The sequence below is a fragment of the Durio zibethinus genome, chromosome 26 (assembly GCF_047325235.1).
Source record: "Durio zibethinus cultivar Kanyao isolate XHJ-2024 chromosome 26, ASM4732523v1, whole genome shotgun sequence".
NCBI classification, from domain to species: domain Eukaryota; kingdom Viridiplantae; phylum Streptophyta; class Magnoliopsida; order Malvales; family Malvaceae; genus Durio; species Durio zibethinus.
Window position 1 is genome coordinate 17,618,141 of NC_143187.1, and position 72,089 is coordinate 17,690,229.

The 72,089-nt window shown below is 29.3% G+C and overlaps 2 protein-coding genes and 2 pseudogenes across 6 annotated transcripts; all 4 read right to left on the minus strand.

Annotated features, from left to right (window-relative positions):
* Positions 1-18,064: 18,064 nt before the first annotated feature.
* Positions 18,065-18,888, minus strand: LOC111274084 (uncharacterized). The gene has a single exon (XM_089755625.1). It carries the CDS (start codon positions 18,790-18,792, stop codon positions 18,238-18,240), a length of 555 nt encoding a protein of 184 aa, XP_089611751.1. The 5' UTR covers positions 18,793-18,888; the 3' UTR covers positions 18,065-18,237.
* Positions 18,889-28,429: 9,541 nt separating this feature from the next.
* LOC111274312 (uncharacterized) lies at positions 28,430-30,440 on the minus strand (annotated as a pseudogene).
* Positions 30,441-33,213: 2,773 nt separating this feature from the next.
* Positions 33,214-54,450, minus strand: LOC111275345 (P-loop containing nucleoside triphosphate hydrolases superfamily protein). 5 transcript variants are annotated; one of them, XM_022860656.2, is made up of 23 exons: positions 54,168-54,450; positions 53,442-53,495; positions 53,111-53,357; positions 52,175-52,288; positions 52,004-52,083; positions 51,542-51,688; positions 51,301-51,449; positions 51,025-51,155; positions 50,812-50,934; positions 50,621-50,694; positions 49,443-50,027; positions 49,195-49,306; positions 48,862-48,999; positions 48,209-48,538; positions 47,518-47,791; positions 45,822-47,053; positions 44,142-44,541; positions 42,850-43,781; positions 42,687-42,752; positions 42,461-42,586; positions 35,831-36,075; positions 34,556-35,751; positions 33,214-33,888 (listed from the first exon to the last, which is right to left on the minus strand). In XM_022860656.2, exons 1-23 carry the CDS (start codon positions 54,296-54,298, stop codon positions 33,872-33,874), a joined length of 6,903 nt encoding a protein of 2,300 aa, XP_022716391.2. In that variant the 5' UTR covers positions 54,299-54,450; the 3' UTR covers positions 33,214-33,871. The 5 variants fall into 5 exon arrangements, 4 of the variants coding, with proteins under 4 accessions (XP_022716391.2, XP_022716390.2, XP_022716392.2 ...); XR_016334365.1 differs by having other exon boundaries at positions 35,831-36,070; positions 53,111-53,495; XM_022860655.2 differs by having other exon boundaries at positions 53,111-53,495.
* Positions 54,451-64,354: 9,904 nt separating this feature from the next.
* The window catches only part of LOC111274314 (tyrosine--tRNA ligase 1, cytoplasmic-like), a 13,571-nt pseudogene continuing 5,836 nt past the window's right edge, over positions 64,355-72,089 (minus strand).

Genomic DNA, 72,089 nt, shown 5'->3' on the forward strand with positions numbered 1-72,089 from the left:
TATAGCCATCACCGCTAATCCCTGATCATCACCCAAATGTTCTTGAATGAAGTCTTGTAGAAAACCCTATGGAATACATTTACTCTCATTTTTTATTTTGACACATGCATCAACTTGAGGCAAGTTGAGTCCAAACATTTGCATAAGTTTCTTATGATAACCTACCTTGTTTTACCAATAATCTTTTCTAGGTTTAGTAAATCAAAGTGAAGTAGGATCATGTACTCTTCAATTGTAGGCACTATATATGTCTTATTGAAGACAAAACACCTATAAAAAGGATTTCAAAATTGAAGGATAGCTCCAATCAGCTATCATCCACATCTACTTGAAGTAATGAGGCTATGTCTCCATATTTACCCTCAAATACCTCTTGCCTTGTTCTATTTATACATCACCAAATATTGTTTAAGTTAGCCAGGTCATTTTGTTAGAGATTAAGATGAACTCTCTCAAGCAATGATGAGATAAAACCTTCAGGTAGGCAATTACCCTTTTTTTTTTTACCTTTTTCTAACTTGATTTTCAATTAGTGAGCAAATTCAAAATGCACTAATGCAAACTTTGATTGCATTTGGCTTTCCATGGACGTAGGTATAAGATCTGATTTATCAATAACTGATATGTGGTAAATATTCTCTATATGAAATGATGCAAATGCATAATATTAAATATAATAATGAAGATGATGCATATGATGATATGACAATGCAAGCACTAATTGAAATGATGTAAATGCATAAAGCTAAACAAATAAAATGGTTAGATCACAAATTATTCTTTCTTGTGTCCTAACTTCGGGGTATATCTATCAATGGGTAGAAATGGCTCTATCTTAATGTTGGCCTCTTAAGTATAGATTATATGCATGGTTAAATGACTTTAACCACTAAAGGTTCCTAAATTGTTCCATACATCATTGTCTATTACAGACTAGTAAGGCATTCCAATCCTCACCCATTATAGGCTACCAACTAAAAAGATTTAATTTGAATGAGAGTATTTTGCTAGCCATTATGAAGATTATCATCTCATGATAGCATAGGTGCTTTACTCCTTCCTAAAAGGGACAAAAACCTGGGTATAGAGCTCAGGTAATGCAAATGTATGTGGTAGTGTGTGTGAAGGAACATAAAATTTTCAACCCCATAAATCAAGACAAAAAGAAAAATGTTAGTGAACAAATAACAAAATCTTTACATTTTAAAACCATTAGACCAAAGGATAGGATAAATTTAAAATGTATGGCCTGGCTCTCTAACTCCTTCCCTAACGAAGTTGCTAAACTATCATAACATATAGATTCAAAAATCTATAGCTAGACATAACTTAAGAAGTCACCACCAATCTTTTTAACTAGGTGTGATTTGCCACCTAATAAATCTATCCTTTTATGGATCTCCTAAGCTTAACCAAGGGTCCATAAACAATAAGTTCTTGTCTACTAATCAAACAGGGTTTAAGAGTTTGATTACATATGAGAAAGGTTATAACACCTCCACATGCCCATCTAAAGGATGGTACCATTTTATTTTAAATTATCCTAAGGTCTTAATTCTAATGGTCTTAAATCTTAATGTTGAATATTGAAAATAACTTTTAAGATTTTTCATCAATCTGGTAAAATTCTTAAAAATATTTTCTTACTTCAAGAGTATTCAAGAATACAATTTGCTTTCTTGAAAAGGTTCCATCATCGAAAAAAGATTTAATCATTTTTTATTTTTGTTGGGTTTTTTTTATTGAAAATATATCAATTCTTCACCATTTGAGTCATATTAGAAATATTTTCTCACCTATAAATATATTAGATAATCATCCATTTATGATTACCAAGAATTTCATCCTTGGAATTTATTTTTTATTTCACAATTTTTATTTCTAAATTTCCATCATTTTAGCCTATTTAGAAAAAAAAAAAAAAAAAACTCTTGCTAGTTTCCAAATCTTTGGAAAGAAAATAATATGACAATTATTTTTAAGTTTCATTTAAATTCTTCCACCATTTGGGATAAATTTAAAAAAATTTCTCACCTAGAGATTTCTTAGAAAATTTACCATTTGAAATTTATAAGATTTTCATCCTTGGATAATTATCAAATATTTTTCAACCAATTTTTTTAAGTTACATTTTTTATTTAGAAAATAATACAATTACTTTTATTAAAATTTCATCTAAATTATTTCACAATTTGGGACAAATTTAGAAAAATTCCTTACCTAGAGATTTCTTAGAAAATTCGTCATTTGAAATTTTTAAGAATCTTATAATTAGGTAATTAATATTTAATTCCAAAATTTTTATTAAAATATTTTTATTCTTTTAATTTTTCCTAAATTTTTTCAAATTTAATCATGTAAAAATACTTTAAAAATAAACAAAATAAAAACACCAAAACAGAAAAATAGCTCTACTTGGCTAGAGAACTGGCTCAGCTACAGGAAAAAAGATCGGTTGAAATAACTCGATTTACAACTTAGCTCGACTGGAACCAAGGGCTCTGGAACATGAGTCAAGGTGGGTCAGCATTACGAGTCAAACCTCCAAATGGTAAAATGCACGGATCTTAAGTTGGATTAAATGCTAAAACAATGTCATTTGACCAAACATATAAAAGGCTAAATTTCTTCTTCTTTTTTTTTTTTCAGATTTGCTCTCATTCTCTCTTTTCTTTTCTTTTTTCTCTCATTCTCTCTAAACCAAGAAGAACTCCGGTTGAATCTTCATCGGATTTTGAAAACTCTTGTCGAAATCTGAGTTAAGTTGTTGGAAGTTTGTTGGTTTCTAGAAAGCTGATGTCGGAAACTAGAAATTTCACTGAAAACTGAGATTTTTGTCAAAAAGTCGTTGGAATCTTTAAAGATCATTGAAAATTTTCACCAAAAACTAGATTTCTAGGAAAATTTTCCAAAACAAAATTGCAAATCTTCTTTTTCATATAAAAATTTCCCTAAAATTTTCATATTCTCTAGTTGCCTTTGTATTTTTCTCTCTGATAATCTATGTGTCCCTTTTTGCTGATCTCTATACGTGTATTTTCCATTTGATCTAGGTTCATATTTATAAGGTTCAAATTATAAGAACCCTAAACTAGAAAGGAGTTTCAATTTTCGTTAAATTCCAACTTTCCACTTAGATTTTAGCCTGAACTTTATAACCCAAAGAAACACTCCTAAAGAAATTCAACCACCCTAATCTCTTTTTATTTTTTTTTCGTTTTATTTTTATTTTTATTACTATTTTTTTACCAAAAAAAAATAATTACAACCCTAGATAGATTGGGGTGTTCACACTAATAAAACACAAAATTGATAACAAAATATTATTAGATAACAAAATAATAAAACACGAAATACCCAAACCTAAAATCAAATATGTTGATAACAGGAAACTCAAAACCAAATTCAACACATTTTCTAGGCTTCCATTATGCTAATCTCCATCATCCGACCCTCTTCACCAATGTCATCTTCAGCAATCCCGCCAATGCTTAATTCACATTCCTCTCCTAATACTACATCCCTTTATATTCCTTCAATTACATCTACTGCCTTTTCTTCACTTTTAAAAACTTCCATCTCACCTCTAACTTGGACTCTGACTTATCTATCTTGACTCAGTATGGTATCCAAATCATATACTAATCGTTCATCAAGATCATTTCCAAGTAAAGGTGGCAAACGGGCTGGTTTGGATTGAGCTATCTTTGATTTCGGATCTTTTGGATTTGGATTCATTTTAGGTTTGGATCATTTTGGATTTAGATTTTTTCAGATTCGAATAATTTTGGATTTAGACAATTTGGAGTTCGGACCATCTTAGATATAGGCTATTTCATATTTAGTTCAGTTCGAATTGGCAAGCTTACTGTTTAGACAAATTCAAAAAATTTTTTAAATTTTATAAATTATAAACATATTTTGTAATTTTGACTTAAGGATTAATTTTACTTTTTATATAATTAAATAAAAATATTACAAAAATGCATGCTGATAAAATTATTATTTGACTGAATTGTTACAATTTTAATTATTTTATGACTTGGAAGCCAGAAATTCTGGAATTTATTTCACTTACAACCTATGCGAGACCAAAAGGTGATTATAGTAACATATGTAGGAGTAGTTTAACAATTTAAGTGATTAATGCACTGAGTTTCAATATTTTATACTACATCGATTACATAAATTGTCAAATCTACTTAACAAACACTTGTCAACACATTTAAGCTAGCTACTTATAAAATTTAAAAATTCCACTATGTTAAGTTAAACTCATCCAAACAAAATTAGAATTTTTAATTCATTTATAAATATTCAAATACAACCTTAAAACTTAAAACATTTTGTATAAATGGAAAAATAAAATGGTTAATATGTAAAATGCCCCTTAGTATAATCTATCGGTTTGGTATATAAAGAAATAAAATCTTATTTTGATACTTCAATTTTTATTATGTCAAGTATTTTGATATTTTTTATTGTCCATTAAATGACTAATATGATATAAATACTCAATAAAATCATATCACTTATTATAAATATATAATAATTGTCATGTCAATTATTATCACGTCAACAAAAGATTTAGTTTTTCTCTTTTTCTCTTATTCTTTTTTTTCTTATTTAATTAAAAGTAAATTTTTTAAAATTTTTATTTAAATAATGACATGAAAAATAAATGATGTGGCGATGACTAGATATTTATGCCTCATGTCATTATTTTGTTGGGTATTAATGGTATGTTTTCAATATATTTTAGATAGACATTTTGATATAATTTTTAAATAGATATTTTTAGTAAAAATATTGATAAATTTTTTATCGTTAAATAAATATCATTAAATTTGAATTATAAACAACATTTTAAATATTTTTTAAAATATTATTGATTTTCACATAAAAATTAATCAATCTATTGATTTAGATTTTTTATTAAAATTTTTGTTAAATCATTTTTTTAAAAAAAGTCATAAATTTCACTTAAAAAACTTTATATAATTTTTGTCATAGAAACTTTATTGTTCATCAAACTTAACATTCTCCCTCTCTTACATATATTTTATGATATGTTTGATTTGCGAAATGAAATAGAAGGTGAATTAAATAGGTATTATGTAGGTATAGAAAAGATGATGAATAAAATAGAATAGTTCTTATGATGTTTGGTTTATTGGAATGAAATATAATAGGAATTAATATTAATATTTTTGGTTAGTTCAAATAATATTATTTTAAATAAATTTAAAAGATTATTTTATTTTATTATTATATTAATTATAATTCATTATAAAAATAATATTAATTATTACTAATTAATAAAAAATTAATCTCAATTTAAAAATTAATATTTACATCAATATTTAATTAAAGATATAATTTGATTAAAATCAACTAAACATTTTCGAATTTGATTAATTAAAAATTTTTTTTGACAAAAAAAAAAAAAAAAGCCATTAACTCGCGTGATACGTTGAATTGTTGGCATTTTTTCTGTTGTGGCAAGCCATATGTGTATTTTTGCATTATTTTTGTACACATGATCAATCTTGAGTAGTTAAAAATTGATTTAAACTGTTAAGTCTATATCAATTCTCCACAATTAATAAAAAAAAAAACTCCAACTAGATCATCATCAACAATATACCGCAACAGTCGCTCCTCTATATGCTTCCTTAAAACTCTTTCCCACGAGGGAAAGATAGAACCAAAAATTCACGGCGAAGCGTTTGAAGCAGCTTCATATTCATCTGGAGGAGGAACTGCAAGGTATTTCAATCTGATGTTTGAAATTTTCCTTTTGCTTTTATTTATACAAAATTAGCTAAATACCCACAAATTTAATGTTGGTGTTGAGCGAGGCATAAAATTTTGAAATTATAAGAATGAGAAGAGAACGGTTAAAGCAAAGGCAATAAATGTTTTTTTACGTTTGTACTCTAATACTTTAATGAGAGGTCGAGACTAGAAAATTAAAAAAGAAAAGAAAATAAGAATATATATATATAAAAAAAAAAGAGATTGAATTGATAGTACTCTTTATTTATAAACAAAAAATGAAAATTTTGTAAAATAAAATAATAACATAATTGAATTAATGTGATATTTTATATATGTCAAACTAATTTAATATATCATATCAATATAAAAATTAAAAATACCATTAACTGGTTGTTGATAATATCTAATTAAAAAAATAATCAATTTATTTTTTAGACCCAAAAATACTCTTTGCACCCAAAAAAACAAATATCAATTTTCAAAGAAAAAAAACAAAAATCTCAAGGTGGTTTGATGGGCATCGACGGTGGCAATTTTCAAAGTTGATGGGTTTCCTGTGGCTCAACCCTTCTAACCAAGCCAAGCCAAGTCAAGCTCTCCAGCAATCGAGCCTGGAAAGATCAGATTTGCGGTAATGCGCATTCGCCAAAAACAGATTTGATAGCGCTCTGTTCATAAGCCCAGGCATGCGGCATGCCTTTAATATGCCAGGAGAAATAACAACCGATGAAAGAAAACACTGTTGAACCAGACTACCTAAAGATTAGACTGCCAAGGTGCCAATCTCAAAGCTTATAGGCAAAGATAAGAAAAATGATAAATAGATTGAAATAAAAAAAATTGTAATGAATTTTAAAGGTTTCAAAGAAATTTTCTTATTTCCCCTTTTGCGTTTAAACCTGGACAAAGAGGATGTAAAACAAGAAAAATGTCAGATTTTTTTAAAGAAAAATAAATAAATTTCTTTTTTTACTTAAAAAAAGTTAACCGATATTAAAAATAAAAAATGGCCAAAAGTTTTTTTATTTTAAATTTAAATTGATTGACAAATAATCAATTAACACATGACATCTTTTATTTCATAAAATGCCATTAAGAAACTTGACGTCGCATGCAATATGATTTCACTTTTTTTGTATGCACTTGATCTTTATTTGAATAATTTTAAAAATATTTGATCCTTATTTGAATTAAATCCATCGTTATATCTTTAATTTTAAAGACATTTAATCTTTTTTTCTCTCTTATTAATAATTAATCATAATTAATTAATAAAAGTTAATAATAAAAAAATGCATTTTACAAAAATAAAATAAAAAGGGTTATTAATTAATAAAAAAATATTTTTTCATTTTTTCATTTCTTCATTTTTTTTTTTGTTTTTTTTTTCCTCTCTACCTTTTCTTTTTCTCTCTTCTCATTTCCTTTTCATTTCTCTTCCTTTCTCTAGAACCAAAACTTATCTCTCTAAAAATTTCACAACCACCAACAACTGTTAGCTGTTAATTGTCGTTGATCAGTGTTGACAACCACCTTCTATCATCGTTGACCAACATTAACCGATGCCAATTTTTATTAAATTTCATTCATATGCTCATCTTAATATCCTCTTTACTTCTATTAGATTGATATTTTTTAAACCGCCTAGAAAAAATCCGGAACAGAATCCAGAATCAACCGAATCAAATGCAATGTTAATGGTGGTGAGTCTGACTTTTCTACAAGCTTTAAAAATTAAAAAGAAATGGAAGCCATTAGTATTAAATTTATGTTGGGAGCAAAGAGGCAAATGGTTAATGTGGTTATACTAATGTTTTAACGCCTTAAATAAAGAGTAGGCACGTGGTGTAACAGCTAAAATGATACATTATTGAAAAATATATAAATAAAAAATTATTATATCCATAGCTTTAGGCTATAGACGGTACGTAGGATTTGTAAATTTTACTTTAAAAAATTTATAATTTATAATTTTATTAAAAGTAATATCGAAATTAAATTCGTTTAACTAAAAAATAAAAATAAATAGATAAAATACAATGAAATGAATAAAAATTACTGTACACACACATATATATATAGATCTAACGATTTATGTATTAATATCATATAAAATATTAAAATTTATGTATTCATACTGTATTTTATATTAAAATTACTTGTCATAATTTATATCAATACGACAATATGAAATATATTTTTTTAATTTTTTTAAACTCATATATAGTTATTATTAAAATTTTAAATCTTATCACCTTTATATCTTACTTTCGTATCGTATTTATATTGTATTACCGTATTATATTTTAGATTTATGCATACATTTTTTAAAATTATTTTAGATACATAAAAGTTGCATATATAGAACTAATTTGGTAGCCTTTGAGATTAGGAACAAAAATTAATATCTCCCTTAAGATTAATTTCAAATATGGTTTCCATATTTAAAGAAATAAATAACTATTAAATTAAGAAGAAGTTGGCCTTAATTAGGAAGGCCTTTATCTTGTTTCTATTATTATTATATATGTACATAAAATAATAAAATTTATATAATTTTCTTGTATCGACCTTATTCAAATTCAATAAAAACATAAAGTGAGGGTCAAACAAATAAAATTCTTTCATTACTATAATGATAATATTAATATTTAAATTTTATTTGTATACAAAAGAGGTCACAATCTTGAGAAAAGAGAATGAGTTTAAAGTATCGAGATTTCAAACAATATAAAAGTTTTTTAATTTGTATATAAACATAATCATATATTAAGTATATATTGTATATATCCAATTTTTTCTAAGGTCCTTTTGATATTATTAGGTCTCGAATTGTATTATTGGGTTTTAAAAGCTATTTTTTAAATTCAAATTTGAAGATTCAAAAGTATTTTTTATTTTTGTTATTTGGTAAAAAAAATAAATTTTGAATTTTTTTTTTAAGATTGTGATCTTATTTAGATATGAAATTTAAAGATTGCATTTGATTTTGGTAATTATTGGGAATCAAGTTTTTATAAGAAGGAAAAGAAATTTTGACAAGATCTTAATAGATTCAGTTGGCATTAAAATTTTGTAAATTGAAAAGGTGAATCCCTATATAAAGAGCCTAATTTTCAGTTAGAAATTACCAATAAACAAAGAATCAAGAAGTAAAAGAAGAAGCAACATAAAATTTTGAAAAGTTCTCAATCAAAAGGAAAAGAAGAACCACCAAGCAAAAAAAGAAAGAGCCATATACAAGCAGATATATCAATCAATCAAAATTTTACTTGACAGTAGGCTTTATTTTAGGTTGGTCTAAAAGCATAAGTTAAGTATACTTTCTTTTATAGTGTTATATTTATTTGTTGTTTAATGTGGTAATAATTTTTTATGAGATAATTTTGTTTTGCTAGTTTTTGTACTTATTTGTTTTTATATATTTGTTTATTCATTATTTATTTTTATTTAGGTTTTATTTTTTTTGCTTATTAATTTATTTAATTGATGTAAATAAAAATTAAATTATATTTTTTAGAAAAATGTAATTTTATGATTAACAGTTTGTAACTATGCTTATATCAATTTTTTGTATGATAAATTGTGTAAATAAATAAAAGGTCTTGAAACTTGATTTTTCATAAGATATTTAATGAATTTGACAATAAAGCCTTTTCAAGTGAACAACTAATTAATCTTGAATACTCTTGATGTGAGAATTTTTTTTTTTGGTGAAATCTTAAAGATTTTTTTCAATATTTTAAATATCGAAATTGATAATAAAACATCTTTGATTAAGACTTAAACAAAATAACATGTGATTAATTTGGAACCAATTTTAAGTATAATGGGGTGCTAAAACTTTTCCTGTACATAACTGATTCTTGAACTTAGATGTAAACTAGAACTTATTCTTTTTACAGTCCCTTAGTTTAAACTTAGGATAACCTTAAAAATAATAAATTTATATAGGTAGTCAATAACACCTAGGCAAAAAAAAATATTAGTGGCAACTCTATTTTTTTGTATCTAATAAATAGGTTCCCAGACTTGAACGTTTTGACAATTAAGTGCCTCCACTGGGGATACTAAAGAGTCAAGCTATTATTTAGTTATATTTTATCTTAAGCCTTGCTTTGATGGTTTTTAATTTATAACTATTTATGATTTTTTATGCGCATTAACCTTTTTGTTTATTTTGTAACTTATGATTTTTTATGTGTACTAATTTATTAGTTTATTTTGTAGATTTTGATTTTTCATGTGTCCTAATTTATTTGATTGTTTGGATTGACATGTTCCTTCACACATATTACACATGCATTCATGGATAAGCTCTAGACCCGAACTTTGTCCTTTCTTAGGAAGAAGCAAGTACCTAAACTCTTGTGAGGTAATAACTTCTGTGAAAGCTAGTGAAAACTCTCACTTAACTTGAACCCTTTCCGTTTGAGCTTATAATGATGGATGAGGATTAGAGTGCCTTACTAACTTATAATGGACGATGATGTAAAAAAATTTTGGAGCTTTTAGATTGTCAGACCTTTGAACCTAGTATGTAAATAAACCTTAAAGATCCAAACCTAAGTTAGAGCCTTTTCTTCTCTTTGGTAAAAAATCCTTAATAGGTTAGATGAAGGGACATTTATAATTATTTTGCTTGTTAAATTGTATTTTTTTTCTTATATATATATATATATATTATGTTTACTAACCATTTTCTTTTACTATATGTGCATACATTTACATCATTAGATTTATTATAAGAAGTGATTATCATAAAATAATTTTAATAAAAAAAATCTTAATTACATCCATGGAAAGCATAGCAAAGTCCCCTACTAGCTTGAAAAAGAAGTCCTAAGTCTAAGCACTTATATAAGAAATAGATGAATGGAAGAATCTTTTCACTAACATCAACATAACACAGTTATTTACCACTTGTAAGCTAGCCCAACTTTTGAAAGAAAATGGACAATTGCAGATAAAGGTGCAAGAAAGTGATAAGGCATTCTCTGAGGCACAAAAACACAACCAAATGCTAAATGGAGTTGTTGTTAAAATTAGAACACAAATGGTAGTTATGACTGAAGAATGTAAGTAAGCAAAAGAGGCATATGCAAGGAAACATGACCAATTGGAACACTTGATTAATTAAATATTGTGGCTACTTATGAGCCAAAGATATGGTAGAAGAGATCGAAGAGTGGAGTACAAATATGCCACTAGTTGGAATACATAGACAAGGATTGCTAGATTTTCTCAATAAAGTACAAGATTAATATCAACAAATTAGGGATTTTTTTCCATAATAAACTTTAGACTTTTTATAGATGTAATTTTGAATTTGGTTAAACATAACTTTTAATTCAATAAAGATTTTTCTTCTTAACAATTGTTATGTGGTAAATCTTCCTTATTGCATTCTTGCATTCTCATATATAACTAAAGTTGGATGGTTTTATAAATATCTTTCTAAATATGCACAATAATTTTGGTAAATTAAGGTTCAAGGATAGCTCAATCTTTAAACAAGTTGAGATGCTACAACACTTGATATCAAGTAAGAACTATGAGAAAGAAAACACTATTTGCTTACCAATGGTAAAAAAGGCACAAGAAGAATTGAAGGCGTAATCAAAGACTACTACTGAGTTGCTAAAAAACATGAATAAAAGGAAAAAAGTAGTGGAAGAAATTATGGTCCAAAATGAAACTGATCCATTATATCCTTTGATTTTGACCCAAACTCTACACAAGCATCTCAACGGGCCTAACATCAAATACAATTTGTTGCGGGCTACCCTTACAAACATACTAACATGCCTACAACTGCTTCTCCTACTCATATTGCTTATGTTTTTTATGTCAAGGCATATAACCAAACTTAAATTCCTAATCTAGATGATCTAAAAAAGTAAAATAAGCTAAAAATAAACACCATAAAAAATAAAGAAGGCTCTGAATTTTAAAATATGGTTATCATGAAAGAAAGGCTTAGAGTTATTAAAGGGATAAATTTTTATGGATTAATGGATGCTGTTAGACTATGCTTAGTTCTTAATATAGTGATTCAACCAAAATTCAAGGTGCCTGAGTTCAAGAAATATAATAGAACTAAGTGCCTAAAACATGTGACAATGTACTGTCACAAAATGACTGCATACATACATGATGAAAGCTAATCATCCATCTCTTTCATAACAGTCTCATTGGTTTTGCTACCAAATAGTATGTATAATTGGATAAAACTCATATTCGTGATTGGAAGAAATTAGCAATGGCTTTTATAGCATAATACAAACATATTATAGATTTGGCACTAGACAATATACTCTCCAAAGCATGAAAAAGAATGCCAATGAAAGGTTTAAGGAATGTGCCCAAATGTGAAGAGATATAACTACCCAAGTTTAACCACCGCTTATTGAAAAGAAGATTACAGTTTTATTTGTCAATACGCTTAAAATCTCATATTATCAAAAGATATTGAAAATGCCACAAAAAATTTTACTGATATAATGATTTCTGAAGAGATAATTGAGAATGCGACCAAGAATGGTAAGCTTGAAAGTGGTGATGTAACTAATGTAAAAAAACAAAAAAGGCTATACCAAAATGGAAAGAAGGAGATGCTCAAGTTGTAATTCATGAAGAAAAATAGGTTAGAGGTTTTACCCTATATTATCCTTATCTAATGCACTAACCTTATTATCCAACCATAAACAACATCTCTCCAAGTCATTATGCTTGTCAACCAGTTATGCAGCCACCTAACTTTGCACCTACAAATAAGTCAACTGCTCAACCCAATGACTGAATGAAAAGAGAAAGAGCTCACATAGATCCAATCTTTATAAGATATATTGAACTACTCCCTCAACTCATTAAAAGCCATTTAGTTGCACCAATTTATTTAGAACCTATAAAGCCTTCCTACTCCAAATGGTATAATGCTAATGCTACTTGTGACTATCATTCTAGGATTGCTAGCCATTTTACAAAAAATTACACATCATTGAAGTATAAAGTGCAAAGTTTGGTTAAAGCTTATTTGGCAAACTTTAATCAATAAGTAGGGCTTAGTGTCATTAAAAACCCTTTGCCTAACCACACAAAGGCATTATTTTGAGGAAGTCTATGTAAATGCCTGTCACCTTAAAAACTTTAAGAAATAATACAAGTCTTAAAATATTTTAAAGTCTTTTATTTATCTTTCATCATTTCAATAAAATGACAAATGCATTTTTATTAAATTTTTTCTTTTATTCCATTGCCTTTTTATATCCTTTCATATTTCACAAATCCTTATGTTTTATAATGAATGTTCAGACAATCAAGACAATAATTCAGGATTTAATTTTGAAAGCATCATTTATATTGGTAAGATTGATAAATTGAGACTTTTAATATAATAGGATCACTAAGAAAATAAATTTTAATGAAGTGAGTTAAATCTAGTAATGAGTTTCACCAATGAAAGTAATGTAATATGTGTGATTTTTGTGATAGTTCATTCATAAGTTTGCTATTAGTCAATAAATATTTTTCATTGAAAGTATTCATATTTGAAATAAGAAATGGCCATCTTTTTTTTACTCTTCATACAATGATTAAAAATATCCATTTACTATCCCTTTTGAGCCCATTGAATTCTTTTTTAAAAGAAACCTAACAAAAAATCACCCTCTACACTGAAGGCCAAAGTTTGAAAAAAGCTTGTTAACAAAAAAGTAAAGGTCCTTAATGATTTCAAGGGTAAAACTCTTGTGCTTGAATCTTTCTTGAAAAATGATGAAAAAGTGTAAAATCAAAAATGAAAGAAAAAATATGAAGAAAAGAAATAAAGAAAAAAAAGAGATAATTGATGAAGAATGCGACAAAAAGCTAAGGTGCTTCACATGATAAGAAATAATCATTTGCTTTATGACCCCTTTAAATACATTTTGGGCATGTTTTATCCATTTATTTCATAATGCCTCACCTTAGCATACATTATGTACCTTAAAAATCCATTTTGATTGAATGTAAATATTCAAGTTGAAGAATCATGTATTGAACTAAGACATACTTATAGCAAGATTATTTGAGATTTTTATCATTGATGGATAAAGGGAAAGGGAAATGAAAAGAAAAAAACGTGCAAAAAAAAAAGAGAGATGTGGAAAAAAAAAGAATGACAAAGAAGAAAAAAGAAAAAGAAAGAAAGGAAAAAGGAAAAAAAAAAAGAAAAACTTAAATTGAAAACTCAAAAGGGTGATTTAAGTGAAAAAAATTTGAGATAAAAACTTGAAAACAACTTCATATCATTTAAAGATCCTAGGGGATATGGCTAATGCATGGGTTGATCAACTCAAAGATAAAGAATATCAATGAAATGAGTTTTTGAAAAAGAATTCAAAATTAATTTGTTTAAAATTGCCTAGATATTCATTGTTTTAAATGTTATGAACCCTTCCAAGTACTTATCTTGGTAATTGACTTTGAAATGGTTTCCTTGCTTATTTATTTTTTGTCAAACGTGTTCTTATAATAAATATCATTTCTTTGATTTTATTTGTTCCTCACTATTTATTTTTCCTTTCCCATGATGAATTAAAAAAATGTGATGGATTACATTTGTCATCAAATTGAAATGATGATGAATGAATAAATTATTGATATGAAAGATTTTTTCATTATTTCCAAAAGATAATTGAAAATGACTAAGGCATCTTGAAAAATACACTAGAATAATGAGAAAGTTTGAAAGGATGTTGATCCTTACGGTTTATAAATAGGAAAAAAAAAACATTCCAAATGTTGTGATCAAGTGATGAAACTAGTGAAAGAAAGTTTTAGGACACAAATCAGTTGATACATGTGCTGGTTAGTTCTAAAAGAACTAAAAATAAACATAATGGAAAGCTAAAAAATGAGAGAAAACATGAAAAAAAGTCGTGAGAACCATTTACCATAAGTACAGATACATGCCATTGACTTTTGCATTTCATGTATTGCTTTCATTGCATTCATGGAGAACATTGCATATATCATCTTTCTTTGCATTCATTATGCATGATTGAAAAATAGGAAAAAAATGAAAGTTTGAATTTTGAAATTGAATTTTGAAATTTTGTAAAATATTTTCATTCATTGCATCTATTTATTACATAAGCTTGAAAAGCAGAAAGGAGAAAATAGATGTTAAGAGACATTGGAATATGATTAATGATGATCTAGTTGTAGTGAAAGAAATCACTTTAAGGTAAGAATTTTTTAAAATTCCAATGCCTTTGTTAATGATGAACTATTTCAAATATGAGAAAGGTCTATAAGACCTCAGAGCATAATCTTGAAAATTTTAGTTTTATTTTTCAAAAGTTTTAAAGCCTCGATGGGGGAGCACTTTAAATTTCAAAAATTTTGAAGCCCTGGTAGGGGAGCTCTTCTATTTTCCAAAGTTTTGAAGCTCGACGGTGGAACATTTTAAATTTCCAAAGTTCCAAAGCCTCGATGGGGAGTATTTTAAATTTTTAAAGTTTTAAAACCTCGGTGGGGGAGCATTTTAAATTTTCAAAATTTCAAAACCCCTGATGAGAAAAACATTTTTTTTTTTGAAAATTTCAAAGCCTCTGATGAGGGAAAACATTTTAAAATTTTCAAAGTTTCAGAACCTCTATTGAAAGGAACATTTAATTTTCAAACTTTCAAAACCTCTATTGAGAATGAGCCCTTTTTTATTTTTCTTAACCCAAATAAAATGGACTTTTTTTGTCTTTGTATAATTCCTATAATATGCAAAAAGAGGTAGTTGTAAACATCTAATTTTGTCCGAGGTCTTTTTTATATTATTAGATCTCGAATTGCATTATTGGGTTTTAAAAGCTATTTTTAAAATCCAAATTTAAATACCCAAAAACATTTTTTAAAATTTTGTTATTTGATAAAAAAAAAAGAAACGCAAATTATGATTTTTTTAAAGATTGTGATTTTATTTAAATTTAAAATTTAAAAATTGAGTTTAATTTTGGTAATTCTTAGGAATTAAGTTTTTACAAGAAAGGCAAGATCTTGATAGATTTAGTTTACATTAAAATTTTTCAAATTGAAAAGGGATTCAATCCCTATATAAAAGAACTCAATTATTAATAAAAAATCAATGCCAATCAAAGAATCAAGAAGTAAAAGAAAAAGCAACACAAAGTTTTGAATTTTGATAAAAAATTTCTCAGTCAGAAGGAGAAAAAAGATCACCAAGCAAAAAAAAAAGACAGCCACATACAAGAAAATAGATCAATCAAGCAAAATTTTTCTTGTCAGTAGGCTTTATTTTAGATTGATCCAAGAGCATTGGTTAGGTACACTTTCTTTTATGGTATTATATTTATTTGTTATTTAATGTGGTTTAATGTAATATTTATGGTAATAATTTTTCATGAGATTTTTTTTGCTAGTTTTTTTACTTCTTTGTTTATTTCTATATTTATTTATTCATTATTTATTTTTATTTAGGTTTTATTTTTTAAATTTATTTAATTGATGTAAATTAAAATTGAATTATATTTTTTTAGAAAAGTGTAAATATATTATTTTATGATTAGAAACTTGTAAATGTGCTTGTATCAATTTTTGTATGATAATATTGTGTAAATAAATAAAAGGAATTTAAACTTGATTTTCATAAGATATTTAATAAATCTGATAACAGAGCTTTTTTAAGTGAACAATGAATTTATTTTGTATACTCTTGACATGAGGATTGTTTTTTTTTTTTTCTTTTTTGGTAAAAGCTTAGAGACTTTCTTCCAATATTTTAAATATTGAAATTGATCATAAAACATCTTTGATTAAAGCTTAAATAAAATAACATGTGATTAATTTGATATCAATATTGGGAATAATGGGTTGCTAAAACCTTCTCTGTATATGACCAACTCACGAACTTAGTTCCATTGATATAGATCAAAACTTTTTTTTTTAGGGTCCTTTAATTTAAATTCAGAGTAATCTTTAAAAAGATAAATTCATATAGGTAGCCAATTGCACCTAGATAAAAAAAAATTGGTGGTGACTTCACATTTTTTGTACCTAATAAGTAGGATATCAAACTTGAACATTATGACATAAATGAATTTAAATATGTTCTTGAATTTTACTAAAAAATAAAAATAAATTCTTAACTTTTTATTAAATAAAATGAAGGCTGTTACCTTTTATTTTATTGTAATTAAAATCTTATTACTATAAAACATTTAACTTTTTGTTAAAAATTTATTAGTTGGATGATATGTACTTTATATAAATTCTTACTTAGATAAATAACAACAAAAAAAAAAATAATCAAATGATATTCAATCAATTTATAAATTTAAGAATGATTAAATCATAATTTAGATTGCATCACATAAGATCACATTATTTATTCATTAATTTTTTAAAGATGTATATATTTTTTAAATTTTAAAACAATTGAATGTAACTTAATTTGTTAATATTACAACGTAAAAAATGTTTATATGTATATATAATATGAATTACTATATGAATATAATCCCACTAAAATTATTTTCTGACCACGCCACTGATCCTTGTATCAATAAACTATAAAAATTAATTTTTTTTCCTCTTTCCCTTTGTTTTTTCTTTTTATTTTTCTTCCTTTTCTGCCAAATATAGCTGTGATCAAACCTTATAATAATGCTCGTAGTTAATCATAGTCAATTTAGTCAATATATTACGTATTTTACTCGTACTATCGTATAGTAGTACTATATTTACATCTAAGATTTCAATGTTTTAATATATTTATTAAAATTAATGATTGGATGTAACATGTAATCAAGTCATCTTTTTCTCTTACTTGTCCTCAGCTCCTAACCAGCTAAGGCAAGATCATGAATTTCATCCAGATGTGAGAGCTGCGTTGGCAATCATGCACAAAAACGATAAAAAAAAAATTATATAAAGGTCATATAGTAAAAATTATAAATAATTTTAATAAAAAAAATATATTTTATATTTTTATATCGACATAAATTATAATAAATAATTTTTTTATAAAATATAATATAAATATATAAATCATAAAATTTTGGATTATTTATATGTATATATTCGAGCTAAAAAGCCATGAACAATTAATATAACAAAATCTAAATTCCCGATTGTAACTATATATATTGGTGTGTTGGTAATTGTACCATTGGCAACCATTTTCCAAACCAAATCAAAAATGGATCTCAAATGTGGTGATCATCATGAAAAAACAGAAAAATTTTCAAAATTTTTTTCCCAATTAAATTTAGAATTAATGCTAGAATCATGATATAATTATCTATTTTTCTGAATATAATTAGAAGAAAAATCTTCTTATTCAAACAATCTTTCTACCTTTGATCTTTGCCTTACACAAAACTAGAAAAGAAAATTCAAGGTAAAGCTAACAAAAAAAAAAGAAAAAGAAAGAAAAAAGGGATCAAAGATTCAAAGCGTTCATCTACACATTTGAGGATGATGAGAAGGTGTGAGCTCACAATCTGGAGAGTAGCAACCAACGATTTCTTTGTCAACATTGAAGCCGAAGTCATGTAAGAAGAGAGCATCTTTTTTAAGTTCAACCATCTTCAAGATCTTCTCAAAGGTGGAAACCTCACAAGGGATCTTTAACACACCTTCCTGTTGAAACCCAAACTCCTCTTCCGCTTTTCTTAGCAGAATCCCAAATGCTTGGTGACCCAAGTACTCTGTTGGTATGATGAATCGCTTCAGCTCTTTTCCTACGCAAACAGCTAGGAACCCTTTCGGGACAACCTCACCTGACCCTGACCCTGCCGAAACGTCTGTGAAAGATAGTGTTCTCTTAAAGAATTTGATACTTCTACTACCGCCACCGCTGGTGCTGGTGGTCGGATGAGAGGAGGAGCTGCTGCTGCTGCTGCTATTGTTGTTGATGCTGTTCTTTGGTGCATTTGCTAACTTTTTCCACTTCTTGAGGATCTGTTGAAGCCTGACTATCTCCCTGATCTTGTTAGACTTTTTGGAATCCATCAATAAGTGAAATTTTCTGCAAATAAACTCAGCTACGTCTAGGTCTAGCTTTCTCTCCCTCGTGTGAATGAATTATTTCCAATGGGAGGTGGAGCTCAGATATGTAGAATTAATAGAAGCTGGAGCCTGGAGAGAGGTGCTTGGCAACACGTTTAATTTTTATAAATAAAAAATAATATTTCAATTCACATATAATTAATTGAATAAAAACATATTTTGGTTTATTATATTATAAAAAAAATAATACTAGTGGTACTACAGTACACATGCATTGAAGGCAGGGTAGACGTCGGTTAAAGTTGAAAAGCAACTGCCTCAAGAGTCAGAAGTACATCTTTGGTTTGTTTAATCCCAAGACGAGTAGTTTTCCAGATTTTTCAGCTGTCTTTATCCTTGCTCTTGAAAGTCCAGTTTTTCTTAAATATAGATAGTTCTAGATACAGTGGTATATAATGTAAAAATAATACAGAAAATAAAAATAATATAATTTAATGTTTGATAAAAATTAATATAAATCTTGTAAAAATTAAAATATATATTTTATATTTAATAATATAATAATTTTTATATTTTATATTTATTTAATATAAAATAAATATAAATATATAACTAATCAATTTTTTTTTTTTCTCCCCTCCGAAGAAGTTTAAGAAATGGGATTCTAAGGAAGATGTAAAAATGTTTGGCATGCAACTGAGATCACATGGAGAAGGGTGTAATTTAATGCAAATGGATTCCGATGCAACTGCTCTCTCAACAGTCAAAACCACATAGGAAATTATTAAGTCATCAGTTTGTCTTGGCATATGTGTCCATTTAATGTTATTAATTACTGATTATTCAAATCTGTTTATTGGATTTTGGGTAATGCTTAGATGATGGCAACTCAACAAATTCCACGTGTGATTTCTGATTACCACCTGATTTGGCTTCTGACATATTAAGCAAGTTGACAACATCACTTAATAATTTCTTTTATATATACACGTACGATATAGAACATCAAAGGACTTTTTTCTATTTAAAGAAATTATTCATCATATGTGCTCCACTTTACTTCTCCACGGATATCTTGAATTACTATTTGTTTTTATAATGGATCTAGAAATACTGACTAAAAATTATTAAATTATTTTTGTTTGAGATTTTTTTTTTATTTTTTAGCCTTAAGTTATTGGTTTTGTAAGAGTTATTAATTATTATATAGGGGTAAAAATATTTTCATAAGTTATATAGCTTGTATATAAGTCTTGAAAAGCTTATATCCCTAATATAATAATTAAATAATTTATAATTATTTACTCTTACAATTAATTACTAAAAAAATCCATAGAAAAAAAATAGAGTGTCCGTAATAAATGCTATATTTTTTCTTAACATTGTCAAAAACTAGAAGAATGAATAAAAGATATGTGTAAAAAAAGTTTAAAAGGGAAAAGCAAATTAAAAATTGAAGGAAAAAGGAAAAAAGATAAAAAAAAAAATGGAGGAAGACGTAATAATTAAGAAAACAAAACATGGATCACTAATCACTGGCCCAATTTGCAGTATTAAATAAATTAAGATGTAATAATGGGAGTTAATAATTTGGTCAAAGTTCAAAGGAAATTGTCATGTCGTACGCTTTCATGTTGTTTAATTTTTAAGCATCAAGATTAATTAATTAATTAATTATTATGGGTATGAGTTGTTTTTGTTTATTGTTAATTATTTTCTTTTGAATGAAAGACATTTTTTGTGAAATATTTTGAATCCAATACTTAATTTATTAGTTTATATAATTATTTTAAAAAATTATATTTAATAATTTTAAATTTTACTTCTTACAATATTGTTTTATGTTTAAATTACTATTTTCTTTGTAAAAAACCCTATAATATTCCGCTCCTCTTATCGAGAAAGGTGTAAAATTAATAAATACATATGTAGGTTTTACCATTTCACATGATCAAGGCCATTAAATCTAAACACCATCTCCAATAAAAAAAAATTGACAAACCCACTTTAATTTAATTCTCTCTCTGATTTGAGACTAAAGCATGGAACACAATTTTTATATTAATTTAAAGCAATATCTTATTAAGATTTATTTAAAACAACTATATTATTAATATGATAAATAAAAAACTAGTGATAATTTTCTAATCCTGCTTGAATTTTTAGTAGGATTAGAAGGTTTCCAAGATAACTACATATAACTATATATAATATGATAAATAAAAAGGAAAGCTCAAGTCTTATATATATATATATATATATATATATAAAGTTCACAAATTAAGATTAATTATTTTTATTAGATTAATAAGCAAAATTCATCGATATTATAATGCTTAACATAATAAATTTCAACAGCATACAGAGGCAGATCCATAGTTAAGGTAGAATGTTTATGGACATATTCAAAAATTAAAAAGTTAAAAAATTTTGAAAAAAAAAATTTAACACTTTTTCTATCGAAAGAATTGATAAAGCCGTCAGTAATTTTTTATTAAATAATTGTTTAGTTTCATATATTGAGAAGAATATATTTAATAGTATGTCTTTTTTTTTTTTTAAATATGAAAATTTGTTGTGAACAATTATAATAAAATAACAATAAATTATTTCAATTTTTTATTTATAATTTTATATATTATAAGTTGATACTTTAAAAAAATTTAAATCTGCCCCTGATATAATATAATATAATATATATATTATTAATTTATTAAATGTATATAATAGTGACATGATAAAGAGGGAGGGGCCAAGGGGGAGAGAGTGATTAAAAGCATAGAAAGGTTTTTTTTTAAATTTTTTTACATATAAAGTCATACTCTAAGAATAGAAGAAATTTTAAGTGTTAAAATTTAAATTTTAGATGTGATGAATGTCACTTTTTAAGAATAATTACATAAATTAATTGAATTAAATCTTGGGTTCAAAGTATGAAAAATTATCTCATTTATATACATATATATACATAATATATATACATATATATATTATGTATATGTATTTATATATTATGTATATAATACGTGATGTTCTTGTGTCCCATGTCCATGTATGATGGATGCTTTCATTATATTGAAAGAGCACAACAATGATTGCTGTGGGTATCTGAATATGATTGTTTTCAACTTTCACTGCCGCCGAAAGGCAGAGGCAGAGAGACCAAGAAGCAAGTGGAGTGAATAGGGTCGCTTACCTTCATACAAATTAAGGTTCAAATTCAGTATATAGCAGCTGCAGCAGCCAGTAGCAAATAATGAATTGAAATCAGTGCTCTGCAGATTATAATCGATCCCTCCAATCATTCACTGCCACCTTCATCATCATAATTATGTTTCTCTAAGCTGTATTTTGTCTCTGTTTATACCAAACTAAACAATCCACTTACCCCACTATCGATCACATTGGTAAAACAATTTCAACTTAAATAAATGATCGAGTTTATGAATTTTTTTAAAGCTTTAAAAGTAAAGAATTGAAAATGCTACAAGTTAGGAAGAAAACGAGAAAGCTTATTGATTCTTGTAACTCAATAAAATTGCGCCAACTTGATATATAAAAAAAAAAATGATGATTGCTCGAATGCTTTGATGTTTATAGATTTCAGGTAACTTTAAATTATGATTAATTAATTGTAATGATTTGGATAAAATTTGCCACATGCCGTTCATTAATTGGCCAAAAGTTGTTGACTTTGACCAAAAAAATCCACCTCACTAACTAAATTTCATGTCATCTCCCTTGTCAAGTTACCTCTATTTTGCCATACGTCTCTTTTTCATTTAGGCTGCATTTTTGGTGTAAACACAAACCCAAATTTTTTTTAAACAGAAAAGTGAAAGATACTGCTTACCATATCTCATGCCTTAGGTTTTACAACTCCTTATGGTAGATCAATTAATACATAATAATTTCAAATCAATAAAATGTTTAGTTAATTATATAATTAGCTTTTTATAAATATATTGAGTTTTACAATCTCAATCTCTATTGAAAAATATTATTGACATTAATAAATAATATGATAAAAAAATTATTTATATGAATAATATCTATAATTTTCTTCGTCGCCAACAACAAATCAATAATCAATAATCATTATTCGAAAACCTCTATCTCAAACAAGCAACAAAATCACCTAAATAGCATCTTATGTTACTGCATCCTAGCCAAAGTTCTTTCTTTTCTCGTTATCATGAAATTATTGCTTCTTATGTTAATTTTTTTGAATAATTCCTTTTATTGATAAATATATATCTTGTGCCCCTAAGAGTGATGAGGTGAGCAGTAAAACAAGAAGAAAAAAAACTCCTTTTAATTACCAGTATAATGTTGTTTTTTGTTTTTATATACATTTGTTATTTGCATTTTAAAAAAAAAAAAGTAAAAATCGTGTTTAAATAAAAAAAAAAAAGTGCATGTTAATATTATTAAAAGACTATCATACATAAAATATGTATGTAAAAATATAAAGAAGAAGACCTTTGGAAGATGTTCCAAGAAATATGGCCAATCTCGCTCTTTCCAAGAGAAAAAAAAAATTACATTAAATTCACATGGCAGACAATATTATGAAATTACAATTACGTAACTAATGTGGCTGAAAATAATGTATGCCATGTGCTTAGCCATATCCTGCAGTTTTTGCCTTGTTTTTCTCTTCTTTTTTTTTTTTTTTTCCTTTTAGGAAACGTAATGATCATGCCCTACTCTTTCATTTTCGTACATGAGGATTTGTTGGATCTATAGATGTATTTAAAGGAGTGTTTGATTTTCAAAATCTTAGATTTAAAAAAAAATATGAATTTTTTATAAGAAATAATTTTTCATGGTATGAGATTATTAGATTCTTATGTTTGATTCGGAGAAATTTCAAATTACTTAAACATGTATTTTTATTATAATATCCTTCACTACAAAAAAAAAAACAAATTGTCAATAAAAACAATAGACAATTAATACATTTCAACTCTTAAAATGTAGTATTTTGAGTGCCCAAATATAGAAAAAAATATTAATTAATTACTACCTTAAGTTCATCCAAGAAATGCATGAAATAATTCATAATTATTGCGTTTCAAAGCTAAAGAATGCTATATTAGAGTGGTTTAAAAAAAATTTCATTATTAATTACTACATTTCTATTCCAAGAAAAGTAGTAGATATGACAATTAATGCTTATGAAATGTAGTAAATACGACAATTAATGCATATGAAATCATAGAATATAAAAAATAATTACTGCATTTAACTTTAAAGAAATGCAATAATTAATTATACACATGGTTTAAAAAATGAACAATTATTACACTTTGCTTCGAAGAAACGTAGTAATTAATTATACACATGTTACATTACAATAAACAATTATTACATTTCTATTAAAAGAAATGCAGTAATTGAGCTTTAATTAAAAAATACAATAGAAACCCTAACCCCAAAATCCAATCGATTTTACTTTTACATAAGATAAATCTTGAACCCCAAAACCCTTAGTCGAACCCTAAACCAGAAAATCCTAGATCGTCCCCTTGGTGCTTTGTTTCCATCGTCGCCATCACCACAGCGATCCCTTACCATCAATTAAGGTAAAAATGGGTTTATTTTTCATATATATTAAGAAAAATCTACTGTCTACTTTTTTTGCCTAAATATCCCATAAATATGTCAACTATTGATTGAATAATTTTCAAACAATAAGCATTGAAACTCATTTTTTAAACTTAAAATCAAAGATATATCATTTTCGTTCATTAATTTATTGTAAACAATGGTTTACATCTCTGTCATATTGATTAACTATATTTTAATATTTTGATTGTCAATGAAATCTTAGTAGTGGAACATTTAAAAGAATAAAAATCAAAAATGTTTTAAACCTTAGTCATATTTACTATGTAGGTGCTAAAATTTTTTTTTTCTCCTCTAGTGTGCATGAAATTCTAATGTTGTTCCAATTTTTCTATTCAAATTTTAATGTGATTCCAGTGTTCTTCACAAAAGATATTAAAAATTCATTTTTTTTGCACACATAAAAAAAATCCTATATAGGTCGTGATATCGTAATCTAAATTATTTTAACCAAATTGCATGTTCTCGAATGGTGATGTTATAAGATCATAAAAGAAATTAATCTCTAATCTGTAAATTAATTTTATTTTTTTCTTTTATAGTGACAAATATGAAAAAATCTGTCACGATATAAGATTCTACAGCAATGAAAAGCTTACTTAAAATAGGAAATTTGCCTCATAATGGTTAAATTACTAAAGTTGAATTTGGTTTTTGACATGAAAGGTGAAAATTTCTTTTATTGCTGATTATTAGCATTTATGTACATGTATAAATCAATTTATGTATTTATATTCAATATATATAAGTTATGCTCATGTCATTCCATATTTAAATTGCTTGATATATTCAATATATGTATTTGTTGATAATGTCATTCCATATTTAAATTCGTATAAATTAGTTGATATTATGACTTCTAAAGAACACATATCTACCTCAATCAAACATGAAAAAGAACATGGTTTTAACACATCCTCTTTGTAAAAAATAAAAGATAAGGGACATAGTAAGTTGATTGAAGTAATCGAGAAAAACATGTTAAATTCAATGTGGATGGGCAGTCTATGTTAAATGGTGAAGCAAAGATGGCTAGCTATATTGGACGTGTCATCCGACAAACAATATCCATTAACTATGATAGTTAGAGGAAGGTTTTAGCATATTCAAAAGACTATATAAGGGATTCGATTGAGGTAAGTTATAATAAACAAGTAGATTCTTATCAATCATTTATGTCTATAATTTATGGAATACAATTACACTCTTGTTGACATCTTTTAATATAATCTTTTAAAGAACATTTTGATGTATTAGTTGAGTATACGAAGGTTGTTTTGAAATCTGTCAAACTGAAATTCAGAGACTTTAAAAATAGATTAACAACAAATTTTATTTTACCATTTGTTGATAATGTTGAATTGTTGGCTTATTCCCCATCAACATATTTAGATGTTATCTATGATAAAAAGTGAGAGAAGTTTGTTTTAGCTCATTTATCAAATAAATTCAGCGTATACATAGCAAACTTCGTTTGCTTTTATTGATTTGATATTCATCAATCTCATATACGGTTATTCAATTTAGAGCGAACTACAAGCTAAACCATTTGTTATTGATTTTGTTTTTTGCAAAAAATAAAAGTAGCTTAAAAGAAAATAAGAGCTCAAAAAGTATATCACTATTGAGTATTGAAAAAAGTGTATACAAATGTGACGCATAAACTTGTAAGTATTTTATATTAGTTATTATACACATAGTTTATGATTTTTAAATTCATTTAATAAAGTTGCCAATTTATTTTTTTATATGGTTGTAGGAAACATCCTATCTAAGCACTAAAATATCGAGATGGGATATTTGAAAAAAATCACAAATGTTAAAATCCAAAATCTATGGAATGAAGCAACTAAACAAATGGCTAAAAAGATTGTAAGTTCATTTTGAAACTATATCTCGTTTGCTACTTCACCATTTATACATGTTAATATATTATATTTATTTATGTTTGCATGTTGTGTTTTAAAATGACATTGCTATAAGATTCATATTCGATGAAATTTCAACTAGTTATAGTGAAGATATGATGACCATTACTTTCAATTCAAATGATAAACTTGGCCATGTTAGGGAGGTTAAGAGCTTTGTTTCTTCAATAACTTGTTTCAAAACTCAACCTAAATCCAACACCTCCAATACTATTGATATTAAACCATAATAAAATAGCAGTAGCAACAAATTAATGAGCAATAGCAATATAGCATGAAATTGCATACTAATTGTCTTTTCAAATCTAACTACTTGATACTTCATAACTCTATTTTTTGTATGATAGACAATGATGTGAAGGAAGCTGATGCTTGTAATCTCCTTTGTGTTTAAAGCAAACAACATAATTTTATTAAACCTCCCCTATCCATTCTACAATTATCTACACTCTATCTATTACTCTAAAAAATCATTGTAGTTAAGTTCAACTCTTTAATCTGTAACCTATCATAAGTGCTAACATCATAAGATAGTCTACGTATTTTTTTAAGTTTCATTACAACTAATGTCACAACAACATAATAGGTTTAACATATGCTCTATCTAGTTCAATTGTAAAATAAGCATTGTTACCAAATGCATCTTCTTTTTAGTGATAAATGAGTCATAACTGTTTAAAAGAAAGATTTTGGTTAATGTTAAAAACATGTGTCGAAAGCAAAAATGTGCATTTCGTAGATGAATCTAAAACACTTAAAAAAAAAAAACCAACAACAAAACATCTGTGGATCAAAGACTAAAATCAAAATGAAGAACATATATGATAAATGTACATCTTTTCAATCAAGATCTAAATGATATTTAAACAAATAAAATAAGAACACATTTAAATCAAAAAAATAATGTAGAACAAATCATAATGTAATAGATAGTAGACACACCATTTATTAATAAATTGAAGATAAACTGAACAGTATAAAGACGAAAGCATAAAAGTTAAAGCTATGTTGGTTGAAACAAAAAAATCTTTGATTAGAGATCTACCATGTTGTCTAAAAAAAGAAAGTGATATTTTTTATTCAACATAGCTTAACTCCAAATACAACATTTCTTATGTCAAAAAAGTTGTAATTGTTATTAAAAATTGGGCTTTTATTTGATTAGACATAAGAATGTTAGTTGTGTCAAAAACTCGATTTTCGAAAAAGAAAAAATTAAAATTTACAAGTCAACAATTCTCGAGTTTCCTTTGATAGAAATGCAATAAATAACTTTTCTTTATTATAAAGCCCTCTATTCTAGTATTTGAAAACTATTATTGAATTTCAAAGCATCCAAACGAAGTATTTAAGTAAGAAAAATTCCAAAAAATGTAATGGTTGTCAAATCTTGCATTTTTGTTCAAAAATACATAGTAATTAATAACAAATACTGCGTTACAAACCCTGAAAAATCACTATTCAATGAGGAAAATATAAAAAAATTAAATACAAGTCAAATACTATGTTTTTGTTAAAATAAACACAATAAACTGCGTTTTTGTTAAAATAATAACAACTAATGCATTTTAAAGCAAAGATATATAATATTTGAGTGGTAAAATAAAAAAGAATACTACTAAAAAAAATTTACTACTCAAATGCTATGTTAAGCTTCCAACAAATTCAATATTTGTGCTATTTGTTTTCTAGTAAAAAATAATTAAGTTAGTAACCATACATTGACTATCAAAAGGATAAAATAGAAAGAAAACATTTTTTATTCAAAGCAAATGTGGGACAAAAGTAGTATTCTCCCGAAATTTTAAAAAATCACAGGAAGAGGTAAATTTCTGATTTTGAGACTTTTGGATACTGTTAGGAATCTAAAATTACCGTAATAATCAAACACCGTGAATCAAACATAAGAATTACATTTTCACAAGTACATACTATAAAGGAAAATCTTAGATTTTTCTAAACCAAACGTCCCTTAAAATAATGTAATTTTACCCTCATTTTTCTTTTAACATGAAGCATGGGAAATTTTATTAAAAATATGTTTAATTTCTTAATCTATATAGTGTTTTTATAGAAAAGTTTCATTCACGAATCTATAGGAAGAATAATAACTCACATTAGTAACATCGATTTTATTATTTTTCACCATTCATAGAAAACAAAACTTGTAAACATAAATTTTGTATTTTAAAATAAGACAACTTCAATTTGGAGTCATAACATCTTTAAAATTATTAAATAAAAAAATCTTATAATTTGATCTTAAATTGAACAAATTTGTTCAAAAAATTTAAGAAATCTTAAAATTTTGGAATTCTATACCAAATTTAAGCATTTTTTAAATTTGTCTTAAATTTAAGGATTTCATGAATTTAATTCCAATTTTGAAAATTAAAAAATTTTTCAATTTAAGAAATTTTGAATCTTGAGACTATGATCTTTGGCTTTTTTTAATTTGTTTATTGTAAAACTAGAGAGCTTGTTCTTTAGATCTTTCATTGTAGATCTCTTTTAAATCTTGTTTTTCATATCTTCGTTTTTAAACTTAGAAGTTCTAGACTTTAGTTCCTTGTATCTTCTTTTTTCCTTAATTACCTTTTTGGATTTGTAAGTTTTATTAGAATTTTAGATTCTACAGACTTTGTTCTTTGGATCTTCTTTCTAATCTTCTTTTTCATCTGATATGAGCCAAATTGTTCAACAAAACGTAATAGTACCTGAGAAGGAAAATGGAGAATGAAGAAGTAGAAAATAGAGGCAGAAGATAGAATCAAAGAAAGAACAAGGTCTGCACTTCCACTAAGAAGACCAGGGAGTACTTTTAAAAGAGCATCAAGATTTTGTTGGGAGAAGTTTCTCGTAGACTTAGCAACATTAGTGGCTTCAGCACAAGTAAATCTTAGGTTGCTTGTCTTACTATCCGCAAAAACAATGACCCTGCAGGCTTTCTAAACATGTTGCACTCATAAAAAAGCAGCTTTTTTAAATAAAAATACCTTCTTTTGTGGAAGATCCAGTTTAGAAAGAAAAGTATGAGCATGATGAATATCTTTTAAGCTTTTTTCTAACTCTGCATAATTCAAACATATTGTCTTCTCATCTCTCTCTAGAAGACCAGACTTTATTACAAGCTCAAACAACTCCCTTGCTCGTTTTAGTTTTAGTTTCCTGTATCTCTTTACAAACTTTGGCAGATAAGTTACCCATATATCCTTCACATGCTGATACTTGAATATAGACACCTCTTTCATACACTTTGAAAGCATTTTCAAAATATTTGTTCTTTTCTAACAAAAATGCATAATTTTTAATAGTTTGTGGCATGGAAGTTCTTAAATCCAGTATTCTCTCTAGACTACTCCAATTGACTCCAAAGTACCCAGACTTTCTTCTTAGTCTACATAGAATGTCCAGAGCCTCGAGGATTTATGGAGTTTCATCTTAACAGGTCCATTCCCGTCAACAGTCACTCTTTGTTTGACCTCTACAGAGGCTCAATTGTGTCACATCTAATCAACTCCAGTGCACCATTGAAATTCTTGTGCCTCAGTTCCATCTCTGCCCACTCAGCCTATACCCTTGTCAATTGATCAACAGTCTTGCAATTTTCTTGGACAACTAGATCAAAAATGACACAAGCATTTGCCAGATCTTTATAGGTCTCATATAGCTTCACAAAAGCCACCCACAAAGTATGGGGTTTTCCAATAGCTTTTATTAGGTCAATCATCCTAACTGCCTCTGTGTAGGTCGTTATTTGCTTGGAGAAGTTCCCTTCAAATAACTTGACCCTATGGTGCCATTGCTCCATTTCTTTTTCCTCATTGTTCAAATCATGTTTTCCATCTTGAGAGCCACCATACCCTCTTCAAAAATATCCCAAGCCTTATCAAACAAATTTCTTTTGATGTAATAATCAACAAAGGAAGTCCAAGGTCTCCTAGCTTCATTGGTAAACTTTTTAATTTCACCTCTGATTATCACATCCACATTGAGCCTGCAACACCTGTGGCACGCGTTTTGTTTTACCCTCTATAGGATAAAATTGATCATTATTCAAAACAGATGCTAATCTCTTGATTGCTTCTTGCCACAGATGCGGATTCACTAAAAACTCAAATAAATCTTCCATTATTTTAGAGCCATCAAATACTTCAAAGCCTCAATCCAACAAATACTTTTCGATGTAGATAGTAATACACTTACTCCGCTTCTCCATTACTAAAAGTCTAAACCCATAATCTGTTGAGAAGGGTTCTTCAAGGGTGGCTTGGATATTCAGCTCCTGAATCATTGAGAGTTGTTTTGTTGTGAGTCATGCTCTGTTGATGAGTACAGCTCAACCGGATCATCTACTGGTGAGTCAAGCTCTAACGGATCAATGGTCTCCACCACCTTCGGTGAACCATCTAACCAAGACATTATCTGCTCAAACATTTTTTTCATCTTGAACCAAAATTTATCAAACCTAGCATCCATCTCCTGTCTTAGTTCTTTTTTCAGCTGAGCAGTAATGTTATCCAATTTCTCCCCCAATTTTTCAACCTTCTTTTGCAACAAAATGACATCCATCTGCATTGGATCATCTGATCGTCAGTCACGCCAGAATCATCAACCACGCCAAAATCTTAGGCTCTACAACCAAATTATATGAGCCAAATTATACAACAGAAAGCGATAGTAACTGAGAAAGAAAATAGAGAATGAAAAAGTAGAAAATAAAGGAAGAAGATAAAATTAAAAAAAGAATTTAGAAAAAGAAAATTCTTTTTGATCTTGCTTAACAGTTCCTGTCAAAATAACCCCAGCTCCTCTTTATGCTAAACCAACTCTCATGGCAACTACATCCGAGATTCTCGAACTTACAGCACTCTCAGCCTTCCACACTCTTTCCCCATTTTCCTCACAGTGACTAACAAACTGGAAATAGAACAAGAGTATAAAAGCCATAAACACTGGCCATACATGGAACAGCTTAATACAAATAAAATTAGGCCCATACTTAATTTCAAACTCAATTAAACCTGTTCCACAACATTAAGCTTGTAACATCATCCAATTGCCTCGTTGAATTTGTTCGCTAAATTGTCTTTAAGTCTTCTTTCTTCAAATTGTGTGTCAAACAGTTTGGAAAAACTTTCTTTATAGTATCAGAAGATGCTAGGACAACTCTAATTCTTATTTTTAGGCAAAAAAATCCCAGTCAAGCATGTGAAAACATAATCAAACCAAGAAAAATATCCATATAGGAACGTGATTCGATCCAATCTAAAATGATGTTCACGGATGAGATAAAATTTAGGGATTCGGCTCCTTCTCATTCATATTTGGTTAGTTCTTTTATGGAATATTTTTTTTTTTCTCATAGCTTCTTGCATTAAAGTTTAAACCCCGGAGAGTAGGCTTTTATCTCATCTCATAAATTTTATCTTCTTTTCCAAAATTCAAACTTTGAGACTTCTAAATTGAAGTTCAAACTTCTAACGGTTTTAATGTGAAAAAATAATCTAAAACAATTTAAACTCAAAAAAAAATTTAAATTTAAATTCAAGTTGAATTCAAAATGCGTATTGAAATTGTTATATTTTTTATCAAATCAAAATAATAACTAAAATTTCAGAACCTGGCTCAAATCCAAAATGATTGAAATATAAAAAAGTTTTGAACACGAAAAACTTGCTAAAATGATTACGTCTTCTATAAAATAAAAAAGAACTCAAACTTGACCCTAACATAAAAAAATTCAAATCTAAAAAACTTCAAACCTAAAATAACCCAAATTTAAGAATTCCATACATAAAGCATTCAAAACTTGGATCTATTCAAACCTGCTCATTTGCCACCTTTTATGGCCTTAATAGAGTAAAAATCAAATAACAAAAGTATTAATCAAATTAAATCAACACAATTAAACCATTTATACAAAGGAAAGAAAAATAAAAGTTTCTTATAAATAAGTAGATAAAAGTTATGGGGGCTTTTTTTTTTTTTTTTGTCTTTTTGGCCACAGTTATGGGGGGATTTAGATAATAGAAACGTTCACATATATAAATATATATTTATTTATATATAAACAGAATCATATTAGCAGAGAAAAAAGAGATTTGAAAATGGGGAAGTTGGTGATGGAAGTAAAGAAGGCTAAAGCAGCTAGCTAGGATGGATCTGCATTTTCAAGCTTCCTAGTTGTTAATGATCGGGAAATTTGAGATATACCAAAGATTTTGTACATCTTAAAACCTAAAACAACACACACGCACATACTACTCTCAATTGCAAACTCTCTATGAATGAAAAATAATTCCAAAAATTTATCAATTCTAATTGAGAATTGATAAATTGTTAACTACCCGTTTAATTCTATATTTAAGAATTTGAAAGCATTTATCCGTTCCTGTTCTTTTTCCTTTTTTTTTTTTTTTTTTTTTTGAGGCTATTAGATTTTGCTCTTTTTCTTTTCACTGTTTATTTTTTACTTTTTTTTATAGATATTTGTTATAAAACATAAGTGGATGGCTAAAAGGCTAAAATGCATGTCTATTTAGTTTAACATAATTGTTCTAACTTTATACAGATTGGAACGAAACCCAATCCCTTGCTGCTTGGATTATTTATCTAGATATTATAAGTTTAAATACGATATAATATAAAATTGAAACGAAAAAATTTCAAAAATGATACAACTTAAATTTTAATAGAAATCATATTAATTTGATAAAAATCAAAAAATATATTTTGTATCTAATATGTTGTAAACTGTGTCAATAATTTTCCTGTTTTACTAGTATTTAACCATTTTTGAACTCCTTTGTGAGAATAATTTGCGAGCTCCTTGATAGAAAATACAAATATAAATAAAAGACCATTTGAGCCAAAAAGAAAAACATTGAAAGCTTTTTCTACAATGGTAACAAAAATATTACTAAGTATTTACAATAGTAACGTTCACATTTTCAACCGGAAACAGGAGGATATAAAGCAAAAGCCAAGATTTAATTTTGAATCTACGAAGTTCTATGAGGATACAGTCCTCAAAAGAAGTGGTTTAAAAGAGGATTTCAATTGTGAGCCAAGACACTCACAAATGTTGGTACCCATACCACTCTTCCATTAAGACTGTTCATCGCAGCATTAGGATTGGAGTTCAGTTTCAACTAATCCCCATGCTATGAATGCAATAAATTTTATCTGATTCTCCAATTAGCTGCTCTACTATCTTCCTTATAATTCAATACAACTTACAAAGCCGATAGCACAGCGACAGAAGCTTAAACCTAGTTTACTGATCTTAGGAAGAAGCTGAGACAGCCGCTGGTTACCTCATTCCTTGCGCAACATAGCTAGGAGCCCCAGAATCTTCTTTCTGCTTTATCATTTTGTACAAAGATGATAGCAGCATTCCATTAAATTCCTTTGCTTACAGAAAAGTGGAAAACTTTCCTCCTTAGGCCCTTATAAGCTCAAAGAATTGTCTGAAGCACTGTGCTATAGATGAATCTGATCTTGCAGTGAAGTGCCCTTGTTTAGGATTTTGGTGGACCTGTAAGCAGCCAAATAAGAGTATCAAATTTGGATAATATCCATACAAAAGCTTGAACCTCTACCAAAAAAAAAAAAAAAGAAGCTTAACCCCAAAAATAGTTTCAATGAAATAAAAACAAATTACATTTCAATTACAAGGATAAGATATGCTTTTCACTTCTCAGAACTTTTATCATTTTCATCTTTCGAACATGCAAGTGCAGTAGAAAGGATGTATTAACACAACATTACCTGAAATAGTAGAAAAGAAGCGGAACATAGATGCCTCACATACTAACAGCTAAGAACTCCATGAATGGAAGAGATGGGTTGTATCGAGAAACTAGGCATATTTTTCTTCCGGGAGTAATAATAGTATACATACCCATAAGTTGAGATAGGGATTTCCATTGCCCAATGTAGTGCATGTGCAAGTGTGCACAAGCGAGAAATGTTAAATTAATTTAGCATGGTTTCTGACCTTAGTTGAGTGTTATCCAGTCAAAGAAATACCCTTAGCAACAGATTTCCAAGTAAACCTATTGTAAGCTGATATTGAACACATATAAACTACTACCAGCTAAAGCAAAAATAAGGTCAACACTAGATAAGAATTCCTTCGTTAAGGAGCATGTTAAGCGTCTAAATGTATAGGACTTGTGTAAAGCAATGCAGCAGAGGTTTACCTTTTCTTTTCTTAGGTGGATTGAAGCCATCACTTACAAGTGAAGGTGGGGAAAGTGGCCTTTTTTGGTGTAAATTTTTTGTTGATTGTTCAGACTTCTTCGAGGGAATTAGAGCTGAGAAAAGAATGGCATCAACAGCTTCACGTTGCTGCTTCCTTTTCACATTTAAATTCTGAGAAGAGCCAACATCCTCAGGATCTCTGTAACCTTCATTTGCTACTCTATCTTTCCTGTTGCTGTCAGGTCTGGGAGTTGAAAGATGCAAACTTCTTTGTTCCTGCCCAGAAGATTTCTTTGATTCTTTTGACAAATTAAATTTCTTATTTTTCCTGCTGTGACCCACTTCTAGTCCGGTATTTTCATTACTTCTTTCTTTCATATGGTTTTTCCTTGAATTGACTTGCACTTCACTAGTCTCTTTCTCTTGGCTTCCCCTACAGGTAGCCAGTTTCTCTGGAATCCTAGACTTCTCATACTGCAATTGTCTTTTGTTATCATTTGCAGATGCAGATGCAGATGAAATACTCCTTTCAATGGGAGGATCACAATCATCTTTTGCTTTTCTTTGGCTACACGGGATATCTTTCCTTTTCAAAGAGTTATCATCATCTCCAGCAACAGTCCTGTTACAGCCAGCCACACTGTCAATATGCTTTCTGTTCCTTTCAAACTTCTGCTTTTCCCCATACTCATTTTTTGCAAGTTGGCCAGTACCTCCAACCTTTTTGACATGCCTAACCTGACTCAGATGATTATCAGAATCTTCTGGAGCAAGATTTTTTCTAGCACTTGTTCTAAAATTGATATGGTAAGGCCTTTTAATTGATAGCACCAAATTTCTCTGCTTAGCGTCCTTCACAAGAGCAGCCCAATTATGGTTTGTCTGCAAAGTTCTAGCATTCCCCAAAATCCAGAGAGAGAGCCTGGCTCTTGTCAAGGCCACATTCATCCGTCTTACATCTGCAACAAACCCAATACTGCTTGAACTTATGCCTGTCGAAGAGCTTGCTGCTCTAACTGTGGAAAGCACTAATACATCAACCTCCCGGCCTTGAAAACCATCCACAGTGTTGAACTCTATATCAGCCATAACAGAAGAACCAAATGCACTAGAAAAGCAAGAACGCAAAAGAGAAAGCTGACGCTTGTATGGAGTTATTATGCCAATTCTGCCGCCAACAAACTCAGATGGATACCTATACCCCAAAAAAAATAAAATTCAACAAGATGAATGATTCTAATATAATAAAATCACAAGGAAAGGAGAAAAATTACTTTTTCTTGAAAAACCTAAGCAGCTCAACTGCCGCATCAGCCTCATGTTCATTGTAAAGAGATAACACACCAGAATTCTTGCCACGAAGCTCCAGACCATCAACAACATCATAAAACACATAAGGACCAAGGCCTTCAGTCCCATGAAATGCTGCTGATTTGCTCAACATTGTATTACCATTCAGCAACTTATTGTCATAAAAATGTGAAGAAGGGAAGCGACATATCTCTGGATGCATCCTATACTGTAAACAGAAAGCTCTTAACCTTATATTTTAATGAACAAGTGTTGCTAACATTTTATGGAGCAGACACGATGCCCCTCATACAACAAATATTAACATATACATCAAAATAGTCCAGCAACAAGTATGTTGCAAAACATTTCTCCCTATCACACATGCCCATAGTCTCTTCACCTTCCTCAATAAATAACTACCATTGAAATAATGAATTTGGATTTACCTATGTCCTTAAACAAATATCATAATATGCAACAAATACGTCTACATCAACTAAGGTATGGTATTTAGCACAAAGCCAAAGCCTTACAAAAGAGTGAACAGCAAAACAAACTGGTATAACCAAAAGGAGAGAGAGAGAGAGAGAGAGAGAGAGAAGTAAAAGAAGGATTTCCTCTGGTGAATACAGTTGGATTAACCAGCTTGCAAAACCTGGTAAATTTTCTTTGAAGGGGTTAAGTTATAGCTCAAAAGAAAATAGCGACAAACCCGGTACAACCTTCATGAAAGATGGATTATCATCCAACAGTATTAATAAAAGCTAGGTAACTGCAGAGTACCACACAATATTCTAGAATGTAAACATCTAAATATGCCAGGTCTTTGACACTTAACCAAAGACAGAAAAGATATGTTAGACTACCAAACTGGAAAAGGGGTATTCTCATTTGTATCAAATAAGATCAAGAATACCAAAGGCTTTTATTACCTCACACTGATTTCATGCTTTAGATCATAATATTAAGCTACAGAAATCACTAGATGTGTTTCAAGTAGAAACTACTAAAAAAAGTGGATGAAAATTGAAAACATAGAATTAGTAGCTCATGAGAAACTCGTCAAAGAACACATTCAACCAAGCAAGCTAAAGGGGACAGAATTTAAGATGCAGTAATCATTTTTTAAATAACTAAGTTTACTTGCGAGAGAAAAAAAATGGAGATTTGTTTAGGTTGGATTTTCACTAATTTCAATTTCGGCAGAGAGCTTAGTAGTTATTATGGCTCAGCCAATACAGAGATAATAGTCAAAGAGGTTTGGTCATTTTAATGGCACACAGTGGACTTGCAAAAACACAAATAAGAACCCACAAGAAAACTATTTGGACAATTCTAGCACATGATCAACCACATAATCACATTTCCAGAAGTATAGATTATCTAAAAAAACCTCTACAGGTTTTTATTAGAAGTTAAACACTATGTTCAACAGAAGGCAGTCATCAAGAGTAATTAAGTTGTTATACTAACAGTACAAGCAATAGTAACAAACCCCGTGAGTTCCATTAAGATGTACATACAAAACCAAATGTCAAAGAAACATCAAATATTCACAGAATAATTACATTGAAGAATGCAAGTGAAAATGTTAACATAAATATAATGGCACAGTACATAATAAATAAAAGAACAACATAAAATATGCAATTGACAATCTGATCAAATGAAATACTTATCCTTTAGCATGGCCTAAACAATTATCAAAAAACTGAGAATAATGAACACCTTTTAAATCAGTTATGACAAAAATAAGTGTGGGAAAACACTTATTTACAGCTGGTTGTAACTTGTAATTTGTATATTTATATTTGTATCTCTAGAATTAAGTATTTGTATCCCTAAAATTAGGATAGATAATCCCTCAATTATAGGATTAGTTTTTTAGGAAGATTTAGTTTCCTAATTTAATCCCTAATTAGTTGTATATAAACCTAAGGTTCTTGTATAATTCTCAATAAGCAGTTTTTCAATATACATTCAGTTTCCACACTGATTTATTTCTTAGTTTTTTCACATGGTATCAGAGCTTTAGGCTCTTCTTGGGAAGCAAAATTTTCAGCCTTCATTGCTAACTTCTATTTTAGCCTTCATTGCCGAATCCTATTTAGGCCTTCATTGTCGAACCTTTTCAAAGAAAGATAACACTACCACCCAATTTGAGGAAATGTTAACTGAGAAAATCAATGGAGTACTATAGATGTCTTAAAAACAAGGAGAGTTCGACAGGGAAGAGATTGAAAAGCTGAAAAACTTATTGAAAATTCTTGAAAAGCCTACTGTGGTATGTTCTTTGGGTAAGGTTTCTAGTTCAGGTAAAGCTTCCGGTTCTCATGGATTAAATGTCTCGACTAAGCCTATTACGAGTTCTTGGGTCATTGACTCAGGAGCCACAGACCATATGACACATTCTTCACAAAAGTTTAGTGCATATAACCTGTGTCCTAGTAATAAGAAAATTGTTGTTGCAGATGGTTCACTTACTATAGTGGCAAGATTAGGAGATGTTCAAGTTAATCCCTCGTTTGTTCTCAAAAATATTCTTCATGTTCCTAAATTGTCTACTAATCTGATATCTATACAAAAACTTACCAGAGATATGAATTGCAACGTAACTTTTTATCCCTCTTATTGTGAATTTCAAGACCAGAGTTTGGGAAAGATGATTGGACTTGCTAAGGAGAAGGATGGACTATACTATCTTGAGACATCAAATAACACAAGTAATATCAAGAATAGTTTACCTTTGTCATTTCTTTCTGAAAAATCTTCCAATAAAGACAAAATCTGGCTTTATCATTTTCGTCTTGACATCTTTCTTTTGGAACTTTGAGAAACATGTTTCCTTCTTTGTTCAAAGGATTAAATGTCGAAGATTTTCATTGTGATATTTGCGAACTTGCAAAGCATAGACGTGTGTCTTTTCCAATCAGTAACAAAAAAGTTCTACTCCCTTTTACTTGATTCATAGTGACATTTGAGATCCCTCTACAATTCCTAATATTTCTGGTGTGAGATGGTTTGTTTCATTCATAGATGATTGTACCAGGGTCTCTTGGGTTTTTTTACTTAAATCCAAATCAGATGTAAATAGTGTGTTTTTAAGCTTCCAAAACATGATCCAAAATCAATTTGCAGTGAGAATCAAGAGATTTAGGTCTGATAATGCAAGAGACTACTTCAACCAGAGTCTATCCACCTATTTCCAAAAAGAGGGGATTATCCATGAGTCATATTATGTTAACACTCCACAGCAGAATGGAGTGGCAGAGAGGAAAAATAGCCATTCACTAGACACAACCCGCACCTTTCTTTTTCAAGCAAATGTACCTAAATCTTACTAGGAGGAAGCTGTTCTCACTGTCACACACATTATAAATAGGTTACCTTCAAAAGTGTTGGGATTTAAAACTCCTATGGAACTACTCTCACAATTTTATCCCAACCTCAATACCACAAACAATCTCACACCTAGGATATTTGGTTGTACATCATTTGTTCATGTTCACAGTCATAACAGGAGAAAGTTGGATCCAAGAGCGATTTAAATGTATTTTTGTGGGGTATTCTTCAGCTCAAAAAAGATATAAGTGCTATCATCCTCCTACCAAAAAATTCTGTGTCTGCAGATGTCACTTTTGAAGAAAATAAACCATTTTTTACTCAACCTTATCTTCAGAGGGAGACTTCATTCATGGAAAATAAGGATAAAGACTTCTTTTTGCTTGATTTGCCCCCTTCTTCAACATTTACACCCATTAATTCTTCTAAGTCGAAACTTGTTTCTGCTGAGCTCAAGTCAAACACTAAATTTGAGTCTGAACCCATTCCAAATACGAAAGATGTGACAAAGGATAATATTGTTCTTGATTCTATGAAGGAATTACAGGTGTACTCAAGAAGGAAAGTTCCAGATCCTGAACCAATGCCAATCTAAGAACCTGATTCTAACTCTGGAAATGAGGTAACTACAGTTTTTGACTCTCTTTCTCAAAATGAGCATGAATCTCCTAAAACTATAACTAGTGATTATGATCTGCCTATTGCCATTAGGAAAAGAACCGGAGAATGTACCAAGTATCCACTATACCCAATCTCTAATTTTGTGTCATTTGAAAAATTCTCACCATCCCACAAAAATTTTCTTGTGAGCCTAAACACTATTTCTGTTCCAACTACATTATCCTAGGCATTATCCAGTGAGAAATGGAGGCAAGCCATGAAAATAGAAATGGAGGCCTTAGAGAAAAACAGACATGGGAACTGGTAGAGTTGCCTAAAGGAAAAAATTCAGTGGGGTGTAAATGGGTTTTCACTGTAAAATACAAGGCAGATGGTACTGCTGAAAGGTATAAAGCCAGGTTAGTGGCTAAGGGCTACACTCAAACCTATGGAGTGGATTACCAGGAAACCTTTGCTCTCGTTGCCAAGATGAATACAGTTAGGATTTTGTTATCATTTGCTGCAAATTACAATTGGCAGCTTCAACAATTTGATGTAAAGAATGCTTTTCTACATGGTGATTTGGAAGAAGAAATATATATGAAGGTTCCACCGGGATTTGGAGATCATCTAGAAGCAAACAAAGTATGTAGGCTGAAAAAAGCTTTATATGGCCTTAAACAGTCTCCTAGAGCTTGGTTCAGGAGATTTGCCAAAGTGATGCTAGCAATGGGATATAAACAGAGTCAAGGAGATCACACATTGTTTATCAAGCACTTTGATTCAGGGAGAGTCACAGTTCTATTAGTGTATGTTGATGATATAATTGTAACTAGAGATGATGAAAAAGAGAGAGAATCTCTAAAATAGTGTTTGGCTTGAGAATTTGAGATAAAAGAGCTAGGGAGATTGAAGTACTTCCTAGGAATTGAAGTAGCTCACTCACGGCATGGTATTTTCATCTCACAACAGAAATATGTGATGGATCTTTTGAAGGAAACTGGGAAGCTTGCATGTAAACCTGCAAATACCCCTATAGATCCTAATAATAAAATTGGAAAAGCTAATGAAGATGCTGCTGTAAATAGAGAGATGTACCAAAGATTAGTTGGAAGACTCATTTATCTCTCACATACTAGACCTGATATAGCATATACTGTGAGTGTGGTAAGTCAATTTATGCAAAGTCCTAAAGAAGTGCACCTACAGGCTGTCTACTGTATATTGCACTATTTGAAGGCCAATCTTGGGAGAGGTATCTTATTCAAAAGAAATTCGGGGTTAGTTCTAGAAGCATATACAAATGCTAATTATGCAGGTTCAGTAACTGATAGAAGATCCACCAAGGCTACTGCACTTTCTTAGGTGGTAATCTTGTGACTTGGAGGAGTAAAAAACAGAATGTGGTGGCAAGATCAAGTGCTGAAGCAGAGTTCAGAGCAATGGCTCAAGGAATTTGTGAACTACTATGGTTAAAGATTATCTTAGAAGACTTGAAGATCAAGTAGGATGGACTAATGAGACTCTACTGTGATAACAAGTCTGCAATAAGCATTGCACACAATCCTGTGCAACATGACAGAACAAAACACATTGAAGTAGACCGGCATTTCATAAAGGAGAAACTAGACAGTGGGTTGATTTATACACCTTATGTATCAACCAAGGGTCAACTTGCAGATGTGTTGACTAAAGGTCTCAGCAATGCAACATTTCAAGAAATTATTTCCAAGAAATTATTTCCAAGCTGGGAATGGAAAACACCTATTCACCAGCTTGAGGGGGAGTGTGGGAAAACACTTATTTACAGCTGGTTGTAACTTGTAATTTGTATATTTATATTTGTATCTCTAGAATTAAGTATTTGTATCCCTAAAATTAGGATAGACAATCCCTCAATTATAGGATTAGTTTTTTAGGAAGATTTAATTTCCTAGTTTAACCCCTAGTTAGTTGTATATAAACCTAAGATTCTTGTATAATTCTCAATAAGCAGTTTTCAATATACATTCAGTTTCCACACTGATTTATTTCTTAGTTTTTCCACAACAAGCACTGTCAAGCTAACAACACCCATATGCACAAGGCATATCCCATATATGATCTTTGAGAATAATGTTAAGAATATTTAAACAAACTTTCCAAATCATAAAGCAACAGCAAACCCATATTCTTTCACATCCTCAATCTCTTAGCGTAATATCCCTTAACATGTGATAATATCCTTTAACATGGGATAATCTCATTTCCCTAGTAGATACTTTTAGTCTTAACCTTAATAATCTTTAACACATGATCACATTCATTCCAATTGTAGCTCTTTTTTTTTTTTTTTTAACATACAGAGTAGCCATTTGTAGAAATGGCATGTCATACAACAGGGCATAGAATTTCCAGAGCAGAAAAAAATGTTGGGAATATCAAAATAAACCTCCCAAATCATATAGCAACAGCTATGAACCAACCAACATGCTTTTGCATCCTTAAACTCTTAATTTTAATAACCCGTAACAAGTAATCTCATTCATGGTAGATCTTTTGTTTCATATCCAGAAGGCGGCCACCGTAGAAATGGCACATTATACAACACAGTAAAAAGATTACCACAAAAGAAAGGACTTTAAGTTTAGACACTACGGAAAGGAATAAGCAATTACAATGTAGGTTACCTGTTCAGTAAGCATAACAACAGCATGACCAGCTCTTTGTAAACGCTCAAACATGCTACATTCATACATAAATTTGCTTGCAATATTAGAGAGAACTGTTGCAGGAAGCTGCTTTGGATCACCAACCTTGAGAAAATATTTTTAACTTCAGTATGGATTCTCAGGGTACCAAAATACAATTCCAAAAATCTATTAAGTATATAGTCTTTAGTCCTTTAGCTCATACCATGATACATTTTGTCCCTCTTGACTTTAAAAGCTGAAGAGGAATCAAAGAAGCTGGTTCCAAAGCCTGCAGTGACAAATTTAACCCTTAAAAAGCAAAGAGAAAGCAACAATAGAACTAATAAGATGAAAACATCAACAGAACAAAAAATAAGAACAATTACTTGAGCCGCTTCATCGATCACAACAGCATCAAAAAGAGTATGTTCAGATGGATTGCCAAACCTAAAACTTGATATGGTTTCAGCACATACTCCATAGAGATCTCCACCACAACCACTTAATGTTGTGACAACTATTTCAGCCTCCTTTAGAATAGACTTCCGCAGTTTATGCCTTAATGCTTTGGTTTCTTCATTAGTCTTCTTCTCTTGTGCCTGAGCAGCACTAAGATCTTTATACATTTGTTTCTTTTGCTCGTACAATCGTTGTAGCTTTGCCTCTACTTCCAAATCAGACATTTCTTTTACATCCGTTTCCTTATCAGATCCATCTTCTGATGTTTTCTTCAGGCCCGAATTTCCATCCCTTATGTTGGCACGCTTGGTTTCATAGAATCTGATGTCTTCAACTAGCTTTTCCAGATTAGAACGCAGTACTGTAGAAGAAGATTCTACACTTGAATCATTCCTAGCATCCTTTGTATGCATTTTCTCTTCTGCCAACCGATGATCAACAAGTGTATCAATGAAGAAAGGTAGAGAATTTTGATGCATGGTTTTTACATTTCCAACCCGTACAAGATAAGGTTTGTACCTCTTTCCATCTATCCCATGTAGACCATTAGATATTCTTGACACCAACTCATCAACTGCAGCATTTGACTGAGCACAAATTAACACTCTTCCTCTTGTAGAACTTTCTGTTGATTTTTTTGACCTTTCAACATCCTCAGTTAGTTGTCTAGCCAAGGCAGCATCCTGCCATGCTCTTGCAATGGCTGTGGCCTGGCTGACTCGTGTCCTTGAATTGGTGGAAGAACTATAGCTTTGTTTCAAATCACCATTCTGTGAATTCTCTGATTCATTTGTTCTCCGTTGAAGGGAAGAAAGGAAAACACCAACCATAGCCACAATAGTTCGGGTCTTTCCAGTCCCTATTGAATCAAGCAAGAAGCTGTCAATACAGCATATATATGATTCTGGTTGAAACATTACGTAAAATTACAATATACTCAAAGTTGAAAGTAGAAGCAAAAAAACACTCCCTCTGTCCCATTTTGTTTGTCAATTGGTCAAACAGACTCAACTTTGACCACTTTTTCAAAATTTTATATTGAATTAAAATTTAAAGACATATCTTTTAAAAATTTTGAAACTCATACTTAATCTTAATTTTAAAATTTTCATTTTATGATTTTATTAAAAAAAAAAAAAAGATCAAACTTGAGTTCATTTGACCCAAAAAGACAATAACAGGCAAACATAATGGTATAGAGGGAGTGCTAAATACCTACCTGGAGGACCCTGAATAAGATGCAATTCAAAATCTTTCTTTATCTTCTGTGATCCAACAGCAACATTCAGAGCTTGAAGCTGGCTATCATTGAAGGATGACCTCAGTAATTGCTGCAAGGGCTGGGACAGCTTACTGAAATCTAGTCTTGGTTTATCAGAGATGGTAGAATCATTGACAGGGTTTAAAATGATTGGAAGCAGAGGGATATCCTTTACTGCTGATAGTGCCTGAAATTCTCGAAGCTGGGGTGTAATGCTCATGATGCGACTGGCATGCCATTTACTACGTTCAAGAAGCTGCCTCCTAGCTTGATTCAAACGTATTGAACCATTCTGAAGATAAAACCGAATCAGCAGTATACTTGACCTTCTTTTATTGTCTCTCTCACGCCTCTCCACCTGTGAACAAGTATGTTGCTTTGATGAAATATGGGCACATAATTGTACAAACCAATGACGGTGGCATTAGTTCATTCAGGATAATGGAAAATCCAATCTTTGTCAACTTAACCCAAAGTAAAAGTAATGAAGTAAATTAAAAGGTCGCTTGAAGTTTAAGCAACCCAGAAATAAAATTCAGCTCAATGAGGAAGATTAAAATGCCAATCAAAAGTCGGGAAAAAGTCCATGTAAAATCGGGAGTATCAACCATCAAATATATGCAGGTAAGTTTGATGATCTTGGATTGTACAGAACACCTAAGAATAGGTTTAGACAACCAGAAACTCTCAACCAACTGGTTCCACCAGATTTTTTGATAAAAACAAGCAGCAAAGCTAGCATATTGCCATAGTAGTCAAGTGACACAAGGACCAAATTTTAGATTTTTCCAATACCAAAAGAAATAAAATATTAGTTAAGGTTGAGAGAAGTGATGAACATTTAGTTGATCGTTTTGAGTGAAAATCACTATATGAAAAGATAATTTTCCTTTTGGCAATAATGAAAGTTAGTAACTTTGGCATTAACTTGAACTCCAATAGATTGATCAACAATTTCGAATTTACACCCTCAAAACTATTCAAACTTGTTGCACTCACTAAGGTGTCATTTCAACTAAATTTACAAATCAATATATCATTATTCTTAATCCAAACTTGGAAATCGACCATCTAAACCCATATTTAACAGACAATAATTGAATTTAGAAGTCAATTAACATGTCAATAACTTCACCAATATGCAAGCATACAACTTATTTGACTATTGTGATTTTAGGTTTACACTTTAAATCATCAGCTAACTGGTGCAAACCTATAGTAGCAGCCAAATCATATTTATAAATAAATCATCAATTGTAACAAATTGTAACTCACTTTTAGAATCAGATATTTAAATTAACGTCACATATTTAAGCACACACCAATAGCAAAAATTACTTCCAGTCGGTAACTAAAAACAATAAATGAAACAGTAAAGGACACAAAGTAGTATGAGTTGGATGTTTGAGGTCAATGGGTAGTCTGAAATTTTGTGAGATACAGAAATGATAAGGTCAAAAAATATGACGGTGAGATATAAACAAACATAAAAACAAACGAGAAATTCGCCTAAAAAAGAGGGCTGCACAGGTCTTGCAGAAAAAAAAAATCTAAGAAAAAAACTTGTGAGGAAAAGAAAACAATGCAATAAAACAGTAAAGATACAACTTCAGTATATAGTATATTATGATAACATACCTTTCCAACCATATGAACATCATGGGAGGTACTTTTTAGAGGCTCTTTAGTAAGCAAAATAAGATCATTCTCTGAAAAGCTTTTAGATGCTGTAGAATCATCACCATCATAGACAAATCGAGTAAAATGGAAATCATCAACCCTCTCAACTGACAGCACAGATATACTGCCATAATACATCTCCTCCCATGAGGACATCTCCAGAAAGGAATTATGCAATTGTGCTTTAAACTCCTCCAAAATCAATGGCCGAAAAATGTTTACATACTGTTCAGATGACTGAAATGACACAGGGACCTCTTTTAATTTGTTAACAGTGCGACTCTCATCGTCACTTGCAGATGCTAATCCCACTGTTACAAAGAAATCTACTTCTAATATTGGCCTATACCAGTCATCAAGTCTTGGAGGCTTGAACCTTTTAACCTGAGCTTCCAGCCTGTGTAGGCTAGATCTGTTTCCAAAGGGTGATTTAAGTTGAATGACTTGCCTTTTAGGAACAAAAGGACCTGCTTTTGCAAGAAATGATGACTGTACTCTTGCAGTTCTGAAAGCAGACTCCAATGGATCTTCTGCAGCATCATGTACCAACTCCTTCAAAATAGTATCATTTGTTCCAGAAATTATTTTGTTGCAACCTTGATTAATACTGTTAAGTTTGACAGATTCATCATTTTTGTTCTTCTGATCAACTCTACACTCAGGTGAAATGACATTACTTTTGGAGTTGGAGCTTATTTCTATCCTCTCACTATCAAGGTCTTTTGATTTGACAAGACGTGGCTTGACTCTTGATTTCTCAGGTTCTTGCTTCTGGGAAACAAGGGAATCTCTTTTAAGGGGAGACTCGAATAAATTCTTTGAAGTATCAGCGGCAGTGCTATGGACATCCTTCTCGGCATGGTCAGCTTCTGAAGCATGCTCATCGTTCGAAGGAAACCCTGCCTCCCCATCCAACATTTTGTGACTTGACTTATCAGATGCAATATCTTTCTCCTCCTCATCATCAGAAAGAACAATCAGATTATTTTCATTCTTTCTTTTTGCCACTTTTAAGGAATCCAAGGCTTTTACATTTGTTTCAATAGAAGAAGGCTGCACATCAGGTGTAGAGTACCTAAACAATTTTTTTGACCTCAAGGTTGAATGTCCAAGGCCGCAAGAAACTTCTTTAGATAATGTAACACAAAGTCGTGATACTTGTTCTGTCAATTCATCCATGTCAACAGCATCTATATTCAAAAAGCACATAACACATGAATACACCTAGCAATAGACAAATAATGACCAAATGAATGATAAAAAAAAAAAAAAGAAAAGAAAAAAAAGGAGAATTGAAATTAGGTTAATCAAGGTTGCATCCAGGAACTTACATTTAAAAGTAATGATTTGTATTTGATATGTAGTATAAATTGTGTATTCATAGTTAATGCAATAATGAGTTTTAAAGTTACATTCAAATTCATAGAATTGCTAAATCTTGAATGAGTAGTGAATTTAAAAGAACTAACAAAAAAGTGGATTTCAGAAATGCATTCTTCTATAATTTTTCAAGTATATAGGTATAATGAATCTTTACTAATTTTTACATAATGACTATATACATCCTAACAACTTGTATAAACACCAGATCCAAATATATTCCCTAATTTTTTTTTCCAAATGAAACATAAAAATTAAAAATAAACAAACTCACCACTTGAAATAAGATTTTCAATGGCCGTGAACATCAATAGAGAACTATCACTCCTTAATAGTTTGAACACATTCAGCAAAGAGATTATGGCCTTTTTCCAATAGACAACAATGACCTTAAGTTGTGACTTTCCCCAGTCCATAAGATCATGAAGCCATTTGAAATCCATGAAATTCTCTAATGCTACTTTAGAATCTCCAAACGGTCTAGCAAATGATGGACCAAGTCTTCCAAATAGAACAGGGAGGATCTCAAGCACACGCACACAAGTCATCTGAAAAAAGGCAAATAAAAAATCAACTATGCCTGCTAAATGAACTGAGCTATGATGCATCTGACAGAATTTTAATGCTGAATCATCTTTTATTAACTTACACAAGAACCACCAGCATCTCTTCTAATATTTAATATTAGCAAAGAACTAGCCAGAAATACATGTGCAAAGGCAAATATACAAACAGATGGAGAGGCATGAATGTACATACAAAAGCACTCAAGATCAACCCTGTAATTAATATGGACAATGTCATACATGAAAATTTGTAGGACCCAATAAAGTTAGTCCAGAAAGAAGTAACTGGCATCAGATGATGCCCATAACAGTAATTAAATGTCACATGCACTTCCATAATATAATCAATAATTCATGCAAGAAAGAAACAGTAACGCAATAAAGATCCTAGGATGATACCTGACAAATACTGTAATCAATAAATGCCTTCCCTTCTACCAAGCATTTGCATAAGGTTGGCCATGCCATTTCTGACAATGAGGAACAGAAATTTTCCCTCAATTCCAGGTCAACACTTGCGTAATTTCCACCCTTATTTGCAGGCAAAACTTCAAATAATGGCTGCTTAAGAAATCCACCCTGAGAAGAGTACTTCATGACATTTGAGACATTGGATGAATTCTCAGATAAATCTGAATTAGGCAAGTCCTCGTCTTTAAGTAACTTGCATAGAACAAAGAAAAAGTGATGCAAAGTCTGAAACTTTAATAGAACGGAATCTAGCTGGACCTGGAGAATGCAAGCAAAAAACATTAGAACACAGTTTATATATATGCATATATGTAAAGAGAAAAATATCAGTAGAAGTTCATCTTCTCATAATAAAGAAAATGTCAGCAAATAACTAATATGCTGTAATTGTACAGTAGCAGAACATGTAGGACATTGCAAAAAAAGCCCTTGTCCATAAAATGATCCTTTAATAAAGAACACAATATGCTGAGAACATAACCAGTCTCCATGTCAACAATATTAAATAAACAAGAAAGAAAATGTAGCTAAATGCTGACTGTGCTTGTTTTAGGGCCTATTGCAAAGAGATTAACGCTTACAAGTTTCAAGGCATGCCTCACACCCAAATAAACAGCAGATAGAGAAAAAACGTTGGAGCAAAGAAACTTCAAACTACAACCAAGACCCCGCGTATTTGAAACTTGTTCCAAGATACACTTGCCAAACTGTCTCACATTCTGCAGCAGCAAAAATAAGAAAGATAATAAATGAAGTTTATGCCCAAAATACTGGAAGGTCAACCGCAGCAGGAAGTTTCTTATTTTAGGCAGGGAGAAGAAAAACAAAGAAAAGTGTACATATTTCATCACTCAACCTATATCATAAATGTATTATAAGTTGATTTACAAGATATAGACTACAATTAGACATACATCATTAGGGTCCACAAGAGAGAGGATCAAGCTTTCCCCCATCCTTGGTTCCCAAGTCCACTGCTTGAGAAGTTCCCCTTGCCCCATTCGAATCAAAAAATGTGCAGTTAACCTGAAAAAAAATCCATTATTACAGACCCTTATTTAACTTGAAATGGCGATTTCACAATACAGATAACGACTTGAAAACATATAACAGACATTGCCATAAAGTAAAAGATGTGGAGAAAAGTAGACATGCTAAGAACCTGTTGAACGTCTTTATTAAAGGAAGACACATGGTTGACAATCTCATAGAGTTTTTAGATTCCTTCTCTCCATCATCAGAACCAGTTGGTACCTTCCATCCAAATGTGCTTGAGATTTCTGCAGCAGATGATGAAAGCCAACCTCTAATATCAAGAGCCAATTCTGCACTATTCTCAGGTTCTACCAGAGGGAAACGAGATCGAGCCCATAATACAGCCTTGAAAAATGATATTGGGAGAACTGGAGGATCAATATCAATAAGAACATCAATCCACAACATGGGAATACACATCCACTCTCTACACTCCCGAGAAGTAATTAGACTCTGAGCACTAAATTCACTCCAACAACTAGTATCTTTCTCTTCAACATCCTTAGTAAACGGAAGCTCATTATCTTCTTCTTCATCATCTAACTCAATAGAAGTGTTTTTCAAAATACTGGTAGCAGTGCTGCAATTCAGCATTGAAGTTATTAAGGCAGCAGCATCAGACACCAGAATGGTTTGTATGAGATCAAAGGCAGGCTGGCGCAGAGAACTGTGGAGTGAAGAATCCTTCAAGGAAGAAACAAGCGAAGGACCCCTGTCCACCATGATTGCTGACATATCAGTCCTATAAATCTGTTTCATTGCAAACTCCCTTGAACATAATGAAATAAAAGAAGTTGTGCAACTATACATATATATATATATATGTATATGCATATATATGTGACTGCAGAGACAAGTTAACTCAGTCATATAGGTCAGTACAGTATTCCTTTAACTAGATTACGAAAATGCCCTAAGTATCAAGCCTACAAGCTTCACAGAAAGAACTTCTTCCTTCAGTAAAAGAGAGGGTATTTAGTTTCAAAAACACAAACACTAAGAAAAAGTACTCTCTACCTATTGCCGCTAGGAAAATTGAATTGCCTCTTATTTATCCCTGGCCAACAATAAATGAGGTCAAACTTTTAAAATCACAATGCGTCAGCTAACACAAAAGCCATTCTCTTCCACCAATATCCACATTCATCTGATACTGTCTTGGCCCTCAAAATCTTTTCTCTCACAACTCAGCTTGGAAAAAACTAAAACAACATATTTAAATAAAGGCATTTCATCCATCTCCAAATCCTAGATTCCATAAAAAGGTTGAAAATAAACGGGATAAAAATATTCAATGAGACATACCACATATGTGCACACTCAAAAGGAGGGCATGGTGGATTCATCTTGTAACCTCGTTGTATGATAAGAAAAGCAATCTGAAAGTACAATCTTGTAATAAGTAGCAAAAAGATCGAGCCATGACAACAAAACAAAGGGAGAATAATATAGCATAAAGCATTGCCATTCCCCATATTCTAGAATATAGAAAGAACCTTGCACGCAGTTTTTCTTGTTAAAACACTGAAGTTACTGCTCACAGGAACTTGATGGAGAAGAAAATAAAGGAAACTCCTGCGTTGCTTTTCATGTTCACCATCTTGCAAAGCTTCAAGTGACTACAATAAATGTTACTACACATCAGCAACTTTATAACAACTACATATGCTGCAAAGTTAGTATCAAAAGAAAAGTAAGAAGACAAATGCCTGCAAAAATGGCTGGAAAAGATCAAAAATATCTTTATGTATCTTCTCATTTCTAGTGTGAAAACATTGACCCAACAATGTGTTGCGCATCACACTTGGAGATAATGTAGACCTCAGCCAAAGCTTACAACCTTAAGAAAGTGTAAAAACAAAAAGAAGAAAATGAGTTTGAAAGGGGGCAGTGTCAACAGCAAAGACAAGAAAAATGGTCAATCCAACATTAAGCACAGATTAACCTAGATTACATGAAGAGGAAAAAGAACAAAAAGCTCATACCAAGCATTTTGAAGAGTTCTCTTAAGCAGTTAACAGCATGGGAAAATTCATGTGAATCACCACTGATGTGGTTGAGCACAATATCAAAAAAGATGGGATAGCACTCTAGTATTCCCTCTTCAAAGGCTGGAGGTTCCAAGAACTCAAGCCTTCATTTCCACAAAAAGAAACATAACATTACAGAGTATGGAGACAAAAGAAACAGTTATAGAAGATCAAGAATTCAACCCTACTTCCTTACAATGATGTAATTCCAAGCCATATAGGTATTCGGTCCAGCTGTGTCCTTGGCCTTGAAGTCTCTAAAGTTGAAGGCAATACTTCATTCTCCAAAAAGCCAATGAATTTTTTAAGCAAAGGTTGCAAAGGTTCCAAGTCAGTTGCTCTCCTACATACAAACAGAATAAAATTAAGGAAAGAAAATGATATAAACCTTGGTTCAATATATTTTTGCAGCAATGATGTAGATATCAGCATTAACAAGAATTCATAAATAGAGTATATGCATGAGAGGGAGAAAACTCGCAATGACGTGCAGAACACTACAGATTGAAACCATGTGCAATAAAAAGATAAAATATTTTAATTTTTTAATGGTTTTTTAAACATCCAGGACAATAATTCCACATGAGCATAAGATCAAAACAGGAAACAGGAGGGAGAAATCAACATACTAGCACTGGGCGGTAAAAAGCAACAGTACCTCAATTTTCCCATAGATCTAGCTAATCGATGACCAACAGTCCTCACTCTTCTATTGAAAAAAAGCAATGCATAAACACCCTGAAAATCATGCTTACTTGATGAGGTGGAGAGCAAAATGAAAAAATTTAAGCCAGAAAGAAGGTGCACAAACAACTTGCCAGTGAAATACCGGAAACTGTTGCCCAGCCAAAGCCAGTTCATGCATATTATCAACTGCCTCAATGAATCTTTCAAATTCTATAAATAGGGACTGATCATCTAATAGGACAGGAAACATCAAAACCTGTGATCAAATAGACAGTAAACAAAGAGCAATGAGCAGTCAGCAGGGCAAAACAAATAAAAACTAATTTATATCTGTTAGCTATCAAATCAGTTAAAAGCCATCATAAGAAGATGAGATCATTAACTATTAGAAACTTTGATCATTGCAAGCAACTGAACAAGCTTGATCCAAACCAACCTGAACTCCCACGTGTACGGCTTTCTTTACTTGGGAGCTTAAAAAATAAAATAAAATAAAAGTTCATCTAGAAATTATGTTGCATATCCAACTATTTAAATTATTTATGGAAAAAATGAGTCTAGTTCAGGATAGAAACCTATTAACAAACAATACCAAAGAAAGCCCTAAAACAACACAACCATTTCCAGAGTGTTAGAAACTTAGACCTTAATATGATCAATAAATCATCAGCATTGCGTAACAAGGAAAAAAGCCCAATGCTCATTGCCCAAAACAAAATAGTGAGATCTTGTTAAATGAACCCTTCTTAAAGGAGCAAAGACATTCCACATAACCCAAAACAAATTGATTTTCATGGGAGAAATCACAAGGAACCATCACCAAACCATTTTTTTAACTGGAGGGGAGAAAGGGGGTAGGGAATCAGACAAACTTAATCATCCAGTGGGGACTAGAAAAATTAACTGACCAGTTGCTTATATTCCACTTGTATTATTTAAAGCATAAACCCAAAAGAAAAAGGAAAAAGAAACCAAATAACAGCCCCACCTCAGAAAATCAGTATGATGTCAAATTGTCAAACGTAAGTACCAAAAAGTAATACATGAAAGTAAAAAGTGAGAAGATAAGTAATTATACCTCATACATGAGGTTGACAACCTCAGCATTATCACATAGAGGATCATACTCCCGCCGCACCAATCTTTCATTCATCTCTCTCAAATGTTGAGTCACCCTTTCCTCATCAAGGCTCCGCAACACCTCAAGAAGGGGACCTACGGAACACAACTCATATTCCATGCTGAACATCTCTTGGGCATGATGATGCTGAGAAACGCATTGGATACAATGTCTCATTTCCTCAGAGATCCTCTTCCATAGAAGCCTGAGAGGAGAATCATCACGGTCATCTTTGAAATAATTGTAGAAAGTTTCCAATAGAGGACCCATTATGTCCCAAGTGCCACACCAGATATGATTTTCCTTTGGCAAACTTATCAACATACTGAATGCATCTCCAAACCTGATACATCAAAAAGGCAAAAACAAATTAAATATATTTATGATTAATATGAGACTGACAAACTACAAGCAATTTCCTCCACAAATGAGTTAAAAATTTACACAAATGAAATAAAAAATCACTAATCATTAAGGAAAAAAATTACATAAATGCAGTCCCGAATACAAAATCACCAATAAATGATTAAAAATTTAAGTCTTAATTCTTCAAAAAAAAAGTTTGATTTTGCATCCAATCACACATCTTTAATTCTAGAAATTCTCTAAAGATTTTAACAATCAGAAAATATTAGATTTAAAACTTAAAAATAAACTTTTTTTTTATTTTTCCTGTTTACAAGACTTGACTTTTAGCTAGTGTACTTCAGATGAACAAGTGAATTCCATTTTCATAGCTCTTCTCAATACTAAACTGTCAGTTCAGCAGAAAGAAACAAAGAAAAAAATAGAAATTTTAAAATCAACTTATAATTTCATTGCATATGCATTTTACTAATTTCTTCAGTTCTATATATAAGCAGGAAAAAAGTAAAAAAGAAAAAATAAATAAATCTGTTGAACCAATTGCACGAGAAAATACGATCATACATTTTCTTTGATTTTCTTTTTCGGAAAGGACATAAATACTATAGTCAGGGAAACAGAAAGAGAGGAAAAGAAAGAAAAACGAAACCATTCTTCTTTGTGCTTGTGAAGGCGACGTCGTATTGAAGGATCAGTATCGTCACTTTCTTCTTCTTCTTCTTCTTCGATGCCTCTCCATCGATCCAACAACTCTCTTCTTGAAAAAAACTTTTTCGTCATTTTCAAACTAATTTTTCTTACGATCGAAAACAATAAAATAAAATAAACAAAGGTTTATCGCAGGCTATTATTTATTTTTATTATTATTAACTCCGGCATTGAAGAGCTGCAAAATAATGCAAGAATTTTAGGGTTTCTCCAATTGTAACTCTAAAACAGAAAGGGAAACGTTGGTGGTATTTATAGGCAGATATAAAACGACGACGTGTAGTAGGACTACTTTCGCGCCTCTTGGGGATTGTCCAATAAAATGCAGTACGATTTTATTTAGTTAAAGTTAAATTCACGTAGATATATCTTTCATTATAATAAGTTATTATTAGTATGAGTCGGTATAAATTTTTTTTATTGAAAAAAAAGATATCAATAATTTATTTAACAGATTAATAAAATTTTTTAATGTAAAAAATCTATAATAATATGATAATTACATAGCATACGATTTTTTTATGTCTTTTTACCCATCCTTAATTGCATGCTTTCTCTTTTACGGCTAAATGAAAAAAAAAAAAAATCTTCCAGGGAAAAAAATCATATCTATTATTCAAAAATAGTGAAAGTTGAAAGTTGTCGTATAAATCACAAATTAATTCGTATTGATAAAAAAATTTTATACTCGATGAATTGTAATTCATCTTGATTTAATAACAACAATTTTGATTTAAAATTAAAATAAGGTAGGAGGTAAGTCAGAAATTTTTTTTAAAGTTTAAGTCCGATTGAATTAGGATATTTCGTTCGAATTCATCTTGAGGATATATATATTTTTATTATTTATTTAATTTTATATTTATATATTAGTAAAATTGTTATTTAATATTTTAATAAAAATATTATATTTATATATAATAAAAGTATAATTTATTTCAAAAATAATATTTTATGAATATAATAATAAATTAAAGTCATTTGATTTTTAAATCAATTCGCATGATATTAGAATTGAAGTTTAAAGATTGTGTATTTAAAATAGTTTATATTCAGCCAAATAAATATGAACATAAAAAATCCAAGATTAAGAACTTAAAAAATTGGTGAAATTTTTCATTACTTTATCAATAATGTAAATATGTAGTTAAATTTTAATAATTTTAAATTAAAAATAAGAATAAATAAAAATTAATTAAAACAATAAAAATATTTAAACAAATATTAATCATAAATTTAATGAAAAATACACTTATAACCTTAGATAAAATAGTGTAAACTTTCACTATTTTTTTAATTAATAAAGAGGGGCATTTTCCTTTACTATTTGCTTTTATTATTTTTATATACAAAATAACAAAACAAAAATAAAAATAAATTAATTGAAGGCAACGAACAAATAGCAAAAACAAAAAAAAAAGCAAAGCACTAACAAATATAACCTAAATTACTATTATAATCTATTAATATTCATTGTTGATTTTATAATTTAATTTTTATTGAATTTATAACACCAACTCAGTTAATTATGCTAAAACAATAAAATATGATCATTTCCACTACTTAAAAAAAATAAAAGTTTTCACTATTTTATTCAAAATAGTATTTGGTATCATTTTCAATATTATCGTAATGATTTAATTACTATAGTATTAGATCATTATAGTAAGATCACTAAAATGATAAGATCACTAAGATAATTTAATCACGAATGATCTTAAATTACTATATTTGATACAATATTATAAATTATTGATATTTTTAAATCATTATATTTGTTATTATATAAATAAATAAATCATATAGTATAAAATATCCAAATTAATCTTGACATATTTAATACTTATTGAATCAACAATTTATAAAATAATTAAATATTATTTTATAAAAAACTTAATGTATAAATTAAATTTGATAAAAATAATTTTTTAAAAAATTGTTAAATAAATTCATTGTTTTTTAATCAATATAAATTTATAACATAAAATATTTTTTAGAATAAATAATTAAAAATTAATTTTTAAAAAATTTAGTGGCCAACTTCTTAGGATATTGTTAACTATATTTTTTGTGAGAATAAATTAGTCAAAAATAATATTAAAAATTACCATTTTTATGATAATAAAAAACTTTCTCACCCTTTAAGTTGCAGATTAGATTACTCATCCAAAAAAAATCTTTTTAATCTAATAATTTAAAATCATTGTCACATAAAATTTTTAAATTATTATAAAATAAAATAATATCATTTCTTAAAGTAAATTACCGAAATTTTTAGATAAATCACCCTTTCCAAACTATTTTTGAAAGTGATAAAAGCACTTCAATTAAATCACCTTACTGCTACCCTTTCACTTTAACTACTTAAAAAGAAGCAAATAAGTGAACTTTATCTAAGGTGATAAGATTGCTTCTAAAGCACGAACCAGCATTCATTGACTAAATAAAAAGTCAAAAATCATTTTACCTAGTTTTTCTCCATTTTAAAAACTAGTAGGTGTACTTGTCTCATATTTCTCTCTTTTATAGCATATTTTTCTCTTTACTTTCAAGATAACTATTTAATATTTTTTTCTTTTTTTAGTATTTTATTATTTATCTTAATTATCAATTTTTTTACATATTTCATCCACATAGTGAGTGTGTGAGTGTGCATAGGACTGGTATATTAAATAATTTTTGGAAAATTAAGAATTAGTTAAAAATAATTTTTTATTTCATATTTTACATGTAATAAAACACTTAATTTTATTTTTGTTTCTATAGTCATTTATTTTATTTTTGAATCAATTTATATTATTATTAAAACCCCTAATTGAGTTGGTGCCACTAAATTCAATTTAGTAAATTACATAAATTTTGATTATAAAATCTACAATATAAATTAATCAGATCATATTAATAATTTATTTCTTTAAAAAAATGAAAAAACGATTTTACGTGCTTTTTCTCCATTTTAAAAATCAGTAGATGTAGTTATTTAAGTTTTTCTTTCTTTTCCAATTCAAAATAACAATGTAATTTTTTTTTCTTTTTTATTATTTTACTATTTATCCTAATTATCATTTTTTTTACCCATATTGCGTAATACATCAAATAGGTTTTGGAAAATTAAGAATTATGTAAAATATTATTTTTATTTCGTAGTTTACATGTAATAAAATACATATTTTTATTTTTGTTTTTCTAATCATTTATTTTATTTTTTAATTAAATGGTATAATTTTAAAATTTGTATGCATTAGTTTTAATTTATATTTATATCAAAAGCTTAAGATGGAAAACGTAACTAGTAAAAATAAAAATAAACAGGTTCATTTGGTTTCCAAAGGATTAAGATTTTATATTAGTGTATAATAAGAAACTAACAAAATGGTTGCCAACCAAATTTATATATACTAGAAAAAATACACGTGCGGTACCGCAGATAAAATTTTTGTTTTACTGTCTTTACTCATCATATACTTTTTTACAAATTTTATTTAATTAAAAAAATATGAAAGATAAAAAATAAACAAGAATGATACGTGGATACTTTAATTAGTCTCATTTTTTTTTATAAATTTATCCAAATAAAAAAAATAAAATAAATAAAAAGAAAAAATTATAAAATAAAAAAAGCTCATAAAGGGCGTCACATTGGCACCTATATTAAATATAAAATGTTAATTTATTAAATTAAGGTAAAAAATAACTTTATTAATATAATATATGTATAAAATTAAAAAAATAATAAAATATAAATTTTTATATGTACCTCAAAATAGTTTAAGACAGCATCCAAATTATGCTTTTGACCTGAGCTCGTCTCTCTTTAAAAAAAACTTAACCAGTTTCAAAGAATATTATTTATGAACAAAATGACCAAATATCTACTTCATCTCAAGATAAAATATTATAAAAATATATAAATATTTAAAAGAAAAAGTAAATAGAAAATTGCTTAAAAAAAGAAAAAAAAAGACTAAAAGAATGAAAATAACTTGACATATGAAATACATTTGGTATCGATGAGACAAAAAAGAATTTAAAATCTTAAAAAATATTTATTACATATAAAAATTAAAAAAAAAAAAAAAGTAAACACGTGACATACCCTTAGTATCAAATGGATCCCACAAAAAGAAATTTAAAAGTTTTAAAAAATATAAAAATAAAAAAATTTTTGGTATAAAGTGAGTCTCACTTAGAAAATAAAATTTATAAAAGAAATATTTATTAAATATAAAAATTGACAAAAAAAGCAAAAATTAAAAAAGCAAAAAAAATAAAAAGGTAACACTTGGCTTAAATTTTGATCATGTATTGTTCATCCGTATATGACCAAAATTTAAGCAATTGATTTAATCAAGATAAAATATGTTATATCACTAACCTTGTTTATGACTAACCTGTTTATAAGCTATATTATTTGTCAAGCTCGCAAGTTAGGCTCATCGCGAGTAAGTATTTGATAAGTATTTTAAGGTTTAAGTCCAGTCCAACTCATATTATTATTTTATTAATAAAAATTTGTATTTAAATTTAATTTTAAAATATTTCTTAAAGTATTAAAATATTAATAGAATTTTGAATGGTGATCAGGCCTAAATGAATTAGCTTGATTGAACTTTGGATAAAACTCTAAAAGTGCCAATGGAGACTAATTCAACTCATAAACACCTTTACTTTATGATTACATGGAGTGAAAAAAGACGTAACGCTATATTAGCAAAATCTCCTTAATACACGATGAAGATCTAATTAAACTAAGGGCTAGTTATACATTATTGTTGTTGTTGGAAAAAGTTTGGTTTCAAAAAATTGTAATTAAAAATTTTAAATGTCTGATATTATTGTGAAAAAGTTTTATAAGTAATTGATATGCTTAAAAAGATACGTATAAAATAATAAAACATTAAAAACATGTGGATAATATAGTAATTTTTATTCCTAACACACATTTTCTTCTCAAAACCACCTCTCAAGGAGCTTTGGGTTCATAAACCAAGTTTTTAAATTAAAAACCATATTTTTTGTTATTTAGCATTGAGATTGGGTCAAAAGCAACTTTTGAACATGAAAGTTACTTTCAATGATAATGTTAAACTAACATTTGACTTGTGATCTTTTTAAGTATAATTTTAAATATATATATATATGAATTAATAGAATGTTTCAAATTTTTTAGGTCGAGATGCATAAGAAATTGCTCTCACTACAAGAAAGCATGGCATTAGCAATGAATTGACTATTTTTAAAGATCTTTCAAATTTTAGATCCAACATATTTATCTTCATATTGTTATAAGATTTCTAATTCTTCATAAAGATTAATTAAATGTATAAAATAGATTTGTCCAAGGATTTGACCATTTGTTCAAGTCAAAAGCTTAGTTTGATATTTGAGAATGTTTAGATAAAATACAAAGACCAAAAATGGATTTGGACAAAAAATGAAGCTTATTTAAAAAATAGGTCGAGCCTTGACTTCAAAATTGTCTGTTAGTTTTTTAATTATATAATATATATTATGTAATTTATATCATATAAAGGATAAAAAATATATAATTTTACGTTGTAAACATTAAAAACATAAAAATTATGTTATCCTTATTTAAAACTATAATAAAAAATGTGAAATTGTAAAGATTAAATAAAACTAATATGTTTTAATTTTTAATTTTTTTTAGGAAAAAAATAATATATGTGGGCTTGAGTTATATCATTTACAATTTTGGGTGGATCCAAATAAAATTTAAGGACTAAATTGTTAGACTATGCAGAACTTAGGGAATCATGTACAGTGTTGATACTTGATACCATGCCTAGGTTAAGCAAGAATTTGATCCGATTGTATCCATTGACATATCTAGTATAAAAATGATTATTCGTTAAAATTACCAACTAAGATATCTAAACATCAAAACATTAAACATCTAACCATCTAAATTTAAACATCAAAATATCAAAACATCTAATGAAAGTTAATTACAAGCATTAGAATGGTGACAACTATAGTTAGGCTATGATGGAATTAGATAATTTTAAAGAGATTAACTTTGATATTTGGTGTGTAACTTTGGAAGTAATGGAAGAAAAAAGGAATGAGAAAGGGCAAGAAAGAGAGAGAATGAGAAAAAGAAAGGAAAGAGGGGGTAAAAAGGGAAAGAAGTAAAAAATAGAAGATAGAGCAAAAAAAAAGACAATGAGGAATGAGAGAAGATAGGGAATGGGAAGAACAGAAAAAAGGATAGTGTAAGGTAGGGAGAGAAATATGAAGGAAAAGAAAAAGAGATAAAAGAGAAAGGAATTAAAAGAATGGATTTTTTTCCATGAGTTGGTTAGAAGAAACTTTTAAAAGTTCTTTTGTAGCTGCCTAGGTAGAAATTCCACCAAATTTTTAAAGAATTTGATATTGATTTTGGTTGACAATAATTTGGTTGTTTTCACTTAGATTCTCAATTCTTGTCATCATGAAAGCAATTTTATCATTTTTTTTCTTTAATACTCATTACAAGGGATTTTACAATTTTTCCAAAAAGAGCAATTTATTCTTCCAAATAAGTTGTGCTAGTTGTCATAACAACTGTTGCCTTAGGATTTGTATATGATTATGAAATTTGGCCAAGTGGTGGTGCAAAATGTTTTTCCTCTAAGTTTTGAGTTTAAATGCCTATTTGGATATTGAATTCATTACACCACTAGTTGAATTCAAATTCTAACTCCAATGAAATCCATAAAATATAAATTTCTCATTGAATTTTTTTTTTCAATTGCAGCTGTAATAACTTTTTTTTCAAATGTAACTATAGTAATTTTTATTACTGTTTTTAATCTCACTGTCTATTCAAATGGAGCCTAAGAACACTGGTTTTTGGCTTGTCAAAAAAAGTCATTTGATTGGTCATTGAAATTTAAAAACTTGGATTTCAAAAAAAAAAAAGATAAGAGGTATAGATAGTCCTTTCAACTAAAAATCTATACACACACATTTTATACAAAAAAAATAAGATAAGTAAAATTTGGATTCAAATAATAAAATTTAATTTATCAAGAAAAAGGTACAATTGTAAAAAATTCTTAAATAAAAGAAAATCTTCTAATTCTTTTTTGTGCAAAAATTTGTTAAAATTTAGGGTTTCCTTAGTATATTAAAATTTAGTCCCAAAATTAATGAGTCTCGATATCTTGGAACTAGATATCTAATTAAGGGATTTTTGGAATTTGATCTCAAACTTAGAGATTCATGAAATTTTATCTAATTTAAGGATTTTTAAAATTTGGTTTTAAAATAGTGATTTTTTTATGATCTTTAAATCTTTTTTATTGGACTTGTGGGAGCTTTGGAAATTTTAATTATTGGCAAAAGGTCTAAAAAATTCTTGAATAAAAATTCAATAATTATTTAAGCCCCTAATATTTTATTATAATCAATTAAGCCTTGAACTTTTTATTTCAAATTAATTGCACTTTTCAATATCCATTTTCACCAAATTGAACAATTAAATATCTATTTTTTTGGGCTAATAGCATTCGTAGTCTTAACTTTGACTTAAATGCTATTTTGATCTCTAAATGTTAAAATATTTTAATCGGATCCGTATTTATTTAAGGTTATCCCATTTTGGTCCTTCCATTTATAAAACTATCTAAATTAATGATAAATGCTAGTTGACATCACGTGAAGATGTCAGTTAGTATCTCACGTGTCAAATGAGGGACCAAAATTAAATATTTTCAAAGTTTAAAGTCCAAAAACGAAATTATCTTAAAATTTTATATATTCCATACATGTCTATAAAAATATTAAATTAAAATTATATTTGCTTTTTTTTGTTATAATATAATTTATTAGATTTTTGTTTTAAATAGAAAATAAATATTCAAAACTTAAAATTAAGCTAAAATTTTTAAATTCCATTTTAATACATTTTTAAAAAATTATTTAAAATATTATTTTACTCATAAGTCATAATAAAATATGTTATTTTCTATCAAAAAAATTTATTTTTTAAATATTAAATATATTTTATTTTTCCTTTTTAAATATATTTTATCAAATATGTTTCATAAAAAAGAAAAATAAAAATTTTTGAAATTATATTTTTTATTTTATATGAATATAAAAGTTTTTATATTTTTGAATAGATTAATAAATCTATTTTTGAAAATGAACTGAAAATTTTTACATAATATTTTTACATGATATAGAGTTTTTATTTAATTACTTAAATCGATATAAAATTTTTTACTTAATTTTTGTAAAATGATATGTAATTTTAACAAAATTATTTTGAAAATTTCAACTTAATTTTAATTTTTTACAAATATATTTTCTATTAAAAATATTATTTTATTAACAAATCATATTATTATAAAAATTAAAAATATTGTAAATTAGAATATTTTATAAAATATTTTTGAAATATATAAAAATCATTTTTTTGAATTATTTTTATCTTTTCCCTTATTTATTTTTATAAAATATATTTTAAAAGGAAAATAAAAGATATTTAATATTTTAAAATATATTTTATGGATAGAAAATAAGATTTTTATTATGATTTATAAGTCAAATAATATTTTTAATAGAAAATAATTTTTTAAATGGTATTGAATTTTTTAAAAAAGAATTTTAATTTTTAAAAAACTATTTTCTATTAAAAAGAACAAATATAACTAATAAATTATAATACAATAAAAAATATAAAAATATGATTTTAAGTTTGATATTTTACAAAATATATATGAAATTTATAAAACTTTTAAGATAGTTTCATATTTGGTTCCTAAACTTTGAGAGAATTATATTTCAGTATGTCATCTATTATGTAAAATGCTAACTGACTCCACATGGTGCTAGTTGACATTTACCGTCAATTTAGACAGTTTCATAGATGGAAAGACTAAAATAGGACAACTTTGAGCAATTAGAAATCTAATAAAAACTTTTTAAAATTTAGGGATCAAAATAGAATTTGAATCAAAGTTTAGAGACTACGGGTGTAATTAACTCTTTTTTTTTTTTTTTTGTCAAACTTAAACATCTATTTTCACTTTAATTGAGTTCTTGATTAGAAGAAAATAAATGTTAATGGTTAACTAACTTTCATCTAATAAAGGTTCAATTTGTGAAAATAAAATGTTTCGAGACGTAATTAATTGTAATAAAATGATATAACCTTAAATAATTATTAAATTTTTATTAGAGGGTTTTTTTTTACCCTTTAACCTTAATTTTTCAAATATTCTTTATTTTCAATTATCATTTTTTTCTTGGATATGTGAGAACCCTGACTTTGATTTTGCATATGCTCTTATTTTGATTTTAGATATCTTTTTCCTTAATTTGTCTTTTGATTTTTTTTTCTAGGAGAGTTTTGAAGATTTTAATTCTTTAAATCTTTCTTTTTAGACTTTTTCACAAAATATCTTAAATCTTTTTTCATTGTGTGTCAAATGATTTAAAAAGGCTATATATTTATAGTATCAAATGATGTTAGAAGGAAAAATTCTAAAAGAATTTAACTTTTTTTATTTTATCTTTAGATTTTTTAAGTTTATTTAAAGATAAAAATGATGACTTATTAGAGAATTGTAATTGAATGAATTATGAATCTTTGAAATTTTATTGATCAACTATATGTTTCATCATAATTTGCCAAATAACATGATAAATCTTCAAATAATTTATTTAGTAACACTTAAAAATCTTAAATGATCACTAATTATTTTTAAAAGAAAATTTTCACAAGATATTGGCTACCTTGTAATTGGTTAAAAAAACCTTTGCCTTTTACTATTAAACAATTTAATTGATCACTAATTATTTTTAAAAGAAAGTTTCTATAAGATATTTGCTACCTTGTAAGTGGTTAAAAAAAAAAAAAAAACCTTTGCCTCTGGCAATAACATTACAAAATCATAACAAATTATATTAAGCAAAAGTAGGTACTCATCTTCTCTTCAAAATCACTTGGTGACACGGTAACTCTGTATGATAGAAAAAGAAAATAAAAAAAGTTAAGTTTCATAGAAGTTGAAAGTGGCACAACTTGTGAAGCACTATATGCCCCATGAAAAGATCATAACAAAAATGCAGAGAATGCAAGAATAAGCAAACAAGAGAAAAGATTATGTGAAATAATTATGCCACATCAACATATATCTTTTCCATCTAAATCATGTCACATAATCTCATTATTGGTAAAAGTTAATCATTTATTACTCATTATATGTGATAATTAAATAGTAAAATGTGCTTACCAGTAGTATATTGTTTGAAACTTTTGAAAGAGGAAGCTTTAAATAACCATGATACAACTCTCTACTCTCATAGTCAGAAACAAGCTCCTCAAAATATTTAAAAGTCTTGAATGAAATGATAATATATTAAGGCCATGCCATTATAAAATAGTATGATAATGACAAATTACAAAAAAATTACTTGTTAAACGAAAAAAGTGAGATAAAAGAGTTTCCAAACTTCGATTGTGAAAGCATAAGCATTAATGTCAAAGTGGCTCATTCATTCTTATGCTGGAATGTAAATGAAGAAGCAAGGTAAAGGACCACTAACTTGTCCCACCATTATCTGGTGGCATTCCACCTTGAATTCATTAAACCATGGGAATATTATGTACTTGATGTATTCCAAACATGGATTCCCCTTAACAATTTTAAGGGGTAGTATGCCTTTTTTATTTTCACATTAACTTTTGCTTGTGACATGAATCATAAGAAAGTACCATGACATGACTCAAGATTTAGGTTACTGGATATCTTCTGTCTAGGTACTTTGATATAAAGACAGCCAGTTATTAATTCTCTAAATTGAAGGACATCCTACCTTCTCATCCTCTATGAAAATTGATGAAGATGGATCACTATTGTACATTTTCTCGTCTTTATTGTAGATGAAATCGCATATCTGCATGTCATACAAACCAAATGCGTCTAAGATAAAAAGAAAAATGAAAATAGTAAAAGAATCGAAATTGATGTTAAAATAGAACAATACGATGAGACAAGATAATTGATTTGTTTTCCCTCTTTATGTCATCACGATACTCTTTTACAAGCACATTTACTTTCCATTGATCCATGCCTAACTAGCAAATGTGTTAACAGTGTGAGGTCCAGCCTCATTTTCATTGTTTTCACCAATTAAAGGCCTAAAGCTTTTTATTTTAATCAAAATACAAACCTTATTTAATAAAATAGTGTGGGGCAGTTTTTGGCATGAAAAAAGAAAGTGAAAGTGGCATCAAAAAGAAAGAAAATAAGCCAAAAAAGATAGAGAGAAAAGAGAGAAGAGAGAGTTGGTTGAACAAAAGTTGATCCATGATCCGATTGAGCGAAAATTTTGTCAGTAAGTTTATGATTCAATGTTCTACATTCTGAAAAGTGAAAATCAGGTTTGAAACTCTCTAGGAATAAATTCTAGGTATATTTGTCGAGTCATCTATTTAGTGAGATTTATCCAATTATCTCTTTAGTTGTTGATTGGCTTTAGTTTTAGTTAAAGCAAAATTTTGTATATACATTATTCAATAGTGAAGATTTTTTTGATGATCCGTGATTTTTTTCCTCTACACTGAAAGGTTTTTAATGTAAATTTTAGTGTGCTTTATTTTTTATACATTTTTTTATTGTTAATTATTATCGATTGCTATGGGTTTATTGCAATATATTGCTTTAGTGTTATTATGTTTGTCACTTTAGGCCCAACAAGTGGTATTAAAGTAAGGATTATTTTGAGACATCGATACAAAAATAACCTAAGATAAGAGTAAATTTTGTTTGAGATCATGTAAGGTGATGCAAGTCCTATGATAAAATTGATAGTATCAAATTATTAAATTTAGAAGCCTATGATGGAAGATCATTTATACTGTAAAAATTTATACGAACTAGTATTAGGTGATTCAGCTAAACCAACAAATACGAAAGATGAAAACTAGAAGAAGCTAGGCAAAAAGACGCTAGCCATAATAAAAAAATGGGTTAATATTAGTGTGTTCCATTATTTAACGTAGGAGACAAATGTTTACACCATTTGAAAAAAAATTGACAGTGTTGTATGAGAGAAAACATGCATGAATAAAGTTATACTTGTTAAAAAGCTTACAACTTTACAGTACAGAGATAAACGATTTATTATAGAGCAGTTGAGTGATTTTCAAGATATAATGAATTGGATGACTACTATGGAGCTTAATATGGATGATGAAATAAAAGTGTTGTTTCTTTTGGGTTCATTATCGGACAGTTGGAATACTCTAGTTGTGACTGTTCTTAATTCAACTCTTGATTAAAATGTGACATTGGAGATGATAAAGAACAATATGCTTAATGAAGATATAAGATAAAAAAATTTAGACTCTAGAAATCAAGCTTTTACCATAGAGAATCGAAATAGAAACATTGATAAAGGTTAGAACTGAAAAGGCTGTAGTAAGTCTAAATATAGATATAAGTTCAAAGATAAAGTGAAGTGCTACCATTGTAGTAAACCTAGCCATGTATAGTGAAACTGTAAAATCTTAAAGTAAAAGTGAAAATATGAGAAAAGCAAGAGTTTAAATGATGATAATGTTGCAATAATAAATTCATATAGTGATTTAGTTACTTTGATTGTACACATAATGATTATAATCATGTTAGTGATCCTGATATCAAGTGGATAGTTGACACATGATTGGTGTCATGAGCCAACCTTGTATAGGGCCATGACTAGGCATAGGTTGTCATGAGCCACCCATGTATGATGCCATGACGGAGTAGAGGTACGAAAGGGAAGGGTAAATCTCATGTACTAGGAAAAAGTATCTTCATTTCAAACATTATAATAGTTATTGGTAGCATAGTTATAAAATCTCATTTGCTCTTTAGAGGGGGCGAGTAGTCGGTATATTATTGGGCTACCTTACTAGTTAAGGTATGTGCTAGACCACCCATCTAGGGTTATCTTTCTGGCTCTGACAATGGTGGAAAGACTTGATGTACTATTATCGATATTAATAAAATATATTTTTTATTCAGGAACCCCGAGTGTCGCCTTGATGTGCTTTCATTTTGCCTCAATATGTATATATATAATTTTGTATGCTTGAGATTAACTTGTGGCTTGTTTGTTGTCTATTCAAATATCGAACTATTTTTGGCTAATTTATATGAAAGTGTCCATCCAAGTGCCACACGGTCTATTACTTCATTGAGAGAAATCTTAGTTTGTGATACATGATATCAAAGCACGATTAAGAAGTGATAGAGAATTGATAAAATGACCATGAGTGATGGATTCAGTGACCAATAGAGGATTGAATGGCTTGAGGCCACGATGGTCGCCTTAAAAGTTCATGTGGTAATTAATGATCGACTGAAAAAGATCGAGACAACTTAGTGAGAGTTGTTCAATACTCTACATAACTTGGGTAAAGAAGTTAGAGATGTCTTAAATATCTTTCAGAAAGAGTTTGAGGAGCTCAAGGCCTAAGTGAGCATTTCACAAATGGCTATGGCTAGGTCAAGTTCTAGCTCAATGAAAAAAGAGAAAAGGGTCGAGATGCTAGAGCCTCGATGTTATGAGGGGGTAAGAGATGTCAAAAAGCTTGAGAACTTCTTATTTGACATAGAATAATACTTTTGAGCTGTACATGCTAAATCAGAAGAGCATAAGGTTATAATGGTGTCAATGTACCTTATCAGGGATGCCAAGCTGTAGTGGCATTCAAAATTTGTAAATGATGAATGCCCTATTAAAACTTGGGTGAATCTTAAATAAGACTTGAAAAACCAATTCTTTTTTAAGAATATGGAGTATACAACTTGAAAGAAGCTTCAAGAATTGGTGCAAGCAAGAATAATGCGAGAGTTTGTAAGAAGTTTTTTTACCATAATGTTGAACATTAGAGACATGTCCGAAAAAGACAAGATGTTCTATTTTTTTGAGAGCCTCAAACCTTGAGCTAGGACGGAATTACAAAGACAGAAAGTGCAAGATGTGGCCACGGCCACGGCTGTTACTGACCGTCTTCATGATTATAATAATGGCTCTTCGAAATGGAAAAATTTTCCATTAGGTGGCAATAACTCCAATTTTGAGAGTGAGAGAAAGATGGCTAGAATGGACCAACCCTTCAGTAAGGGATCAAATATGAGGCCTTTTGGTTAAGATAATACCTAACCCAAGGTAAACAATGCAGTGAATTTTAAGTCGGGGTAACCGTTAGCTTACTTTCTATGCAAGGGGTCGTATCGGGTGGTTGAATGCTTACATAGAGGTACCTTTAATGCTTTGAGAGCCTTATTTTAAGAGTTCATGAAAGTGCCTGAGACAATTGAAGAAGTTGAAGAAGAGCCAGTCGAAATGGGCTTTATATAGTTCTTTAATACCCTTTGTACCCAACTAAACATGACAAAGAAAAAACCTAGTAGAGGCCTGATGTATGTAGATTTGGTACTCAATAAGAAGACCACAATGACGATGATAGATATGGTGCAACCGATACCTTCATCACACCAGAGAAAGTAAAAAAATGTGGTTTCAAGGTTATTAAGGACTGTAGGTAAATGAAAGCGGTTAATTTGTCAGCTTTTATGATCAGTGAAAGCTCCAAGAATGTGATGACCAAGTTGGAGCCATAGGAAGAAAAGGTAGACTTCACAATTTCTTTTATGGATGACTTTGATGTTATTTTCGGATTAGATTTCATGATGTTAGCTTAGGTGATCCCAATATCGCTACTAGTTGTCTACTGTTATTAGGAGAACACCTATGTGTTGTGCCAGCCACGATTCTTCCTAAGAGTGGAAAGAAAATAATTTTAGCATTATAATTCAAAAAAGAAGTAAAGAGAGGGGAGCCCTCTTATGTGGCCATATCGATTTACAAAAAAAAGATTGAGTTGGAACCAGTACCTGATAGGGTGAAAAAGATGTTAGAAGAGTTTAGAAATGTAATGCCAGAGTAATTACTTAAGGTCCTACCTCTTTGAAAATCAGTGGACCATGAGATTGAGCTTCTCCCAATAGTTAAACCACTTGCTAAAGCCTCATACCGCATGGCTCTGCTAGAGTTGGCTGAATTGAAAAAATAGTTAAATAAACTTTTACAGGCCATCAAAAGCACCCTTTGAAGCACTTGTGCTATTTTAGAGAAAGCATAATAGAAGTTTACGATTATGTGTGGACTATAAGGCCCTGAACAAAGTTACCATGAGAATCAAATATCTCATTCCCTTTATTATAGATTTGTTTGATCAACTGAGCCAGGCTAAGTACTTTTCCAAATTGGGCTTGAGATCTGGTTATCATCAGGTCAAAGTTGCTGAAAGAGATGAGCCAAAAATCACTTGTGTAACGCGGTATGATGCATTTGGATTTCTTGTTATGCCTTTTAGATTAACTAATGCCCCTACCATGTTTTGTACCTTGATGAATAAGATGTTTCATAACTATCTTAATAAGTTTATGGTCATTTATTTAGATGACATAGTGATGTATAATTCTACCTTGGAAGAGCACCAAGAACATTTACATCTTGTGTTTCAAAGATTACAAGATCACTAGTTGTATGTTAAAAGGGAGAAATGTGCATTTGCTTAAACATGAATTCACTTCTTAGGCCATATTGTTGAATAAGGCCATATTCAAATGGACATGAAAAAAATTAGGGCTATCAAAGAGTGGGCAACACCAAAAAATATTAACGAACTCTACTCTTTTTTTGGATTGATCAATTATTATAGAAGATTTATAGAAAGGTACTCTCGTAGAATCGCTGCCCTCACAGAGCTATTAAAAAAGGAGCATAAATGGTGTTGGACAAGTGAATGTCAAGAAGCTTTTGAGGGATTGAAGGAAGCCATTATGAAAGACCCTATCTTGGCTCTCTCTGATATTGGAAAGCTTTTTAAAGTTTAAACAGATGCATCTCACTTTGTTATTGGGGGAGTGCTTTTACAAGAATGACACCTAATAGCATTTGAAAGTAGAAAGTTAAGTGAAGTCGAAAGGAGATATACAACTCAAGAGAAAAAACTTATGGCAATAATTCATTGCTTGAGGACTTAATGGCATTATTTGTTAGGTTTACACTTCATCGTGAAGACAGACAGTGTGGCAGCTAGTCATTTTCTCACCCAACAGAGGCTATAACTAAGAAAGCTAGATGACATAAATTTCTAGTCGAATTTGAATTTTGTTTTAAGCACATAACTGGAAGAACCAATCAAGTGACAAATACATTGAGTAGACGAGCAGAGTTGGCTGCCCTTAGGAGAATTGCCTTAATAACGACCAATAAAGTCACAACAGATGTCCGTAAACTAATTAAAGATAATTTGGGAAAAGACCCGTAGGTCGGTGCCATTATGAAGTTAGTAGAAAAAGGAAAGTCCAAGTATTTTTGATAGGAAAATGAGGTCTTGTTGACAAAAAAGGCCTTAATTGTTTGTGTCAAAAGTAGGAGGTTTGAGACAGATGCTTATGAAAGAATGTCATGACACCTTATGGGCGGGGTACTCGGGTTGGCAATGTACTTTGACACTATTGAAAGAAGGCTATTATTGGCCTCATATGTGGTAAAATGTGATAGACTATACAAAGACTTACCTTATTTGCCAGCACGATAAAGTTAAAAAAAATCAATAGTTTTGCTTGAACCACTACCTATACTGATAAAACCTTGGAAAAGTATCTCTCTTAACTTCATATTAGGCCTTTTTAAAGTTGGTGACCTTAGGTCTATTTTAATGGTGATTGATCATTTTTCGAAATGTGCTACATTCATTCCCGCCCAAAAGTATTACAATGTAGAAGATACAGCTCGACTAATGTTTAAACATGTGATCAAATATTGGGGCCTTTCCCAAAACATTATCAATAACAGGGATCCAAGATTCATTGAGTCATTTTGGAAAGAACTTTTCAAGATATTAAGGTCTCAACTTAACATCTCTTTAAGCTATCACTCATAAATCGATGGTCAAATTAAACGATTCAATGGGCTGTTAAAAGAGTACTTAAGACATTTTGTTCAAGCTAATAAGAAGAATTGGCATTCATTATTGGATGTTGCTCAATTTTATTTTAATTCTAATAAGTGTTCTTCCACAAACAAGAGTCCGTTTAAAGTGGTCATGTGATAATTATGAAAACTACTGCATACCTCTTTGAGCCATATAGAAGGAAGAATCTATGAGCTTTCAACCTTAGTAACGAATGGAGACAAAATACAAAGATTGTACAAGCATACTTAAGGAAGGCATCGAAGTGCATGAAAAAGTGGGCAGATAAGGGTTGTAAAGTACAATTATTCAAAGTTGGTGATCTTATTCTTATCAAACTAGTGCCTAAACAAACTAAGTTTTTGAGAAAATGAAATCACAGATTGGTGTATAAATATAAGGGTCCAGTGAAGATCCTTTCCAAAGTGAAGAATGCCTCTTACAAAATTGATTCGCCAAAATGGATGAAGGTGCACCTAATGCTCCATATGAGCAACTTAAAGCTTTTCCATAAGATCTTATAGATGCAAGTCACGAGAAGTCAATCGGGGCCACCATCTCCATGAAACCACCATTAGAATGTCAAGTTGAAAAGACTTTAGCTGATAAGGTATCTAGGGTATCTCAAAGAATAGTTCATGAATACTTAGTGAAGTGAAAGAACTTAAGACCAGAAGAAATCAGCTAAAAAAAAGAGCATGACCTCAACCATTCAAGTAGAAGATCAAAGAATTTCAGGCCAACAAATTGACGAGGATGTCGATAGAATATATGGAAGAGGATATCATAAGCCACCAATGTATAGGGCCATAATAAGGTAGAAATACCAAAGAGGAAGGTAGATCTCATGTACAAGGAAAAAATCTCCAT

Excerpts from the sequence above, each read along its gene's own strand:
- LOC111274084 (XM_089755625.1), bottom strand. The coding sequence starts at position 18,792 with ATGGATTCCAAAAAGTCTAACAAGATCAGGGAGATAGTCAGGCTTCAA.
- LOC111275345 (XM_022860655.2), bottom strand. The coding sequence starts at position 54,298 with ATGACGAAAAAGTTTTTTTCAAGAAGAGAGTTGTTGGATCGATGGAGA. Across the intron at positions 51,450-51,541 it reads TGGCTTGGAATTACATCATT|GCTTGAGTTCTTGGAACCTC; the intron begins GTAAGGAAGTAG and ends GTGGAAATGAAG. Across the intron at positions 47,792-48,208 it reads TTGATTACAGTATTTGTCAG|ATGACTTGTGTGCGTGTGCT; the intron begins GTATCATCCTAG and ends GCCTTTTTTCAG.